Genomic DNA, 71,016 nt, shown 5'->3' on the forward strand with positions numbered 1-71,016 from the left:
CAGAAGCATAAGTGATACACATACATACTCACACACAGAATACTCATACATATAAAATAAGATAAATTAGAAAATAAAATAAAGACAGAGTATGGCAGCACTCACCTATAATCAGAGCACTCAGGAGATAAAGGCCAGAGAGTCAGAAGTTCAAGGCCAGCCTTAGCCGCACAGTAAGATCAAGGTCAGCCTGGGTTACAGGAGACCCTGTCACTTACTGCGTTCATCTATTTCCATCTGTGTGTGTGAAGATCAGAGTGTAACTGGTTCTCTCCTTCTACAGTTATATCCCAGGAATCAAACTCAGGTCCTCAGGCACAGAATCTTTACCCACTAGGCCATCTCACCAGACAGTGATCCTGTCTCAAAAACAAAAGAAAAAAAAATGAAAATGACAAGAACGTGATGAACATTAAAATGGAAACACTGCGCTGTTCCTAGGACCACAGAAGTAAGCAAAGAAATAGGAGGTGCCAATAGACAACCATTCGGAGTATATCTTCACACATGTTGTGCATTCCGTTATTTAAAGTCCAACACATAAAAACTGATCGTTAGGAGCTGGGGTGGAGCACCATAGGGAGAGTTGCTCACCTAGCATGAATGGGGCCTTAAACCCCCACACACAGCTCCTTAACCCTGACATGGTAGCCTGTAATCCCTGTACTCAGGAGGTGGAGAGAGAGAATCTCAAGGCTAGCCTGGTCCCTAGTCTACAGTCTCAGGCAGCTATATGCCTTGATCGTGGGGGCAGGGGCAGGCAAAGGGCAAGAGAAAAAGAAAGAAGGGCTAACTTGAAGTGATGTCCACCCTTTGGCATTGCCACAGGATATTGTCATCTACAAGTTCATAAGTTCACACCTGAGGCTTGAGAACTGTACCATTAAATTACCAAAGAAAACCACCCAAAAAAGGAAAAGAAAAGGAAAAAAGCGTATACATTTTTTTTGTTTGTTTTTTCAAGACAAGGTCTTTATGTAGCTCTGTCTGGCCTGGAACCTACTGTGTAGACCAGGCTGGCCTCAGACTTACAGAGATCTGCCTGCCTTAGCCTCCGGGGTGCTGGGATTAAAGCTGTACCCCACCATGCCCAGTTTGATGTTTTAAGTAAGCTTATAGTTCTGTGTTGGGACAATTCATAGCTGTCCTTGGCCACATGTGCCCTGTGAGTTGACCGCTCCTGAATATTCTTAGTCTCTGGATAGAAGACTTTCGTCAATGTTTCCAAAGGGACTTTTCAGAGAAGTATAGAAGCCAAAACCTGGGCCAGGACAGCCAATTCTACCCCAGGTTTCTAGGTAGCTCCTGGGCACTTTCAGGCTAGACTTGGTGCCAGATGTAGCCCTTGCTTAGCTTGGGGGACAGGTCCTAGTACCCAGGGAATATACTCCATTTTCTCCTGTCTAACAAGGATAAGATCAGGAATCACCCAGGAGCTGGAGAGCTTCTGGGACTAAGATGACCCAGACTTGGGTCTTTCCACTCTGCCAGGAATTGAGTTCTGAACATGAACATGCTGGGCACGTGCTCTGAGCTTGACCCCAACCCCATCATAGCTGAAGTTATCTCATCCTTCTGACCACCACCCTGCCCAGGCTCTCAACAGTCCTTAGCTGGATCACAGGCACACAAAGTGTGGCTCCTGGAAATTTGTGAGACATATGCATTATTCCGCTGCTCTCCAAGCTTGATGGGGGTGGAGCCCAGCAATTGGTAGTTATGTCAAATTGTCCGGATGACACTAATGCCTGTCCAAGTTTCAGATCTAGTATTTCACTCTGGTATAGGCCCTTCAAGGGATATGGTGACCTGGTCTATGCCCTTCTCTGCTACCAGTGCCTAGACCCTGGCAGGCATGTAGTAAGTATTTACTGGGGTTTGTTGATGTTGCTCAGTTTGTTTGATGATGCTGCCCCTACCAAGCCTATACAAAGACCCAGGTCCGCGGTGGTGGCCCACGCCTTTAATGCCAGCACTTGGGAGGCAGAGCCAGGCGGATCTCTGTGAGTTCGAGGCCAGCCTGGGCTACAGAGTGAGTTCCAGGAAAGGCGCAAAGCTACACAGAGAAACCCTGTCTCGAAAAAACCAAAACCAAAACAAAACAAAAAAAAGACCCAAGTCCAATCCTCAGCACCAAATATATAGAGCAGAGAAAAATGGCAGATTTATGTATTTATTTAATCATTCATTCATTCATTTTTTACTTTTAGTTTTTCGAGACATTCATTCATTCATTTATTTTTAGTTTTTCGAGATTTACCCAATGCTTAACAACAATGATGATAAGGACAGCAACCAGCCATTGACCGAGGAATACCTGTGCGCCAAGCTCTGAGCGCCAAGATTTTGGAGGATGAAAACCCCAGCAGTCACCCTAGATAACATTATACAGTGAAACTGAGGCTCAGATGGGTCAAGCGCTTCACACAGGGTCACCTAGGCAGAGACCGGGAATCCTTGTGGGATGCTCAGAGAGGTTCCTGGAGCCCGGCGGCCGCGCGTGCGCGGTCCGGATAACGGTGGCAGAGAGTGTGGCGAAAGTGCGGCTGCGGAAGCGCAGCGAGGCCGGGGAGGAGGAAGCGAGCGCCGCTGCGGGGCTGCGGGGCTCCCGGCGCCATGGGCCGCCTGCACTGCACGCAGGACCCGGTGCCCGAGGCCGTGCGCGGCGACATGCAGCAGCTGAACCAGCTGGGCGCGCAGGTGGGCCTCGCCTGGGCGTGGGAGGGGCTCAGGAGAGGGCCGGCTCACTCCGGAGGTGGGGACCCCTGGGGACCAGATTGGTAGGCTCCTAGAGTTGGGAATGAGGGGATTGCGAGGGGCCCCAGGTTGAACATTTTCGGGAGGGCAGGTCGACTGCAAGCCGGGTGAGGGTATCAGTGTGGCCAGGCCTGAGTGGAGCTCTGGGCCTGAGCCGGAAGAGGCTCGGACGGGACCGGTGACCACACCCCTTTCCAGTCCCGGAAAAGGTGCATGCTTTCGAGGCCCCGTCCCTGCTGTAGAGCTCGGAATGCCACCTCCTGTTCAGACCGCGGGAATCAGCCAAGTCAAGGCGTCTGGGACCATCCCGTCCTCCTCCCGGAATAAACGGGTGACAGTGACCCTTGTCAATACCAGCGTTTAGGAGGTGGCATCAGGAGTTCAGGTCCAGCTTTCACTACATATCTAGTTCAAGGCCAGTCTGAACTACATGAGACCTCCTGTCAAAAAACAAAATAGATAAATAGATAACCCTTCACCCCTGTAAATGTACTACCCACACACTTAGGGCAGAGCAGTGCTCACCTTTAATCCCAGGATTCAGGAGGCCGGCTGCGGCAAGTTGATCTCTGAAAATTCAAAACCAGTCTCTTCTACATAATGAGTTTCAGGCCAGCAAGAGTTACATAGTAAGACCCTGACTCAAAATAAATAAGTAAGTAAGTAAGAAAGAAAGATCTATGGGTAGTACATGCCTGCCCTGCCACCACTTGAGAGACTGAGGCAGAAAAATTGCAGTCCTCCGCCCTCTGCCTTCCAGGGCTAGGATTCCAGGATGAACCACTATGTCTGGCCTTGTTTGTTTCAGCCTACTTCTCAATAAATTGGCCAAGCTGGCCTTGAATTTAGACTCCTTCCTCAGTCCCCGGAGTAGCTGAGATTACATACCTGTGCCAACAGGTCCTGCTCTTTTTTTTTTTTTTTAAATGTGTATGGGTCCCTAGCCTGCATGTATGCATGTGTGCCACATGCATGCCTAGTTCCCACAGAGGTCAGAAGAGAGCATAGGATGCATTGGAACTGAAGTTAGGGATGGTTTTGAACCATGTGGGTGCTGGGATCCGAACCTGGGTCCTCTGGAAGAGCAGACAGTGCTCTCTTAGCTCCTGAGCCATCTCTCCAACCTGAAAAAAAAAATGGTTTTCTCCAGCATAAAAAAAAGTTAGTTTTTCCTTAGTAAGCCATTTAACTATGTAGCCTACACTAACCTCAAATTCATGATCCTCCTGCCTCTGCCTCCCCAAGTGCTGGATGCAATTGCAGGCATGCACTCACTACCTTTCCTGGCTGAGTTTCTGTTGTTGGTGCACATGAACAGTACTTTCCAGGGAGACAGCTCTGTGTAAGCATGGATGGAACAGATATGAACCACATACTCTTTGCAGTGGAATTCATGATTCTAGGACTGTGGCAGTCACTAAAATTGGATGTATAGTATATCATCGTCCTCTAGGAAGATTGTGCCCCCAGACTTTGCAGATTAGGTCAATGAAGGGGTGTCTCCTTTCATGGGCTGGCATTTCCCTAACATTGAGCATCTCTTCCGCTGTTTGCTTTTGATAATAGTTAAGACTTGGATAGGTAGATAGCTGATGAGCAATCCTGGGCAGGGCAGCACTGTCAGAAGACTTACTCAGCAGATACTTCCTGTGCATTTAACAAGAGTTAAGATGCTGTGAAGACAAAAGGCTATATCTAGAAATGCTGGGGAAGTCTGTGTTTCTTATCGAGGTTGCAAAACATAGGTGTGGTGTCCCCCTAGGGAATGTACAGTCACAGCAGAAAAACAGGAGAAACAGATCCTGCCTCAAAGGTGGTCATTGTGGCACACACCTTTATTGATTTTTAAATCCCCCCCCCTCTCTGTTTTTTGAAACAGGATTTCTTGATGTATCTGTGGTTGCCCTGAAACTCATTCTATGGACCAGGCTGCCCTGGAACTCTGATTCACCTGCCTCTGCCTCTCAAGTCCTAGTATCCAAAGGAATGTGTGACCACTGTCTGGCTATACACTTTTATTATTATCTTTTGTTTGTTTATTTATTTATTTATTTATTTATTTATTGTTTATGTGGAGCCCTGGCTGGCCTGGAACTCACTATGTAGACCAGGCTGGCCTTGGTCTACAAACCAGTGCTACACAGTAACACCCTCTCTCAAAACAAAACCCTGAACCAAACCACCAACAGTAACATCTTAAAAGAATTTCTCTTTTCATCTGTTTTTTTTTTTTTTTTTTTTTTTTTGAGCTGAGGATCGAACCCAGGGCCTTGTGCTTGCTAGGCAAGCGCTCTACCACTGAGCTAAATCCCCAACCCAACATTTGGCCTTTAACCCCAACCCTCAGGAGGCAGAGGTAGGCAGGTCTCTGTGAGTTCAAGGCCAGCTTGGTGTACATATTGAGCTTTAGGCAGGTCAGGGATACACAGTGAGACCCTCTCTCAAACACAAAAACAGAGAACCCTGCCTCAACAAAGTGGAAGGTAAAAACCAGCTCTTGAAAGGTGTCCTCTGACTGCCTCCCACCTCCCCATAGTAAATAAATAAATAAAGGGGGAAGGGGTGAACATGATTGAAACACACTGTATCAAATCTCAAAGAATTGCCAGGCAATGATGGTGCACTCCTTTAATCCCAGCACTTGGAAGGCAAAAGCAGGCAGATCTCTGTGAATTTGAGGGCAGCCTAGTCTACAGAGCAAGCTTTAGGACAGCTCGAGCTACACAGAGAAACTCTGGCTTGAAAAACAAACAAACTCCAGGAATTAATAAGATAGTAAGTAAATATGGATCATCAAGCCTCTGATTCCATTCACTCTCAAAAGCCTACAGTTGTGTGGCACACTAGTTGGAGTGGGGACACTGGATGCTGTGGCACACTGGGTGGTGGCACACTGGGCGATGGACAGCAGGGAGCAGAGATGGTGCTGATGCTGTGTGTTTTCCTTTTGCAGCAGTTCTCAGCCCTGACAGAAGTGCTTTTCCATTTCCTAACTGAGCCCAAAGAGGTGAGTAAAGCGTTCTGTGCCAACATGGATCTAAAGGCCTGAGAACTTAGAGAAGAAGGTCTGGGTGCTGTGGCTGCACTTACAAAGGACCTGGGTTCAGTTCCCAGAACCCACGTGGCAGCTCACAACCCTCTGTAATTCCTGTTTCATGGATCCCATGAAACATACGTGCAGGCAGAATATTCATGCACATAAATAAAATAAATCTTTTTTTTTTTTTTTTTTTGAGCTGAGGACCAGGGCCTTGCGCTTGCTAGGCAAGCACTCTACCACTGAGCTAAATCCCCAACCCCAATAAATCTTTTTGAAAGGTAAGTAAAGGTCTGTTTGTGCTGTCCCCTCTCTGCAGGTGGAGCGCTTTCTGGCTCAGCTCTCGGAATTTGCCACTGCCAATCAGATGAGTCTTGGCCCCCTCAAAAGCATCATGAAAAGCCTCCTTCTGGTTCCGAATGGTGAGTTTACTCTCAGCAGCTCCATAGAGACACTGCTGCTGCTACCTGAGCCTTCCTTTAGTTAGGGAGTCATCCAAGCAGTGTCCAGTAAATAGGCAGACATGGCGGGGCATGCAGTCTAGATCGGAATCTGGGTGAGGAGGTGAATGTCACAGCTCTTTAACCAGTATCTATAAAATAGTTAACCATGGAACCAGTCTTAGCTGGGTGGTGGGGTAGAGAGAATGTCAAGTGAAAGCTTTGGAGAAGCGATTATTTTTTGCTTTTTGATCTTTTTGTTTTGTTTGTTTTTGAGACAAGGCCTCCCTGTGTAGCCCTGGCTGTTCTGGACCTCATTGTGTAGAGCAGGCCGCTCTCATACTCACAGAGATCCACCTGCCTCTGCCTTCTGAGTCCAATTTCTTCTTTTGAGATAGGGTTTCAATTTCCAACACAAACTGGCATCTAACTCACAAATCTCCTGCCTCAACTACTTGAGTACTGGAATTACATCATACCAGCATATGAGTTTTTTTGTTTTGTTCTGTTTGGTTGGTTGGTTGGTTCGGGTTTTTGTTCGTTTGTTTTGTTTTGTTTTTCTGGTTTATTTATTTATTTATTTTTGTTTATGTGTAGCCTTGACTGGCCTAGAACTTGCTATATAGTCCAGGCTGGCCTGGAACTTAGAGACCTGCTTGCCTCAGCATCCAGAATGCTATGATTAAAGGCATGCACCACTATGCCTAGCCTTTTATGTCGTTCTTAAAAACATCCTACTGGAACAACTCAGCCCTTCCTGGAGTTATTTCACTTGCCCCTCACTTCTCACTGCTCTTCAAACTGGATTTGTTTAAAGCAAGTAGCAGACAGCATTTCATTCCGGATGCTTAGTTTATCTATCTGTGAAAGATAAGCAGGACCTTTGTCCTATCTGAGAGGAAATCTTGCAGCCAGTGGTCTTGGCTCCTCCTTGTGTGCTGCATTGTGTTCGCTTATGACCATTGTTCTCCCACTCAGCGGGGTCCAGATAGGCCCCAGCTATTTATTTGGCTGCTGAGGGGTGGGGCTTCTGCACCCTTTGTTTGCTCACTATGGAGATCTTGGTCCAAGCTCTTCACCTCTGATAGTCACCCTCTTCAGGGATGAAATGGAGCTGAGGGGGAAGGGTGGAGAAAAATGAGCTGAGGATAAACAATTCAGTGGCAGAGCACCAGGCCCTGGGTTCAGTCTCCAGCACCAGGGAAAAAAAAAACAAAGTAGGTGGAGAAGCTGCCCTTCCGTGTTCTGGTTTATGTGGTCTTGTCTGGGGACTTACTTAAACTGCTGCTTATCCCTAGCAAGCTGTCTGGTCCTTGGGGGTGATCCAGTATTGATTTGATTTGTATTTTCTATTAAAAAGTAATTTCCCATCCCTATTCCCCAACGTGTTTCGTCTGTAGTCAGGTAGAATGAAAGAGTGTCCCCACCAAACAGTGCTCAGTATGTTTCTTTCTCTCTCCGTGTGTGTGTGTGTGTGTGTGTGTGTGTGTGTGTGTGTGTGTGTTTATGATTTCTTTCTTTTAGTTATATCTATTCGTGCGTGTCTGGTAGGTAGGAAGGGTAATATACACACGAGTGCAGATGCCCTCCCAGGCCAAAGCCATTGGATCCAACTGGAGCCAGAATTACAGGGGTTTGTGGGTCACCCCACATGGGTTCTGGGAACTGAACATAAGTCCTCTGCAAGAGCCCTCTCCAACCTCACAAGGCCATTTTTAAGTGCACTGTCAGGGGTCCTTTCTAAAGGTTTGAGATTCACAGAGGCCCTTGATGAGCCCTGTACAGATTAGGGAAGACTGTTCCCAGCAGAGGGAACTGGGAAGGCCAGTGATAGGAACTTGCCTTGGATCAACATGCACACAGGAACCACTGGCATGATGGCCATCACCTATAATCCCAACATTGGGGAAGCTGAGGCAGGAGGATTGTCAGCAGTTAAGAGTGCCCTTACTACTCTTCCAGAGGACCCAAGATCAGTCCCAGCACTCATAGCTTCAGGAAGTCAACTGAGCTGCATCTCCAAACCCCACTCGGCTTTTGTTTTGTTTTGTTTGTGACAGAGTTTCTCTCTGTAGCCCTCACTGTCCTAGATCTCACTCTGTAGATCAGGCTGGCCTCGAACTCACAGAGATCCACCTGTCTCTACCTCCCAAGTGCTGGGATTAAAAGCCTGTGCCACCAGGCCTAGCTGCACTCCAATTTTAACTGAACTCCGTACCAGGCTGCGGTGGAGCTCCACGACTGTAGCCGTGTTCACTCTTCCCTCCACCGGCCTGTCCCAGACCCAGTCTTTTCTGTTGTCTCGGCTCAGTCCAGCATCCCTGAGGGTGACTGACTCCACTGTGCAGTGAACAGGTGTGTGCACTGCCCCTCGGTAGTGTCAGGGCTGCGCTTTGTCCCCAGCCACTGGAGACCTTCCTGAAGCCTGTTGCTTTTGTCTTCTGTGCCATGTAGTTTGGGTCCAACAAATACTTCTTACTGACGTGCTCTCATTTACACTTTATGCTTAAAGGGGCATTGAAGAAGGGGCTCACTGCAGAGCAGGTGCGGACTGATCTCCTGACTCTAGGTAGGTTGCCTGGGGAGGAGGAGGGGAGGGCCTCCTAGTTCTTTGTTATGTTAATCATCTTTCTGTTCTCTTACAGGTCTTAGTGAGGAGAAAGCTACTTACTTTTCTGAAAAGGTATAATTCTGTTAATCAAGGTTAAGATCCTGGCTTTTATTTCCTGAAAAGGAAAGGAAAGGAAAGGGGAGAAAATGCTGAGCAAGACAAAACCATCCCATTCTTCTTCCGCCAGCTCCACAGGAGTGGCCCACCTGCAGCTGTCAACCAGCTCCGCTTAGGGCAGCCCTAATTTCTTTCCTTTGGCTTGACCAAATATTAATGCCATTGTTGTTCCAATTGCATTAAATCTCGGGATGAAAGTTTTCCACTGGGTATAGTGGTGCATGCCTATAATCCCAGCACTGGGAGTGGGCCTCAAGGCCAGCCTCCTCCACCACATAGCAGATTCAAGGTCAGCTGGACTTCGGGATGCCCTGCTGAGAGACCTTGTCCCTACCACATCTTGGATATGTGCATGCTCGTAGACTTAGTCCTGGGTTCCGCTCTCTTCCCTCTTTGTTGATTCCGGAGCACTGCTATGCTGGGAGCAGGGGGATAGGGACTGATGGTCCCCACTCTGATGACATTGGCCTTTGATTTTCTTCCAGTGGAAGCAGAATGCTCCAACCCTTGCACAATGGGCCATAGGTCAGACCCTGATGATTAACCAGCTGATTGATATGGAGTGGCGATTTGGAGGTAACTAGATACATCCATTCCTGGTCACATGTTCAGCTGTGATAGGCCTGGACTGAAGAGACTTTTGAAAGCCTAAGTGGGGAAGACTTGTTTGTTTGTTTGTTTGTTTTAATTTTTATTTATTTTTATTTATTTATTATGTATACAGAAGAGGGTGCCAGATCTCATTACAGATGGTTGTGAGCCACCATGTGGGTGCTGGGAATTGAACTCAGCACCTCTGGAAGAGCAGTCGGTGCTCTTAACCTCTGAGCCATCTCTCCAGCCCGGAAGATTTGTTCTTGATCTCAGACACCAGTGGGGGCCAGCCAGCTAACTGCCTCAGCCACCTCCATCCCTGGTACCATCCTGCTGGCTCATGTTCACCCCAGCATGGCTGCTCCAGAGCTATATTGAGCTCTTTAGAAGAAGTTAGTCATTTAGTGTTCTTTTCTTTGTCACAGTGACATCTGGAAGTAGTGAATTAGAGAAAGTGGGAAGCATATTTTTACAGGTAAGTCTGTGGTTAGTGGTGTTAGTAGTTATTCGGCGCTAGAAACACGTCCCGAACACAAGACCACGGGAGAGTTTTATTAAAGGGGATAGAGGCGACAGGCCTGGGTGAAACACATGTGGGTGGGGAGAGAAGGGGGGGGAAGGGGGGGGAGGAGGAGGAGAGAGACTGAGACTAAGAGCCTGAGAGAGAGTCCTGCAAGCTTTTTAAAGGTTGGGCCGCGCATGCGTACAGGGACTCCTGTGTGTACTCCACGCATGCGCGTAGATTACATGTAATTATCTATCAAGTGGCAGTGGGGAGGATTTCAACCTGATTACAAGTTATTAAAAGCTGGGCTTGGTGGCACAGGCCTGTAATCCCCACACTCAGGTGGTTCAGACATCGAAAGCTCAAGGCCAGGGGTTTGGAGAGAGGGTTCAGTGGTTAAGAGCACTAGTTTCTCTTCCAGAGGACCTGGGTTCAGTTCCCAGCACCCACATGGCAGCTCACAACTGTCTGTAACTCTAGTTCCAGGGGATCTGGCATCCTCAAACAGACATACAGGCAGGCAAAACACCAATGCACATAAAAATAACTAATTTTTTTTTTTTTTAAAGAAAGTTCAAAGCCAAAATTTGGGCTTCATGAGGTCCTGTTTCAATTTTTTTTTTTTTTTTTTTTTTAAATTAAAGCTGCATTGGATTTTGTCTTAGTCAGTGGTCTACTGCTGTGAAGAGACACCATGACCATGGCAACTCTTATAAAGAACAACATTTAATTGGGGCTTGCTTACAGTTTCAGAAGCTTAGTCCGTTATCGTCATGACAGCATGCAGGCAGGCATGCTGCTGGAGGAGTTCCACATTCTGACCCAGAGGCAGCGGGAAGAGAGACAGCCTGGGCCTGGCATGGGCTCTTGAAACCTTAAGCCCACCCCCAGTGACACACTTCCTCCAACACCGCACCTCCTAATCCTACTCCTATCAGAGTTCCGATCCCTGGTGACTAAACATTGAACTCTGTGAGCCTATGTCGGCCATTTTCATTCAGACCACCACGGGTTTGGTATCCTCTTAAGTGATGTCCCCCTAAAGTGCCCTGTGTCTCAGAGCAGTGTGATTGGCCAAAGATATGATCATGTGCCTGCCTGCAAATGAGCACATCTTGGTGTTAGTCGTAAAAGTTCAGTTGCTTCAGGGGGACTGTTGAGAATTTTTGGAATGGGATAGTTTAGCCCACTTCCTCTGACTCCTAAATTAGAAGCCTGTGGTGGGGCTGGGATGTAGCCCAGAAGTGAGGTGCATGCTTAGTCTCCTTAAGACGCTGGGGAGCTTTAAGGCTTAATTAAGTGAAAATCCTCTTCTCAGCTGTCATTTAAATTTTTTCATTTTATTATTACTATTTTTGTTTGTTTGTTTTTTATTTTCCGAGACAAGGTTTCTCGGTGTAGCTTTGGATCCTGTCCTGGAACTCCCTCTGTAGACCAGGCTGGCCTTGAACTCACAGAGATCCACCTGCCTCTGCCTCCTGAGTGCTGGGATTAAAGGCGGGCGCCACCACAGCCCAGCTCATTTTTATCATGAGGGAAATGGGTGGGGTGCACATGGCACATCATGTATGTGGAGATCAGAGGACAGCTGTGTGGAGCTGGTCTCCTTCCACCTTGGTATGGGTTCCAGGGACCAGACCCAGGTCATCAGGCTTGTGGATAAACACTTTACCCACTGAGCCATCTTGCTGGCCCTTCATTTTAATGCATGAGTTTTGTTTTGTCTTCATCCCCGTCCCCTTCTCTTTAGTTAAAGTTGGTGGTTAAGAAAGGAAAACAAACTGAAAACGTGTACATAGGTGAGTCTGTAACCCAGTTTGAAGCTTCCCACTTCTTTTCTTCAGTCACCCGGGCTGGGGAAGTCTGCCTGGCACAGCCTGTCTCTGAGACAAGGTCACCCCCAAGCTCTAGAGCAGCTATCCACCCCTTCCCTCTCATGGAGCATAGTGCCAGGGCTGCTAGGAAGCTGTCGGGAGGCTGGACACCCTGAGCAGAAGGGGAAGGATGGGTTGGGGGGTGACTGGAAGGGAAGGATTGGGGCAAGAATCTCTTGTGGGCATCCCTGAATATCCCAAAGGATATCCACTGTGAAACCCTCCATGCTTCTACATGACACCATTTGTATACACACTTCGGTTTTTTTAGAGCTGAGGCCTTCCCATGGTCAAGACTGTAGGTTCCTTATTCTGATGGACTGTACATCAGGAGTCACTTAGCTGCATACAGCTCAGTGGAGGCCTTGCCTAGCATGCTGTAGGCTGGGGTTTGATTCCCAGCGCCACAAAAAGAGCTGCTGAGATGTAGAGAAGGGAAATAGATGTCAGCCTGGGGATGGAGCATGTGTACACAAGGCCCTGAGTCTGCTCCCTGTCACATAGACACAGTAACTGCAAGTAGAAATGGATTTTCCTGGGTGATTCTGTGGCATTGGAAATACACACCTCAGACTGATTTTCTCTCTCCAGAGTTAACTTTGCCTCAGTTCTACAGCTTCCTGCATGAGATGGAGCGAGTCAGAGCAAGCATGGAGTGCCTCAGCTGATCTGTTTCTTGTTCCCTTGTTCCTGCCTCTTCCCTAATGGCTGCTCCAGGAGCCCCCGCCACCTTGGGAGCCCAGGTGCAGAATTTCTGGAAAAACAGGGCCCAGTACTTGAGGAGTCCTGCTTGACTCCTCTGTAAGCTCCTCATGGGAACCGCCACTTCCCATCTCCTGGGATGAGTTTTACACCTAGATGCTCCAACAGCTATTACATCTAGGATTGTTTTCTTTCTTTTGGGGGGTACTTTCACCTCCTATTAAACAGAGTAAACAAATGGTTCCTTCAGTCAAATGGCTGAGTGCTTGTTTGTGGCCGAGGAAGAGGCTGGCAGTATGGCTGGCTTGTCTGGAGAGGTCCTTTCTATTTCACTTTATTTGGAGGGGGAGGGGCATCGCCAGCCAGTGTTTGCTGAGTCATGTGTGTGAAAGTCTGTAAAGAACTGAGGCAAGACCCTGTCATGATTTCTGCTTTTATCCTTTTGTGTTTTGTGTTACAAGGAGGTAAGCCTTTTGAGGCCATCCTATATTGTTTTGGTTCCAAATACCCAAGCACCTTTTGGTTAAATGGTAAATTAAAAGAAAAACAGTTTCTAGAGAAAAGATCTGAATCTACTAAATATCTTTCTCCACAGGTTTAGGAGTCATCCAAAGCTATTATAGTGGCATAGACCTGTAACCCTGGCATGGAGAGGGCAGAGATAGGAAGATCACCAAAAGTTAGAGGTCAGCCAGGGCAACAAAGTGAGATCCTGTCTAGGGACCAGCTAGATTGATTGATGGCCCTGTGGTTAAGAGTTCTTTCTGCTCTTTGAGAAGACCACGTTGCTGATCTCTGCTCCCATGGCTGGAGGCTTACAACGATTTGTAACTCCAGCACCTCACACCTTCTGACATCCAAGGGCAGACACACATTCGAACACATATGCACTCTCTCTCTCCATACAAATGAAATGAAATCTTTTTTTTTTTTTTTTTTTAAGATTCTCCAGCCCTTTTAAAAAGTGTGCAGCCCAGGCTGGCCTCGAACTCTCGTGGTCCTCCTGCCTCCACCTCCTTCAGCAAATCCTACCGGCATGCACCACCACAACCAGCGAACTAAATCTTAAAAGAGTCAGGGAGAGAGGTTATGGTATAGCTCAGTTGGTAAAGTGTTGGCCTAACATGCATAAAGCTGGATTTATTCTCCAACATTTCATAAAAGCTGGCATGGTGGTCAGCCTGGGCTACATGAGCCCTTGTCTCAAAATAAAATAAAATAAATAGAGCCAGGGCCAGTGAGATGGCTAAACAGATAAATGCACCTACCCCAATGCCTAACCTGAGTTCAGTCCCCAGGACCCACATGGTAGAAGGGGAAACGGATTCCCACAGTTGTCCTCTGACCCATACACTCCCTTACACACTCGTGCACACTTAAGTTTGGTTTGGGGTTTTTTTTGGGGGGGGGTTTCAAGACATGGTTTCTCTGGGTTGTCTTGGCTGTCTTGGAACTCGCTCTATAGACCAAGCTGGCCTCAAATTTAAACAAACAAATAAATAAATAAATAAAGCAAGAGCTAGAGAAATGCCTTAGCAGTTAAAAGCACTGGCTGCTTAAGCAGAGGACCTGGGTTTGGTTCCCAGCACCCGCATAGTGACTTATAACCCTATGTAACTCCAGCTCCAGGGAATTTAATGTTTCTGGCCTCTATGGGTACCTGGCACTAACATACATACACACACACACACACACACACACACACACACACACAATTAAAGATAGTAAAAATAAGTCTTTAACCTGATTTCTCGAATATCCCTTTAAAATTCCAACTTTGAGGGCTGGAGATGGCTCAGAGGTTAAGAGCACTGGCTGCTCTTCCAGAGGTCCTGAGTTCAATTCCCAGCAACCACATGGTGGCTCACAGCCATCTGTAATGAGATCGGGTGCCCTCTTCTGGCCTGCTGGCATACATGCAGGCAGAACACTGTATAAACAATAAATAAATTAAAAATCTTAAAAAAAAAAAAATCCAACTTTGAACCACCTAATCTCATGATTAGGGCCTTCACCAAAAAGAGAATGCTAACTTGTTGAAATAGGATATAGTTAATGTATTTCTGGATGGCTTGATACTCACTATGTAGCCCAGGTTGGCCTCAAACTCATGGCAATCCTACTGTACCCTCCCAAATGAATGCTGGTTTTATACACACACACACACACACACACACACACACACACACACACACACACACATATATATATATATATATATAATAGGTATATACTCCAAGCCAAATCATTTTGAGGAATCAAACCAGAGCTTCCTGAATGTTATGTAAGCACTTTACCAACACAGCTATATCCCCAGCCCATAAAAGATTTATTGTTACTGTTTTTACATTTCTTTATATATGTGGAGTGGGCAAAGTCATGTCTGGGTGCTTGTGAAGTCAGAAGACAACCTTCAGGAGTGGGCTCTCTCCTTCCTCCAAGTAGGTCCTGGGATGGAACTAGGTCATCAGGTTGGTAACCAGGCCCTACCTGCTGAGCCATCCTCCCCGCAGCACAGTGTTGAGTAGATACGGGGTCTCTTTCCAACCTCTTTTCCCAGCCACTTATTCTCACCAGAGGGGATCTGTTAGTTTGTTCTGTGTTCTGGAGCTATTTCTTGCATTTGAATCAGTGCATATCCTTTGGATCTTTTCACACGGACAGAAGCGGTACACACCAACCTATACTTTGCCTTTTTTCAGTTAACATGGAAATCTCTCCTTATTAAAAGTAAGAGCTGCCTCAGCCTCTGTTTCTCCCACAACATCTGTCTAACCAGTTTCCTGCTGGTGGATGTTGAGTGCTGTGACTTGTCCATCTCTTTGGATGCTCTGAAACTTGAAATATTCCTGCTTAAGTATAGTGCATGCTGGGATTACAGATTGGGATTGCAAATGTGCACCACTGTTTTTAAATTGTAATTGCATATTACAAGTATTTTTATTGAGCCAGGCCTGGTTGCTCACACCTTTAATCCCCGAACTCTGGAAGCAAAGGCAGGCAGATAATGCCTCTGTGAGTTTGAGGCCAGCCTGGTCTACATAATGAGTCCCAGGACAGCCAGGGCTACACAGAGAGACCCTGTCTCACAAACAAAAACTCCAGTATTTTTATTTATGTTGGGATGTGTGTGTGTGTGTGTGTGTGTGTGTGTGTGTGTGTGTGTCTGAGCATAAAGAATCTCCAATTCTTTTCTGTGGCTATGAAGTACTTTAGTGTGTGCATGTATTATAATGGTATTTGCTACTTTGGTTAATGCCAATATTCATCAGGGTTCTCCAGAGAGCAGAACCAGCAGGATTACACACATATCTATTAGTATGTATGTGTGTGTTTGGTTTTGTTTTCTTTCATATTTTTGCCATTTTGAGATAGTCTTGTAACTGAGGCTGTCCCAGAACTCACTACATATCTGAGGATGGACTTGAATTTCTCAACTTCCTGCCTCTGCCTCTCAAATGCTGAGATTACTTACAGGTTTGTGCCACCATGCCAGGCAGAGCTTTTTTCTTTTTTTTTTTTTTTTTTTTTTTTTTCTTTTCTTTTCTTTCTTTCTTTTTTTTTTTTTTTAGATTTATTTATTTTTATTTTATGTGCATGTGTATGTGTTTGAGGATGCCCCTGGAATGGGACTTAAAGACAATATGAGCTGCCATATGGGTGCTGGGAGTTGAACCCAGGTCATCTAGAAGAGCAGCCAGTTCCCTTAACCACAGAGCCATCTTTCCAGCCCCCAAGCTGTTGTTTATTCTTAAAGGACTGGCTGTTGGGATTACTAAAGTTGAGAAGTCTTAGGGTAGAAGACAGCCCAGACCCAGAGAAGAGCTGCAGCTTGTTTCACAGGTTGACTACTGGCAAATTTCTTCTTGCTCCAGGAGAGGTCAGGCTTTTTTATAGTAAGACTTTAAGCTGATTAGATGAGGCTACTCACAATCCAGAGGGAGTCTGCTGTACTCAAACTCTCCTAATTTAAATTTAATTCCATCCAAAACAAATTAAAAAAAACAAAACAAAAAAAAAAAAAACCTTCACCAAAAATATCCAGAATGGTGTTTAACCGAGTGACATGGTCCAGCCATCATCCTGCCAAACTGGCCTGCTGGTGGACATTTAGTGCTACCACTTGTCTATCTGTTCCTTGTTGTTGTATGAGACAGGGTCTTCGTAGCCCTGAATGCTCTGAAACTTCTGATGTTTGAATCTTCGCTCCCACCATCACCAAGGTCACCATCCAGAATTTTCAAGAAAAGTCAATGCCCTTGGCCCAGGTCCAGGTGTGCTCATGAGACCTCAGAGACCCCTGAGAATCCAGTGTAAGAATTCATGAAGGGCATGGTTGTAGCAGAATTGTTAGAAGTTCTTATTAATAAAATAAACTCGAAGCCAAGTATTGGGGTGAATGCTGGAAGATCAGAGAAGCAGAACAAGCCACAGCTTCCTCACCTTGCCAATTCCTCAGCTGATCCTGTTTTCTCAGACTGGAAACCTCTGAGTCCTCATCCAAATGGGTCTCAGCTGAACTGCTGCTCCAAAGCCTAAAAACTTAACCAGCCAAATATTTCTAGTTTCTGGTCTTCACGCCTTATATATCTTTTCTGGTTTCTGCCATCACTCCCTGGGATTAAAAGTTCACTTTCTGGGATTAAAGGTGTGAGTCACCATGCCTGGCTATTTCCAATGTGACCTTGAACTCACAGAGATCCGCCTGGCTCTCCCTCCCGAGTGCTGGGATTAAAGGCATGTGTAACCACTGCCTAACCTCTATGTTTAATGTTGTGGTCGTCCTGTTCTCTGACCCCAGATTTATTGGCATGCACAATATTTCCAGGAACACAATACCACCACACATGGTGGTGCCTTTAATCTCAGCACTCAGGAGGCAGAGGCAACAGAGCAGCTTGGCTCCCAGCCAATTCATAGAGTGATAAGCCAGAGCCACTTTTATCAAGGCAGGTGTAGTGGCACACACCTGCAATCCCAGCACTTAGGAGGCTGAGACAGGAGGATTGCTGCAAATTCAAGGCCAGTCTGGAATACATAGTAAAGCCATACCTCGGAAAGCAAATGGGGCTGGGGCTGGGGATACAGCTCAGTATAGTGATCACTTAGCATGCACAAAGCCATGTTTGATCCCTACACAAAGGAAACTCAGCTTGACAGTACACATGTGTAATCTCAGCACTCCAGAAGTAAAGGCAGGAGATCAGAGGCTCAAGTTATCCTCAGCTACAGAACGAGTTCTAGGCTAACCTGGAATATATGAGATCCTATATCCAAAAATCAAAACAAAAAACATAAGGGCTAGGGACATTGCTCCACTGATAGAGCCTAGCATGTATGAAGACTTGTTCAATTCCCCAGAGCCCATATTAAAAAGCCTAAGTGTGTGCTTGGGAGACAGAAACAAGTGGATGACTTGTGAGTTGAAGGCCAGCCTGCTCTACATGAGACCCCGTCTTTAAAAAGAGGTGGACACGCCTTTAATCCCAGCACTTGGGAAGCAGGGACAGGTGGTTCTTTGTGAGTTCGAGGCCAGCCTGGTCTACAGAGTGAGATCCAGAACAGGCTCCAACGCTACACAGAGAAACCCTGTTGGGGGACGGGTGGTGGTGGTGGTGGTGGAGGAGGACAGCACCCTAAGGAATGAATGACACCTAAAGTTGGCCTCCAGCCTACACACACACACACACACACACACAGATGCAAGCACACTTACTTGCACATAAACCCACTCATTACAGAAAGGGAAACTCGGGCCTGGAGAGTGGTGGGGACATAACGATGCTGTCCTGCAGTCAATGACATTTTACTTGATTCAGAAATGGGACCCAAAAGCAGCAGTGCCCTCAAACCAAGCCATTCAGAGCTGGCCTTGCTCAGGCTGTTCTGAAGAGTCACATCCTTGGTGGCCCTGGATCAGGTTCTGCTACTCTGGTGGTTTTAACAGTGGCTTCCTGGTGGCCCTGGTAAGTCCTGACCCTTACATAGTCCCACCTGTTTTCTGTGAGCATTCCAAATGCTCATGGCTCGGTATGGTGTCCCGGGAAAAGACCAACCACTGGCAGCCTCCCTGCCCACCTTGAACACTCCATCCTTGTCACCTCCTAGCAGGTGTTGATGCTGAAGAAATATCAGGAGGCCACCTCTCCTCAGTGCTTCTTTACGCTGTTTTGTTTGTTTGTTTGTTTGTTTGTTTTTATTGTGTTGGTTATATTATACAGCCACGGCTGGCTTGGAATTCATACAGACCAAGCTGTTTTCAAGCTTGTGCTGATCCTTCTGCTTTGCCTCCCAAGTGCTTGGGTCACAACTCCTGGTGCTCCCAACAACTGACACCCACAGGGGCCTTCATGGCTGTCACAGGAGCCGGGAGTGCAGTGTTTGGGGTCAAGCTGCTTCAGTTCCAGTACTGGCCTTTCTGCTAACTGTGATGTCAGGTAACTGCCACAACCTATTAGAACCTCAGTTTCCCCATTTGTGAATGAATGGGTACTGTTGGCTCAGTGCTCTGGCATAGAGCACTAAGCCCAAAGCCTGTACATCAACCTGGGAGCTACTTGTTTGTTTCCAGGGTTCTGGTCCTCACCTGCCCATGAACTTGTCGGCAGAGGTTTGGTTTTTAGGTCAGGAAGCTCTGTCTGCTTTTAGCATGTTCCAGCTCTCCTCTTTCCCACCCACATTGTCCTGAGTCTTATCCTCAATGAGGTGATACATTATTTTATGTGTATGAGTATTTTGCACACACGTATGTATGTATGCCATGTGTGTACTTGGTATCCATGAAGGTCAGAAGAGAACATCAGATACCCTGACATTGGAGTTACATAAATGGTTATGAGCCAATATGTGGGTGCTGGGTCAAACCCAGGTCTTCTGCAAGAGTAAGTGTTCTTAACTGATGAGCTTCTGTTTTCTTTTTGAAAGGATACTTATTGTGTGTTTGGGTGTGGATGGAGCTGGAAGGCGGTGGGGGAGCGTTCACGGCTTAGTTCTGACATTATTGTTTCACTTTCCTCTGATGCTGTTAAAAATAAAAGGCGCCAGGCAGTGGTGGTGCACGCCTTTAATCCCAGCACTCAGGAGGCAGAGGCAGGCAGATCTCTGTCTGGGTAGGGTGGATATATATATATCCACATGCTAAGAAGCTGATGAGGTGGATCAGTGGTCAAGAGCACTGGCTGTTCTAGAAGAGGCCCCAGGTTTGGTTCCCAACACCCACATAATAGCTCACAATCATCTGTAACACCAGTTTCTGGGGATCTGACACCCTCTCCTGACCTCCACAGATACCAGGCACACATATAGTGCACATGCATACATACAAGCAAAACACTGGTACAATAAACATATATACATATAAACTGGTAGGGAAAAGGAACATCCCTAAATAGTCCCAGTGGTCAGCTGTTCCCCAGTGGGATCAAGTGCCTCACACATGGGCACTTGCTGTGGTGGAGGAATGGCCTTCCAAAAGCAGGCGCCTCAGCTAGGGTAGTTCACAGGTAAAACACTTGCCTCATATGTGTCTGGGCACAGTGGTGCATGCCTGTAATTGCAGCACTTAGGAGATGGAAGTGGGTAGATCAGCAGTTCAAAGTCAGCCTCAGCTGCATAGCCAATTCAAGGCCAGCCTGGGCTGTTTGGGACTCAGTCACAAAAAATCAATACCAAAGCAAGTTCAAACATAAGTTCTAGAACTGGAAAAAGAGAAAAGAACAACGGACTCTCAGAGGTACTACTGAACAGTCTCTATTTTGCTGTCTTGTCTTTAGACTGATTGTTAACCCTTTAAAGTGCAGTGACTTTATGGGGAGGGAAGGCGCGGTCCAGAGCGTGCCCATGGAGGTCAGAGGATAACTTGTGCGAGGTCCTTCTGGCTTGTGCATCCAGGAGATCAGCCTCAGGCTGTCAGGCTTGGTGGCAAGCACCTTTACATGCTGAGCCATTTCATCAGCCTCTGTACCTGTTACTTTGTGTGTTCATCCACTGTAGCCACCTCTACCTCCTAATTTTACTAGTTGTATGGCTAGGAGCCCGAGGCAGCATGATTGCCAAGAGTTCTAAGCCGCGTAACCAGACTGTCTCAAAAAGAAAACAAAATACAAACCCACAGCTGGACTTGGAAGTGGAAGCAGAATATGACCTACTAACCGAGACTTTGTTAAGACTCTAACTGCAGGGCGCTGGAGAGAGGGCTCAGTGGTTAGAGCACTTGCTGCTCTTGCAAGAGGATCTGGGTTTGGGTCCCAGCACCCACATGGCTGCTGATAAATAACTGCAATTCCAGTTTCAAGGAATCCAATACCCTCTTCTGGCCTCTGAGGGTACACATAGTATACATATATACATGCAGGTAAAACGCTCATACACATAAAATAAAAATAATTAAAAAAAAAAATAGTACTGCTTTTGCAGAGGATCCAAGTTCAGTTCCCAGCACCACTGTTGGGCAGCTCACAAACACCAGTAACTCAAGCTCTAGGGCAGTGTTTGTCAACCTGTGGGTGGAGACCCCTTTGGGGGTCAAACAGCTCTCTCACAGAGGTCACTTAAGACCATCTGAAAACACAGATAATTACATTACGATTCATAACAGTAGCAAAATTACAGTTGTGAAGTGGCAACGAAATAATTTTCTGGTTGGGGTCATCACAACATGAGGGACTGTGTTAAAGGGTCCCAGCCTTCCAAGGTTGAGAACCGCTGCTCTAGGCGATCTGACGCCCTCCTCTGGCCTCCTCGGGCTGTGCAAACTCATATTTGCGAACTTCTCACAGATACACATATATACACATAGTTAAATATATAAAATATTTTTTAAATGAAAGAGGAAAAAAGATTCCGGCTCCAGCAGGGTTACTTGTACATGACTTTGGGCATCAGAGTCGATGTGAAGTTAGAGCTGTTTTCTAAAACACCCTGGCCCCTCACAAAGAGCCACTTAGGACTCAGCTGCTTTTGTTTTTAGTGCTCTGTCTGTTCTCTTGGGTAAGGGGATTCTTCAGCATTTCTCATCTTGTTATATGGAACAGGGAAGCTTTGCTACTGTGTATAGGGTGCCCTGGACTGGGCAGCAGGGCCAAGGAAGCAGGTACCATGTGTGGGGTGCCCTGGACTGGGCGGCAGGGCCAAGGAAGCAGGTACCATGTGCGGGGTGCCCTGGGCTGGGCGGCAGGGCCCAGGAAACAGGTACCATGTATGGGGTGTCCCGGGCTGGGCGGCAGGGCCCAGGAAGCAGGTACCATGTATGGGGTGTCCCGGGCTGGGCGGCAGGGCCCAGGAAGCAGGTCCATGTGTGGGGTGTCCCGGGCTGGGCGGCAGGGCCCAGGAAGCAGGTCCATGTGTGGGGTGTCCCGGGCTGGGCGGCAGGGCCCAGGAAGCAGGTACTATGTATGGGGTGTCCTGGGCTGGGCGGCAGGGCCCAGGAAGCAGGTACCATGTGTGGGGTGTCCTGGGCTGGGCGGCAGGGCCCAGGAAGCAGGTACCATGTGTGGGGTGTCCCGGGCTGGGCGGCAGGGCCCAGGAAGCAGAGCAGAGTCATTCTTCTCTTCACACCTACCAGGCTCCATTTTGTCAGCTCTGCCGGTGGAGAGCAGCAACCCTGAATTCAACCAACCTGCCTCCTTGTCCCTTTGGGGATCAGCATTCTTCTTAGATCATCCCTGTAGTTTTGGGGTGTAGAGCAATGGCTTCTGCAATTTTGTACGAGGGGTGGTACCCAGGGGTGCTGGGGTGCAGTGACTTCAGAGACCCGCCCGGTTCCATCCTTGGAGAACTTTAAATCAAGCTTGAGAAGCTAGAGCAGTACACACGGGGAATCATAAATCCTGGTATTCAAACTGTGAATGATGTCGGAGGTCCAGTGTCCAGGGAGCAGAGGGCATGAATGGGGGGGGGGGGGTTTGAGGCAAGCCTGAGCCCTGCAGCTGGGTCAGAGTTGCCCTGACTGGTGCCTGGAGCAGGGGTGGCAGGGGGTGACTTTTGAGCTGTACTTCCCTTCCCATGACCTGTGCATGGAGGGAGACAGGGAGCTGCCTGGGGCCTCTGGGAGGCCGGGTGCCTCTGGTGACTAGATAAGGGCTTACAGAGGCTTATGGAGTAAGACTGCTTTCACTTCAAAGAGCTGTGGCAAAGCAGCTTGGCGAAGAGAGGTAAGTGCAAACGAATCCTAAACAGATGGACTCCATTTCCTAGACAATGCCCCTGGGCTTCAGCAAAAAGAGCGGGAGTGCTTAGCCAGGAGACTGTGAGTTTTTGCTGATCCCAAAATATGCGCAATGATTTTGCGTGGAACACAGCCAAGATGCTGGAAGTGTGTCAGACTCCAGGTCCTTAGAAATCTCAGGCATCAGCTGCTTCCCTGCAACTCCATCAAGCTCCCCACAGTGGCCTTGAAGGAGAACCCCACCCTCCCCACCCCCGTTCTGGGTAGATCCTGGATAAAGGGGCCCCTTGTCCCTTTGAGTCCTTCCTCTTTCCTGGGTGGTTTCCTCAACTACAAAATGCAGGGATTATAGCACACAGGAGGTGGGATAAAAAGAGCAGGAATTCAAGGCTACCCTTGAGTACATATCAAGTTAAGGCCAGCCTGGGCTACCTGACTGTTTGAAAAACTAAGCAAACAAGCAGCAAGCAGGGATTAATTTAGATGATCTCTAAAGAAGTGGTGTGTGTGTGTGTGTGTGTGTGTGTGTGTGTGTGTGTGTGTGTGTGTGTGTGTGTGTGATGGACTGAGGCTGACATAAGTCTTCATTGATTGCTCTCCACCTTGTTTATTGAGACAGGGTCTTGGTTGAGCCTAGAACTCGCTAATATGGCTAGTAAGGCTCGCTGGCTTACTCTGGGCATCCTCTGTCCACACTTGCCCAGTGTTGGACTTACTGGCAAACTGTCACACCCGCTGGCTTTCTGTGGGTTCTGGGTATCAGAACACTGCTCCTCATTCTTGTAGCTTTTGAGGCAAGCACTAACCACTGAGCAGCCTCCCTGCACCTCTAGAAGTTTCTGCCTGCCTTCCTTCCTTCCTTCCTTCCTTCCTTCCTTCCTTCCTCCCCTTCCTTCCTTCCTTCCGTCCTTCCTTTTCTTCCTTCCTTCTTTTGTTTTGTTTGTTTGAAACAGCACCTCTCACTGAACCTGGACCTCACTGATTGAGCTAGATTAGCTGGCCATAAGCCATGGGGGATTCTCCTGTCTCTGCTTCCCCAACACCGGAATTAAAGGCATGCTGAACCATGCCCGGCATTTTATATATGTGCTGGGGATCCGAACTCAGGTCCTCTGGTTATCTCCTTAGCCCCAACGTTCTATGCTTTCTGGACATAGTCCACATCACCCTCCCTTGCCTTCATCTACAGCAAAATAAGTATCTGCGCCCTCCAGAAGGCTGTAGCTGTGTGAGCCATTGGGCATTGGTATTCTAGATAAAAATGATTGCCTGCATTTACTGGATGTTTCTTTTTATTATTTTTGTTTTGTTTTGTTCAGGCTTTATTGGGGAAATGTATTGGATGATGCTTGATGCTGGGCCTTCACTGAATGTTTTATATTTGGGAGCTTATGTTATTGCCTTCTTTCTGTTTCTCCTCTGAGTCAGAACTATAGTCACCTACCTCCATTGTACAGATGGAAAGAGTGAGGCTCTCAGAACTTAAATAAGTTGCCCCAAAGGCCGCAGCTGGTAGCATTTAGAGTTTGGAAGGTTTCGTTTTGTTTTCTTATTTTTTTTATTGATGTGTCCATGTCTAAGTGAATATATGCCATGTGTGACTACAGTGCCCTTGGGGACCAGAAGAAGGTGTCAGACACCTCCTGAAGTTACAGGCTCTTGTGTGTCACATGATGTGGGTGCTGAAAAAGCAAACTTGGGTCCTCTAGAAGAGCAGCAAGTGCTCTTAACCCCTGAGCCATCCCTGCAGCCCCAGCATTTTGGTTTTAACCAAACGGTCCAGCATCCCTTTTTAGTTCTTGTCCACTCCTGGATTTCTGTTCCCATGACAACCTTCTGGCCCTTGGGTCCCCTCCCACTGATGCTTCTCCACTTCTTAGAAGTCTTCCCAGCCTGATCAAAGAAATAGAAAAATTCCCCCTGTCTTTGCTTCCCTCTGCTCCCCAGGCAGCCTACACAGTGCCGGGCATTGCAGAGCCCTGCTTCCCAGGAGCTGGTCACCTACTCCAGGCCAGGCTAGTCAGTGTCCCCTGGAGGATGTATGCAGGGGCTTAGATAGAGGTGCAATGCCCGTGAAACGTGAGACACCAGAAGGAGAGGGGCAAGCGGGTGAGGCAGGAATGGCTGAAGAAAATGACTTCTGCTTTCACAGGGAGGTGAGGAGCATGGCCTAGAGGCCTAGAGAACCAGGCCCAGCAGTGGGTAAGAGGAATGGAAGCCAGAAGATGCCAGAACCTACTAGGAGATCTTTAGGATAAGACAAATGTGCAGTATGAGAGGGGTAAGGAGATCTGTCTTCTGGCTCTGCCTGTCTCCTGGCAGCCTTCCAACAAGCAAGAGGTAGAGGGGCAAGGGCCAGGAAGGTGCCAGGAGCAGCCCACATGAAGTGTTCAGCAGGGGTTCACTGAGACACTGCTGGCAGCTGTTGGCCGGTGTTGACCCGGAGTATCTTATCTTCTTGCTAGATGATTTGCGTCTTTGACTTGAGTTTGCTAAAATAGACTCAAGGAAGCATTTGAGCCAGTGGTTCTTAATCTGCACAACAGAATCAACTAGGGAGCGTTGGAAAACAGCACTGGTTCCCGGCCCAGGACCTCTGGTGGCTGGGGAACCCTATACCAGAGGTTCTGAGCTGGTGGTGTGCATCAGCTCTCCCTGAAACAGGAGTGGGCTGGGATAGGGAACTTTGAGTCTTTCTGTTTGTCTGATTTTTGCAATGCTGGGATAGAATCCATGCTTTACAGCCTAATGAAGTAGAAATGTTCTGGTCATTGAAAGGGTTATCTTGAGGACACAGTCAAAAGACACAGCCAAGCATGGTAGCACACACCTGTAATTCTACTACTTGGGAGGCAGAGGCAGGGAAATCTCTGTGAGTTCCAGGCCAGCCTGGTCTATGTAGTGAGACCCTGTCACACATATACAAAAGAAGATACAGGAGGGGCTGGAGAGATATCTCAGTGGTTAGGAGTTCAAGACTGTTCTTCCAGAGGTCCTGAATTCAATTCCCAGCAACCACATGGTGGCTCACAACCATCTGTAATGAGACCTGGTGCCCTCTTCTGGCCTGCAGTCATACATACTGTATACATAATAAATAAATAAATCTTAAAATAAATAAATAAATAAATAAATAAATAAATAAATAAATAAAGCTCCAGGGACTTGAGTGCCAGTTAAGGGCTCTAGTTGTGCCAGGCCTATGGGGCACCATAGTAGACAAAATCAACATGGTGGGCTTACTCTAATCATGGAAAAGGTGGACAGCAGGTCACTGGAGAAGCATATAATACCAGAACTGGCCTGTTTTTTTTAAGTACCTCGGGCCTCCTGCATGCTAAGCAGTATTCTACCACTCATCTACACCCCCAGCCCTTTGTTTATTTTTACTCTTTGTGTGAGTGATACTGAAGTACAAGTAGGAGTGTGTATGTGTGTAGGGGTCTTCACATGTGTGCCTGAGTGAGAGGCAGGAGCATTCCCTGCTGGAGGTCAGAGAACAAACAGCTTTAGGGGTTAGCCCTCATCCTTCCACTTTGTTGGAGACAGGTCTCCTGCTGTTGCCACAGTATACTATATGCCAGGCTCTTTGGTCTGTGAGGCTCTGGGGATTCCCTTGTGCCTGATCCCATCTCAACATCCGAGCACTGGGGTTACAGGCGTGTGCCACCCACAGGTCTATAAGTTTACTGTGCAAGCACTCTACCCAGTGAGACTCTCCCCAGATTAGCTTCTTTATTTGGGGAGTTTTGTGTGTGTGTGTGTGTGTGTGTGTGTGTGTGTGTGTGTGTGTGTGTATGTGTAGTGTATGTGCATGTAGTGCATGTTCACTTGTGTGTAAGTACGTGTGCTTGAGTGTGTGGAGATCAGATGAGGATGTCAGGTGTTCTGTCCTGTCATCTTATTATTTTGAGACAGGGTCTCTCCCCGAACCCGGAGCTGGGCTCGCAGCCAGCAAGCCCTAGTGTCTCCCACTATGCTGAAGATATAAGTCTAGGCACAGTCATGCCCAGCTTTTTACATGGGTGCTGGGGATTTGAACTTATGTCCTCATGCTTGCAATGCTCTTACTCTCTGATCTATCTGGCCAGGAGCTTACTTTTCCTTTTGAGGTTTTGTCTCACTGAGTTGCCCAGACTGATCTTAAACTCACTCTGTAGCCCAGCCAGGCATTTTTCCGCCTCCTGGATAGCTGGGACCACAGGAATGCACCACTGGGCACCAGCAGCTCCAGGTGGGGGAGTGGGTAACGCGGAGAGGGAGTTGAAGTGTTCCTAGAGGTCTGTTTGAGAAGTTGATAGAATCAAGTCTTGTAGGATGATAAGAAGCCTGTAATGAGGTGCGGAGGAATAACACCTGCAAAGGCCCTGAGGTGGACGCATACTTTGTATCTCTGAGAAACAAAGGGCCAATGGATGGAAAGCAGAAACAAAGGTAAGTGGACAGAAGTCAGCAGGGACAGATACACAGGGCAGATTAAGAGCTCAGTTCTTCCCCTTGGGGTTAGCTTCCAGATTCCAGTGGTGTTATCTACCTTCAGGAGTCTCCTGTGACCTAGGGATGGTCATTTCCCCTCTCTGGGTCTGCTTTCCTTTAAGGTGGATTGACCCAGTTATATGTGCCATGCTGGGCCCTGGTAGTATCCTGGGAGACTCTAGATGTCCACACATAAACTAAATAAACGCCACCGCCGTATGGCACTGGAAACCTTTGGAAGCTGTCAGGGCATTTGCTCGTATGTTCACAATTGAGCGAAGTCATTCTTTACGCCATTCTTGTCCCGGGGCAGGCGATCCGCCAGCATTGATTTACTGGGTTGAGCTGGCCTTATTTCTCATCTCTCATCTGTCTAGTTCCAGGAGGAGGAGAAAGATGTTTGGGGGAGCTGGAGGCAGGGGCTCAGGCCCTGTGGCTGTGTGGCTAAGGATGGGGCCCTGAGAAGATGTCATTTGTTATGAATGATTTCCTGACAGGACTGACTCAGCCTCAGCCAGAGGCTGCAAGGGCTGGGGAGCAAACCTCTTTTCCGGAGCCTAATCTGCCCCGGGGCAGCTGGCTCCAGAGACGGAAAGGCCTGCAGCTCAGCGTGAGGAGGTGGGGGACACCGGTGGTCTTTGGCGGTTTGTCACCTCCCTGCTTGGCTTGTCAGGGTGGCAGTGGGGGAGGAGCAGACCCACTGGCTTCTCCTCCTCTGTCTCAGGCTCCAGGCTCCCTCCTTCTTAGAAGGCCTGCTGTCAGCAGCTTTCAGCTCCACTGCCTGCTGGGAGCCTGCCCAGCCTCCAGCAGAGGTGTCATAGGAGGAGTTACACCCCAGCTCTACAGGATCCCTCAGCTCCCACAGCCTCTGCAGCCAGGCCTAGAAGCAGCTGGCAGGGTGGGAGCAGGGTGAGGGCAGAGCTCCTGGGAAGCCAGAGGGGGAGATCAGGAAGGATTCTGCCTTCTCTACCCATGTACCAGTCCCCAGCTCCCTCCTCAGAATATTCTAGTACTGGAATATTCCCTAGGTTCAGAGAAATCATGCCTTGGAAAAGCTCTGTACTTTTGGCTGCTGTGGGAGGATTTTTAGGCCCATCTCAGAGCCTGGGCAGAGCAGAGCACGGTGGCTCACACTTGTCATCCCAGCATGCAAGAAGTAGAGACAGGAGGAGCGTAACAAGTTCAAGGCTAGCCTGAACTACATAGTGAGTTCTAAGCTAGCCAGGGTTCTAGAAGCTATCGTATGAGACCTTTTCTCAAAAACCAAGCTGGATATGGTGGCTTGCCTCAATCCCAGCACTTGGAAAGCATAGCCAGGTGGATCTGTGAGTTCAGGGCTAGCCTGGCCTACATAGAGAGTTCCAGGCCAATCAGAGAGATACAGCAAACCCTCTCTCAAAAACACAACAACAAATCTGAACAAACAAACAAACAAACAAATCCAACCAAACAAAAACTGAAGTAAAAAACAAGCCAGTCATGGTGGCACGTGCCTGTTATCTTACTACTTGGGAGGAGATAAGGCAGGGTGCAGGAAAATTAGGAGTTCAAGGCTAGCCTCAACTACAGTGAGTTCGAGGCCAGCCTGGGCTACGTTAGACACTGTCTTAAGTAAAGACAAAGACAGAGAGGCAGCTAGAGGAGTCAGGGCTCTGGAGGTCCCTGCTTGTGTAAAGGAAGCTTTGAGAAGTCTGGCCTGCAGAACACCCTCCTCAGTCTACCCTTTTCTTTTCCACTCTCTGGCCCTCTCTTGGCTCACTAAAGGAGGATGAGATGAGCCCAGCCCTGACTCAGCTTTGCCACTGTTCTCTGCAGAGGCCTCAGAGAAGAGACAAAGACCCCAGGGCTCCTGAGGTGATCATGTCCACAGGGGTTCTGGGACTTGCCATGGCAGGGGACCACCAGGCTTCTGTACTCTCTTGGGGTCAGTTGTGATGATGGATTCTGGGAAGCTCCTTGCAGGTGATGTGCCGAGTGGGGTGGGAAGGAGGCTGCGGCAGGACCTAGACAGCAGAGTTCTGAGGAGCCTCTGGTGCAGGCTGCCTTGTCAGCAGGCCAAGCCCGGGAATTTTGTGCCAGATCTCTGGAGAGAGCCTTGTTCTGCCAGCCAAGGGACAGAAGAACAGATTAAAGTTTCCATGAGTGGCAAATGACTGTAACCCTGGTCCTGGGGGTGCAGAGAAGAGGAGCGGAAGTTCAAGGTCAGCTTTGCAAATCTGACGCCAGTTTGGGCAACATGAGACCCTGTCTCAATAAATAAATAAATAAATGGCTGGGTGGTGGTGATGCATGCCTTTAATCTCAGCACTCACTCGGGAGGCAGAGTTCAAGACCAGCTGGTCTACGGTCCAGGACAGCCAGACCTGTTTCACAGAGAAATACTGTCTTGAAAAACAAACAAACAACAAACAAATAAGTGGACAGATAAATAAACCTAAAATAAATGAATACACAGGCCTGGAAGCTGCCCCCAGCCTTCCTTACCATCTCTGAATTGGTGTACCACCTCCTCCTCCCTCTCCTACTCATGCTGGCCGGGAGCCAGGCAGGTGTGCCTGTTTCTGTGAGTTCAGTGCCTGCTTGGTAGGAGCGAATTCCGGACTCCCACAGGCCTGGTGGTTTTCACAGTCGGCTGCCCTTCCGCACAGCCAGCACGGCTGGGGTGGCTGCCTTTGTCGTGGTGGACATTTTTCTTTATTGAACCTCCCTTGCATCATGATAGATACAGACCTCCAGATGGAGACCCCCATCCTTTTGTCCCCCCATAGGACTCTGGTGGGGACCTCCATCCCTGTACTTAATCCTTCAACATGCCTGTCTCCCTAACTAGACATTAACTTCCCTGGAGTTCTGATATATCAAACCCCGCAGCTGACACCCGTTACTTGTGAAAAGAATTTCTGATCGTCTCAGAGGGTGGAGAAGGAGAAGTGAGGTTCCTCTCCCTACACTGGCCTGTGCACTATCCCCCCCCCCCATTTTTATGATATTAGGGATTGAACCCAAGGTTGCTCTCTGCTCCCCTCTGTTCCTCATTGGCAGAGTCAGGGTGCCATGGTCACTTCTGAAGCCCTGGACAGCCAAAGAGGCAGGAATGTCACCAGGGCATGGTGAAGAATGGGGGCTGCAGGCTGTACTTCCTCTTCTGCTCACACCTGCCATATCCTGGCCATGTGGTTTCTGCCCTCTGTGAGAGCCGATAAACCAAGCCTGGAGGCCCAGCACCACTCTGCCCCGCCCCCACTGCCCCGCCCCCACGCCTCCTCTAACTGGGCTAGGTAGAAGTCCCTTACCCTGGGCGGTACTTGGCATGTGGTTGCTGGATACAGGCTCATGGCAGGCAGGTAGACTGGCAAGCTGGCAAGTGACGGCCTCTGGGTTGCCAAGGACATTTGACACACTGCCCTACAAGCTTGCATCTTGGAACGCCGAGCAGAGCTGGCTGTATAGCAAGAGTGCTACAAATCGGCCCTCACTCCCGTGCGCGGAGGTTGTGAGTGCTGGACTCGGCTCTACAGAGGCAGGCAATGCTCTCCATACTGCCTAGGCCTGTGTTTGCATCAAGGTGGCTCTCAGCACGGGGCAGTGAGGACCGGAAAAGGCAGTGGATGTGAAGGAGATGCAGGGGCTGCCAGCTTTATCACCTGTGTGGGGATTTGGGGCACTGTGCCCTGCAGTCAAGAAACTCCAGGATCCAATTCAGCCACTTCAGTGACACCCGGTGCTCACCAGGCCTCCCAGGTGTCCCAACCCCCTGCCCAGGGCGTGCATGAACTTACAGGCCATGTGAATAAAGGGCAAGGTGCCTGGCCTAAGTGGCAGTTAGGAAAGCAGACTCTAAAACCACAGGGGTATGTTGTAGCCTGGTTCTGTGCCTCAATTTCTCTGTTAGATAGTCCTGCAGGGTCCAGCCATGCTGCTCCTGGTTGCCTGGTGTCTGGCCTGCTGTGGTTCCAGTATGACAGGTCTGCTCTGACCTTCCAGGGGCCCCCTGGGTGAAGTCCTCCTCACTGGCAGGTCTCAGCTCCACCATCCTTTCCTCCAAGAGGCCTTCCCTGGCCACCTGTCTGTCACATCTCATGCCCCACTATGTTTTAGGACTTTGTGTGTTGTCCTCTCTTATTGTCTTGTCCCAACACCAGAGCTTGGTGCTTTTGTTTTGAGACAAACTCCCGTAATCCAGTCTGGCCTTGAAACAGGAGCCAAGAATGACCTTGAACTTCTGATCCTCCCACACCTGTCTCCCAAACACTGAGATTATAAGTAAGCATAGGCTACCGTGTCGTTTTAGGTTTGCTTTTTGCTGTTTGTTTGTTTGTTTGTTTGTTTGTTTGTTTGTTTTGTTGAGACACAGCTTCTCTATGTAGCCCCGGCTGTCCTAGAACTCGCTCTGTAGACCAAGCTGGCCTCCTCTACCTCCTGAGTGCTGGGACCAAAGGTGTGCGCCACTGCCGCTGGGCTTAGGTTTGATTTTGTGAGTCAGTGTCTCACTCTATAGCTCAGGATGCCCTGGAATTCCTTCTGTAGCCCAGGCTGGCAATCCCCTTGCTTCAGTCTCCCAGCACTGGGATAACTCCCTATGCAGGGCTTGAATAAATATTTGGTGAATGATTAAATGAGCAGATGTCCTGAGGGTCTCTACTGTCCTTAGCTGTAACTCAGAGTACCCACTGTGGGCATAATTCATTCCTAAATCAGTAAGAAGGGGTCTTGGTTGACCTGGAACTTGCTATGTAGACCAGGCTAGCCTCAGGCTCATAGAATTCTGTGTGCCTCTGCCTTTCAAGTGCTGGGATTGAATGTGTATGCCCCCATATCCAGCTTTTCCTTGGACTCTGGAAGGGCACTAGACAGTCCCTTGGGCATCTTAGCTCAGAACCAGAATGGGCCCTTCTGGAACCACCACTGCGGCCACCACCACTGCCCTTGCTGCTCCAGCTCCCCACTGCTCCCTGGTGGCTGTATGAAGGTGAACTCATGCATGTGTGAAGAAAGAAATGAGGCCTGCAAGGAGGGTCCTGGACCCAAGGTAGGCAGAAGGCACAGAGACAGCCCCTGGGAAAATGGCCAGTTTGACCCGAAAAGATGGGCCAGTAAATAAAGTGCTTGCTATGCAAGATCAAGGGCCTGAGTTTGGACCCCTAGTACCCACATTAAAAAAAAGAGAGAGAGAAAAAAAGAGAAGAGAGAGACAGAAAGAGAGAGAAAGAGAGAGGGAGGGAGGGAGGGAGGGAGGGAGGGAAAGGTATTTGGGGCTAACCTGGCCAGCCCCAGGTCCAGTAGCACCTCCGGGTGCTTGTGTCTAAAATGCTGAATGTTGTGGGTTTGCTTTCTCCCAGGCAAGCAGTGTATTTATTTCACTTCCCCGGCCCTGAGCATCAAACTATCGCATGAAACCATCTGTGCTTTCCAACGCCAGGGACCCTGACACAAGCCTTGCACTGGTGGGTAGACTGTATCTGAGTCTTTACGTAAAGACTCAGATGTCCGAACTGTTTGCACCATTTTTACCTGTTGGCTTGTTTCTTCCTTCTTGAGACAAGGTCTCATTGTGAAGCCCTGGCTGGCCTGAACTCACCACGTAGACTATGATGGCCTTGAACTAGAAGAGATCCACCTACTTCTGCCTCTTTCTCCCAAGTGTGTCGGAGTTTGTTTTTGTTTTCTGTTTTTAATGTTTAAGACAGGGGCTGCTTCACATAGAACTACCTGTCCTGAACCCTCTATATAGCTGAGGCTGGCCTGGAAATCCTAAGCTTCCTGACTCCATCTTCCAAGGATTATAGGTATGGAGAGATCACTTCCTCTCAGTCTGTCTGAAAATGGAAGGGCTGAACTAGAAACAACAGAGAGAGCCAGGTGGTGGTGGCACATACCTGTAATCCCAGCAGGTGGATCTCTGTGAGTTTGAGGCCAGCCTGGTCTACAGATCAAGTTCCAAGACAGGCTCCAAAACTACACAGAGAAACCCTGTCTTGAAAAACCAAAGGGGGGGGCCTGGAGAGATGGCTCAGAGGTTGAGAGCACTGACTGTTCTTCCTGAGTTCAATTCCCAGCAACCACAGGGTGGCTCACAACCATCTGTAATGAGATCTGGCGCCCTCTTCTGGCTTGCAGTCATACATGCTGTATACATAATAAATAAATAAATCTTAAAAAAAAAAAAGAAAAGAAAAACCAAAGGGGGAAAGAAAGGAAGAAAGAAAGAAAGAGAGAAAGAGAGAGAGAGAGAGAGAGAGAGAGAGAGAGAGAGAGAGAGAGAGAGAGAGAGAGAGAGAGAGAAAGAAAGAAAGAACAGAGGTGGTACTTACCTGTAATCCCAGCACTCAGGAGGCTGAGATAGGAAGAGAGTTCAAGAGCAGCCCAAGCTACCATAGCAAGGACCCTAACAAAGAAAAGATGAAGAATGGGCCCTTCTGAAACCACCACTGCGGCCACCACCACTGCCCTTGCTGCTCCAGCTCCCCACTGCTCCCTGGTGGCTGTATGAAGGTGAACTCATGCATGTGTGAAGGAGGAGAGAGCAGCAGCTTGGACCATGGGACTGGACTGTCTTCTCTGCACACTGCCCCCTTTCTGCATCCGCCGCCAGCAGTTCATTCTTCCAGGGTGGCCAGACCTATTTCCAGCTGAGTTGGCAAATACTAGAAAAGGCAGTGGTGGACAGAGCTGACCAGGCAAAGGGCCTGCTGGGGTCATTCAGCCAGTGGGTCTCAGAGAACTTTTCTTTCCAAGCCTGTCTGATCCCTAAGCCCCTCTCTGCCTCCATGGCACACCCACCACAGGCAGCCTCCTACCTAGCCCTTCCAACTGCAGTTTCTCATTCCCTCCCTCCCCAGCAAACCCATAGTCCCATATGCCTCCCAGGACCTGGCTCTTTTATTCATGTGTAGACATCACAGTAGGCAAAGGCCAGTGTATCTCTGGGCATTTGAAGAGCCTCACAAACATGTCTTTGGAAATGGAGCCAAATGGCCAAGGGTAGGACACACAGATGAATGTATCGCAGAGTATCCAGCCATCCTACAGAGAAGCACAGGTCAGCAGGGCCTTTGTGGACTGTGATACAGTGTGCCCCCTCCCTCACCCAACACTGGGGATTGAATCTAGGGTTTCCTGTATGTTAGGTAAGGGTTTGTACAACTGAGCTATACTTCTTTATTTTTTTATCTAATTTTATTCATTTATTAGTATTACTATTATTATTATTATTTTGGTGTATGTGGGAGAAGAGTCTTATATAGCCCAGGCTGGCCTTAAACTCATGATATAGCTAAGGATTTCCTTGAATTCCTGGTCTTCCTGGCACTACTCCTGAGTGCTGGAACTACAGGCATGTACCACCACAGCTGGTTTGCACCAGGCTGGGAACAAAGCCCAGGGCTTCCTACTTGCTAGGTGAGCACTCTGCCCTCTGAGCTACACTCCTGGCTCACTTTTGCTATTAATATTTTATTATATTATAGTTGTTTAAAAGATTTAATTTAATTTAATTTTTTTTTTTTTTTTTTTTTTTTGCCAGAGCTGAAGACCGAACCCAGGGCCTTGAGCTTGATAGGCAAGCGCTCTACCACTGAGCTAAATCCTACTGAGCTAGATCCTCAACCCCTAAAAGATTTAATTTTATTTTTAATTGTGTGTGTGTGTGTGTGTGTGTGTGTGTGTGTGTGTGCGCGTGTGTAGATGCCCCAGGAAGCCACAAGAGGGAGTCCACCCTCTGCAAAGCAGTATATACTTTTAATGGCTGAGTCATCTCTATAGCCCGTATTTTTATTGATTAGTTTAAAATTTTATTTTTATTGCTGGGCTATTGTGGCACACACCTTTAATCCCAGCACTCAGGAGGCAGAGGCAGGTGGATCTCTGTGAGTTTGAGGCCAGTCTAGGGTATAGAGCGAGTTCCAGGAAAGGCTCAAAGCTACACAGAGAAACCCTGTCTTGAAAAACAAACAAAAAATTATTTTTATTATCTTAAATTATGTATACACACACACACATATGAGTTTGAGGCCAGCCTGGTCTGTACAGTGAGTTCTAGAATAGCCAGAACTACATAGTGAGACCCTGTCTTAAAAGAAAAGGGAAAAACAAATAAAAAAAATAATCTGGGCAGTGGTAGCACACACCTTTATTCCCAGTTCTCTGGATGCAGAAGCAGGTGGATCTCTTGATGAGTCTGAGTCCAGCCTGGTCTACAGAGTGAGATCCAGGACACCCAGGGTTATGCAGAGAAACCCTGTCTCAAAATTCTGTTACATTTTATGTGTGTGGGGGGGGGGGGGGGGGGGGGGTGGTTACATGTGCCAGAGCACCTGGGTAGTGGTCAGATGTCAACTTTTGGAAGTCTGGGTTTAACTGACATTTTAATGCATGTGAGTGCCTTCTGTGTGCTCTGGCAGTTTTTAAAAAATGATTTAAAAATATGTGTACGTGTGTGCCTGGGGTTGGAGGTGTGCACCTGTGTGGGGCTTTAGATCCCCTGGAACTGGCCTTATAGGAGGGTGCAGGAAATGAACCCAGGTCCTCTGGAAGAGCAGACTGTTCTCTTCGCTGCCCAGTCACCTTTTCTGTCCCAGCTTAAGCACGTCTGTAGGCAGTAACCACGTTCCTTCTCCCAAGAGCTGCGAGCTGGAGGGATTCTTAATGTTCTGACACACACTTGAGAACACTGAAGCCCAGAAGAGTTCAGCCTCTTGCCCAAGGTCAGGCAGCTACTTCCAGGAGTAGAGGGAACTCACGCTGAGATGGGCTGGTCCCAGTGCCCACCTAATCTACGTGAGCCTGCGCAGGTACAGGATTTCTCCTTTGTTGCTCAGCAACGCGGCCATTCTGTGAGAGACAGAACGTGGCCAGCGTTTCAATTCTGGGCCTTTGGCAAAATGTGTCTGGTCGGGTTCTTTGGGGCTTCATTAAATAGAAGTACGCTGGTCTCTTCCTGGGAAGATGCAGCTGTAGGGAAGGGTGGCTTTGGGTCAGAGAAAGGGAGGGAGGGAGAGAGAGGGGGAGAGGGGGGAGGAGGGAGGGAGGGAGAAGAGGAGAAGAGAAGAGAGAGAAGAGAAGAGAAGAAGGGAGGGGAGGACAGGAGAGGAGAGGAGAGGAGAGAAGAGAAGAGAAGAAGAGCGGAGACCCGACTCCTGCTCTCCTGCCGGCCCACAGGCTTGTCAGTGTTCCCAGCAGCTGCTCAGTTGAAGTTTCAGCCCCTTTCCGCTCTAGCCTGTAGGCACGTTCACCTGCTCCCAGCCACGCCAAGCAGCAATGAAATCCAGGGAGACCTCCATTCCTCCCTCTGCTTGCCACACACTAGATCCACGCTGTCCAAGCCAGGGGCCACAGGGGTCATGTGGAGACTGAGAACTTAAAATACAACCAGTCTAGACAGGAATGAGCTGTCCATTTGAAATATACTGTATCTCAAAGCTGCTATCCAACAAGGCTGTCTTTTTTTTTTTTAATTTAAGATTTATTTATTTATTATGTATACAGTGCTCTGCCTGCATGTATGGCTGCAGGCCAGAAGAGGGCACCAGGTCTCATTACAAATGATTGTGAGCCACCATGTGGTTGCTGGGAATTGAACTCAGGACCTCTGGAAGAGCAGCTAGTGCTCTTAACCGCTGAGCCATCTCTCCAGCCCCCAGCCTGTCTTATTTGTGTGTATTATATTGATTACATGTTGAAATGATAATATTTTAGAAACATAGTTATGGAAAACATTAAGTTCATTTTTCTTTTTCTTTCTTTTCTTTTATCTCTTCTCTCTCTTTTCCTAGCTCCCTTCTTTCTCTCCTCCTTCCTTCCTTCCATCCTTTTTAATTAATCTTATTTTTTTCACAGTCCATGAAGTCCTTTTTTTTTTTTTTTTTAAGATTTATTTATTATGTATACAGTTCTGTTTGCATGTATCCCTGCAGGCCAGAGGAGGGAGCCAGATCTTATTACAAATGGTTGTGAGCCACCATGTGGGTGCTAGGAATTGAACTTAGGACCTCTGGAAGAGCAGCCAGTGTTCTTAACCTCTGAGCCATCTCTCCAGCCCCAAAGTCCTCTTTTAAAAGTTCTGTCCTTCCCTGCCTCCCCAAGGCCTCAAGCCTGGCAAGGGGCCACCCAGGCACAGGGCAGGATTTCAGAGCCGCTGGCACCTCTACCACATGTGAATCTCTTGGGGCTCATGGAACACAGTTTTCTGGTCAGAGCTGGTCAGTCACCTCCTGGCCGCACCTGGTAGCCAGCAGGGGGCAGGCTCTGTATGCTGGGCTGCCCAGCCATCCTTTCATCCTCAAGGAGCAGCCTCTGGGCTGTGCCCATCAGACTAAGCTCCACTGGCCTGGGCTTGCTGATTACCTTGTCTCTGGTTTGCCGCTGGCAGCCAGTGTCCAGTTCCTTTAGGGAGGATGTAAGGCATTCCTCAGGGTGGAGGTCTCCCACTACCATCATGCCGTGCACCTTCCTCCTCCCTGGGCTTCTTCTCCTCAGCCAGCTTTATGGCTTCTGTTTTGTGCCTCCACGTCCTCAGGTTGAAGTCTTAGTTTTCTACTCAAGCAAAACGGCTCTGCACCTCTCTAGGGACGCTGTCCTCCTCTGGCCCATCTCCAGACTCTGCACCAAGGAACTAGGTCCCGACAAAGGTGCCATTGTGGACAAATGACTCCATTGGCTGAGGCCTGCAGGCCTGATGGCTCCAGGGTCTGACCCGGTGCAGGCCGGCATGACCTCGCTTTCTCCCTCATCACAGGAGGACTCCATAGTGAGCAGAAGAGCCTCCTGGAAGTCCCCTTTCCTTCTTTCTTTTTGTGTGTGTGTGTGGGTTCTGAAAGATTTTCATGTAGCCTAGGCTAGCCCCAAACTCACTGGATAGCTGAGGATGTGTTTGAACTCCTGATCCTCCTGTCTCTACTTCCCAAGTATTGAGATGACAGGTGTGACACCAAGTCCAGCTCTTGTTCTTTTTGTATCCTGAAATAGTCTTGCTATGTAGCTCAGGCTAGCCTTGAATTCACTCTCCTCTTCCCTCTGCCACTGGATAGCTAGGATTGTAGGTATGTGCCCCATACCTACGTCAATGTTTCTTTCGCCTGGGCTAAAGATCTGTCTCTGTGTCTGAGAGTGTGCCCTGCTCTTCCGGAGGACTCATTGCCAGCACCCATGTCAGGAGGCCCACACGACCTCTAACTCCTCCTTCGGGGGATCTTACACCTCTGGTCCTCTCAGGCACCTTTGCTCACATGCACATACACACACATATATGTATTATTAAAAATAGTACAGCCGGGCGGTGGTGGCGCACGCCTTTAATCCCAGCACTAGGGAAGCAGAGGCAGGCGGATCTCTGTGTGTTTTGAGGCCAGTCTGCTCTACAGAGGGTTCCAGGACAGCCAATGCTACACAAAGAAACCCTGCCTCAAAAAACCAAAAAAAAAAAAAAAAAAGTACAAATTTTTAAAAAAGGTTTTTTGCCTGGAGAGATGCTCAGCAGCTAAGGGTCCTTACTGTTCTTGTAGAGGATGCTGGATTGATTCCCAGCACCCACACCTGGTAGCTCATAACTGCCTGCCAGTCCAGTGCCTGTATACACATGATTTATATAAATTTATCCAGCCATACACATATGCATGTAAGTAAAAATAAATAAAAAAAATTTGGGGCCTCACTGTGTAGCCTTGGCTGGCCTAGAACTTGCTTTGTAGACCAGGCTGGCCCCAAACTCTAAGAGATACACCTGCCTCTGCCTCTCAAATGCTGGAATAAAGGTGTGTGTTACCACTCCCAGTCTTAATTGCAGGCTGGCCTGGAACTTCCCACCCGGTCTCCCGGGCTCAGGATTGCCGGCATGTGCCACCACACCCAGCTTCCCCCAGTGCTGCTCACCATCCCACTGCAGTCCCTGTCACTCTTTCTTCTGTATGTTTACAGTCTTTCTTCCCCCGGCGAGGAGGAGGAGGCTCTTAAGAGGAGGCTCTTGCACCCGACCCCAGAAGTCAAAATGACTGGACATCCCTAGGACATCTAGAAGGAGGAAGGAGGGAGCAGCTGTCTTGTTCAGCATGGAGTCAGGGCTGACAAGGGCCAAATCTTTAGCCCAGGCTACACCTACTGCTGGGAAGGGGTTAACTGAACCAAGATCTGGGAAAGGCCCAATTAGAGACTTTTGGAACTTTCTAGGTGAGTGGTAGGAGTGTGAAGCCTCCCCCAGGCTGTTGTTGTTTGTTTTGGTTTTTTGGGGGGGCCCTCCACCTAGCTCCCAAATAAATCACACACGGAGGCTTATTCTTAACTCTGAATGCCCATCACTACTCCATTGCTGGTTATGTAGCTGGCTGGCTGGCCCCTGGAGTCCTCCTTCTTTTCTCCCTCTTCACAGATTTCTCCCTCTGTGTATTCTCTCCGCCTGCCAGCCCCACCCATCCTTTCTCCTGCCTTGCTATTGGCCAGTTCTTTAATAACACAGCTTCACAGAGTTAAACAAATACAACATAAGCGAAAACAACACACCTTAAAATAATATTCTACTACACCAGGCTTTATCATTAAAACCTATTTGGCATCTGGGGCCAGGGACCAGGGCCTCAGTGGTGTGGATGTGGCCAGGATGGACTTGGGCTCCACTGGGCCCTCAGAACTCACTCAACCTTGTTGTAATGGTACAGTGACCTTGTCAGGACGCTTAGCTCCACTGTCTATGAAGATTCACTCATTGCCTAGGATGATGAGGACCAGAGGGTAGGCTGTGTGGACAGCACTGATAGGATGCAATTGGGGGACACACAGGCCTCAGGCCTTCTGAACTGTCACAGTGACCCGTGCCCCTGCCACATCTGTGGGTCCATTGGTCATCAGGGGTACTTAACAAGGCACAGCCTTGGCAAGGGCCTCTGAGTCATCGCCCTATGCTCTCTTTTCACCCAGAGAACCCAACTTTGAGCCAGATCTGAAAGAGAGGGTGTCCCTTCTGTCCTCCTGAGGAGCAAGTGAGATGGCACTTGGCAGGCAAGCCCGATGACCTGAGTTCAAGCTCCAGAACTCATACATAGGAAGGAGAGTCAACTGCACAGAGTTGTCCTCTGATCCCCACACAGGCTTACCTACACACACGTGCACTCACATACATGTACAATCTCCCCAGGAGGAAGAAAAAAAAGAAAAGGAAGTTTCCAGGGCCTTGGAGGAGTGGGTAACTATCTTGGGGAAGGGAGCAAGGACTCAGTTCTGAGGGTGCTCCCAGCACCCCCTCCACCCCATCCCCACCCTGAAGAAAAGCTCTCTAGGGTGCCACCAGGCAGGGCTGGAGGGGACCCAGGAGGACAACACACACACACACACACACCCCAGCAAATGCAGTGTTCGGTCTCACTTTCTGAACACTGTTTCTGAAGGTGCTCACATGGTCGGCCCTTGGATGTGGTTTGCTTAGTTTGTGTGGTTCTGGGGGTTGAACCCAAGGCCTCCTGAGGTTAGGTAAGCACTCTATCACTGGTCAGCACCCTCAGCCCCAAGATGGCTTTTCTAAACTGGGAACCCATGCCCCTCAGGCTGGATTTCACCTCCCAGGTTAGAAGAATCCAAGAGCATTTGGTTTGGAAGCACCCAGACACCAAGTAAGCCTGGCATCCATTTCCACATGAAAAGTTGAGAGCATGCTCAGGCTCCTGCTGGTGGGGGGGCAGTGGATATCTCCTAGGGTGACAAGGTTCAGCTCTTCCTCTGCCTTTTTGCTGCGCTCAGCAATTCCCAAAGAAAAGCAAGAAACAAAGAAGACAGCTGAGGAATATTCTAGTTCCCAACCTTGAAAGGCTCATCCTGGCAAGAAATTTATGGCTTACAAGTGACCCTCAAAGGCCCTAGGGCCTCTGGATTCCTCAAGGGCAGTATCCCGTTCCTGGTCCTCCATGGTAGACCCTCTGTGCAGGCTGCCCTCTGTCTCCTGCAGTTTGGCCCACAAGGCCAGAGCCCAGGACCTCTTGTTCCATCTGGGGCTTTAGGGAACAGGCCTCTGAAGGTCATCTAACTCATCCCAACTCATCTATTTATCTATGTATCTTTTTTTTTTTTTTTTTTGGTTTTTCGAGACAGGGTTTCCCTGTAGCTTTGCACCTTTCCTGGAACTCACTTGGTAGCCCAGGCTTGCCTCAAACTCACAGAGATCTGCCTGGCTCTGCCTCCCAAGTGCTGGGATTAAAGGCGTGTGCCACCACCGCCCGGCTGTATGTATCTTTCTATATATTGTTCTATTTTCAATCATAAAAGCAGTTGACACTTATTAAAGAATCAGGAAAATACAGAAAGGTAGAAAGGAGAAAATGGAAACCATGTGTCACCCCACTGGCCAGAAATGGCTGCCATGGTGTCTGGTAGGTGGCTTGTTTCTGATAGAGCATCTTTCTGCAAGCTTTTTGCTGGAATGCCCTGTGCACCGCCGTGGAGCCCTGCACCAGATGTCTTTCCCACACTTGGCTTGTCTCAGCATTACAATTTTCTTTAAAGTTATTTAATGATTCTATAATAGTCTATTAATAATTTATTTAGCCATCCTCCTATTTTCTTCATTCTATTTTAATTCTTCCCCAAAGGAATTTAGTAGTTTTAAAATTTTTACTTAAAAATATAAATCCAGGAGCCAGGCATAGTGGCACACACATCTGTAATCCTAGCACTCCAGGGGCTAAGGTCAGAAGGTCTCAAGTTCAAGGTCAGTTAGGGACATTTCTCAAGACTGACTCAAAAATAACAACAAATAAAAAAACACCCAAAAGCCAAAAGCAAGGGTTGGTCGAGATGGTCAAGAGCATTGTTCATCCCTGGAGGACCAGAGCCCAGCACCCAGGTCAGATGGCTCACAGCAGCCTGTAACTCCAGCTCCGGGGCATCTAATGCCTTCTTCTGGTCTCCATGGGCACACATATAAACAAAGAAGCAAGCAATAAATTTATTATTATTATTATTATTATTATTATTAATTAACAGGGCTGTTTCAAGACAGGGTTCCTTTGTGTAGACCTGGCTCCCCTGGAACTCGCTCTGTAGACCACGCTGGCCTTGAACTCACTGAGATCTGCCTGCCTCTGTCTCCTGAGTTCAGGGATTAAAGGCATGCACCATCACTACCTGGCAATAAATTAATTAATTAAGGGGGCTGGTGAGATGGCTCAGTGGTTCAGAGCATTGGCTGCTTTTTTCAGAGGTCCTGAGTTCTATTCCCAGCAGTGGCTCACAGTCATCTCTAATGGGATCTGATTCCCTCTTCTGGTGTGCAGGTACACATGCAGATAGCACACTCATACATTAAAAAAATAATAATTAATTGGGAAAAAACTAGGGGCCAGGAATGTAGCTCAGGTGGTAGTGTTTGACTAGCCTACACAAAGCCCTCAGTTCAATCCCCAGCACCGCTGCTTCCCCCCCCCCCAAAAAAAAATCACAAAAAATGAGTGTGGTGGCCTATAATCCAAGCATTTAGGAGGTGGAGGCAGGAGAATTGCAGAAATTTAAGGCATCACCCAGGCTAGGCAAGAGATCTGACTCTGATGCATGTGGTGCACAGACATACATGCTGGGAAAATACCCACGCACATTAAATATTTTAATAATTTTAAAAAATATTCTGGCTGGGCGGTGGTGGTGCACGCCTGTAATCCCAGCACTTGGGAAGCAGAGGCAGGCAGATCTCTGTGAGTTCGAGGCCAGCCTGGTCTACAAAGCGAGTTCCAGGACAGCCTTCAAAGCTGCAGAGAAACCCTGTCTCGAAAAACAAAACAAAACAAACAAAGAAACAAACAAAAATTCCAGGACAGCCAGGGCTACATAGAGAGACCCTGTCTCAAAACAGAGCACTAGCAGACTAAGCCGTGAGGTGAGGTCCGCCTGCCTCGGCTTCTCTTTTTAAAAATGATTTTATTGTACGTAGGTCAGGCAAGGACCTCGGTCCCTTCTCCCTTCCCTTCTCAGCTCAAACGGACTACCAGGAACCTTGACGCTTCCCGGCTGGGTGATTTTATAATCACCTTCTCCAGCCTCTGTTGTCTTATCTGGAAAATGGAATCAATGTGGGGTATTAAGGCAGCTGCGAGGCTCAGGGCCACCTTGCACAGCTCGGTCAAGTGGTGAGCACTTGAGAAGTATCAGCCACCCCTTTGGTGGCTGTAGCCTGGCATCTTCCATGGTGTACTCGCTTCGCAGGACTGGTCAAATGGAGGACCATGGGATGCACTTGTGCTGGGGCTGGCTGGGAGGCACTAGGGGTGCACATCCCCTGAGACCCTGGCAGCTGTCCCTGGCACCTTGCCTTGGCTCTGTCACTCATGTCCTTCTCCTGCTGGGAAGGGCACGGGCTGCACCTGGGCCCAGCTGGGAGAGGAGCCTGGTTCCTCTGCTGAGTCGCTCTCTCCCATATGCCCTTCCTGCTCAGCTCTGCCAGCTCTCAGCTGGGACCGAGACTGTGTGGTCTGGAGGCCTCATGGCTGTCATGCATGCTGTCCCCTGAACCTCCAGCCTCCAGGCTTTATTTTATTCACTTACTTGTTATTTGATTGACTTGGTTGTTTTAGGACAGGCTCTCCTGTAGCCCAGGCTGGCCTTGGACTCCTGATCCGTCTGTCTCTGCCTTCTGTGTTGGGATTAACAGGTGTATGGTGCCTCACCTTGGCCTTCAGACTTCAAATAGGGGAGAAATAAAGTCCCCCGAGAGGAGGGAATGACATCTGCCTGGAGATGGCAGCTTGGCTGATGTCACTTGAACCCCCAAACTTACAACAAAATGACTCAATCCTGCCTTGCAGACAGGAGAGGCGTCTGGCCCCGAGCCCAGCTGGCTTTGTACCTGCGCCTGCTGCAGCCCCAGGATGTGAGTGAGTGGCTTTTCCCAGTCATCTGGGAAGCTAGGCAGCTACCTCCTGGGCTTCCCAGAAATGCCTGTGAGGTCACTTGGGAGGGGTCTGGCTGGGTCCCCAGAGGTTGTTCAAGGCACAGCATGGTGAGTTCCTGGCCAGTCATAGGTGCCCCAAGCTTCAGTTTACTACCCCGCACAGTGAAGAGGGAGAGTTACCAGTTGCTCCAGGTCCTGGGGAAGATGAACAGAAACGGACTGTGTAATTCACAGGGTGTGAGTCTGACACACAGGGGCTGCTCACTTGGCCAGGATTGTGTGGAGTTCCTTTGCTGGCAGGAGCAAAGCCAGGATGAGAATCTGCCTCTACCTCAGGCCTTCTGCCCAGGGCTTCTCCTCCTTGACCACAATAGGACCACAGAAGGTGCAGAGTGACCTTCATCAGGCTAGAAATGCAATCCTAGTGTCCTCACCACTGTGGTGTGTGGTAGGAAGTCTGGAGAGCAGCCCCCCCCCATGACCCCCACTGTAGGGGCTGGGCCTTGGGATGGTGGCTAAACACTGGGGTCTCATCTGGCAGACAATGACGCTTGGCCTTCTGCCCCGTCATCCATAATGCTCCAGTGTCTCACAGCCTTCTGCTCACACTGTCCCAGCTCCAACAGAATGCCCACAAAATGCTTCCCACAAAACATTTTATGACTTCTTTTCTGGCTGTAAAAGTAATTCTTGTTTATTGCAGGGAGAAAATGTCAGTAAAATTAAAGTTAAGAGCCAGACGTAATGGTCCAGTGCTTGGAGGGAGGAGGAAGGAGGATCAGAGGTTCAAGGTAATCTCTGGCTACATAACAAGTTGGAGGCTAGCCTGGGCTACTGAAACTTTGTCAAAAACCAAAACCAATCGAACAAACAACAAAAACAAAACAGTATTCTAGTTCCCAAACTTTCAAGTGTTTTATGCATATGTTAAATAGAATTTTTGTTTGTTTTTGCCAACTACAGAATCCTATGATTTTTTTTTTTTTTAGATTGGCATGAGCTGAGAGATAGCTTAGGCATTAAGAGCACATACTGCTCTTCCAGAAGACCCAAATTCAGCATTCAGTTCCTAGTTAGAGGGCGCGAACATCCTCTTCTGGACTCAGTGGGCATCCATACTCACACACACAAAGCCGCAAACCCAAGCACACAGACATAATTTTTAAAACCTGCTAGTTATGTTGGTACACACTTTAAATCCCAGAAGCCAGCTATGGTGAGAAGTACTTGCAGTCCCAGTGTTAGGGAGCCAGAGTCAGGAAGATCTCTGAGGCTCCCAGGCCAGAAAATCTAGTCTAATTGGTGGCCTCCAGGCCAATGAGAGACTCCATTTCAAAGGAGGTAGATGCCAGGTGTGGTGGTACATTCCTGTAATCCCAGTGCTGGTCAAATAGAGGCAGGTGGATCTCGGTGAGTTTGAAGCCTGCCTGGTCTACATAGTGAGTTCCAGGCTGGCCAAGGCTACAGGGAGAAAATTTACCTCCAAAAGAGTGGGGGATGGTCGCCCTAACCTCCAGTCGGAGGAAACGGTATTTCTGAAGATGACATCTAAGGTTGTTCAGACAAACACACAGACATGCTCACACACACACATAACACACTTTCTCACACACACTCACACATTCACGCTCATTCACAAACACACACCTTTAAAATTTTGATATGAAAACTGGTTATGGTGGCTCCTGCCTATAATCTTAGCACTGATAGAGGCAAGATGACCAGGGTTTCAAGGTCACTCTCCACCACATAGGAAGTCAAGACCAATGTGACCTATATGAATCCCAAGTGCTGGCACTCTTTCTTTCTTTTTTTTTTTTTTTTCTAAGATTTATTTATTTATCATGTATACAGAAGAGGGCGCCAGATCTCATTACAGATGGCTGTGAGCCACCATGTGGTTGCTGGGAATTGAACTCAGGACCTCCTGAAAAGCAGTCGGTGCTTTCAACCTCTGAGCCATCTCTCCAGCCCCACTCTTTCTTTTTTGACACAAAGGATAGGCTTTAAAAAAAAAAAAAAAAAAAAGGAGGGGCTAGAAAGATGGCTTGGCACTCAACAGTCCATACTGCTCTTGCAGAGGACCTAAGTTCGATTCCCAGCACCCACTGTTTCTCCAACTTTCATTTGAGGGACATCTTTTTATTTATTTAAAATTTTTATTATATGTGTATGGATCTCTTTTGCCTGCATGTATGTCTGTGGCCCATGTGCTTTCGTGGTGTCCTTGGAGGTCAGAAGAGGTAGTCAGAGCCCTGTAACTGGAGTTATGTTTGGTTGTGAACTGCCATGTGGGTGCTGAGTACCAAACTCAGGTCCTCTGGAAGAGCAAGTACTTTCTTAACCTCTGAGCTGTCTCTCAAGCAGCTGGAGGGACTTTTTAACTTTTTAACGCTGCTGTGGCATCCATGTAAGTGTTTGTGGAAACGTGTGCCTCATTTCTCCTGAGTCTTTTTTCTGTCTTGAAACAGGGTCTTGGCACGGGTCAAACTCTTGCTTTCCTGCCTCAGCCTCCCAAGTGATGGAAGTACATGCACGGGGTCCTCATCCTCAGAGTGTGCTCTCCTAATGACTGTGTAGTGTGGGCTTCACATTTAGGTCCAATCCGCCTTCAGCTCATTCTTGTGCAGTGTGAGGTGGGGGCCTGTCTTCCTTCCCATATGACTAGCCAGTGTCTGATGCTCCGTTTGTTGAGAAGGGGGTCCTCTCCCTGTTGAACTGGCTTGCTGTCCTTGTTGATGAGCTGACCTCAGATGTGAAGGTCTATCCCTGGGTTCTCCGTTGTGTTCTCTGTTCATCTCTCTTCTCAGTTACCACAGCATCCTCGCAAAGGGAACAGAAAGTGGAGTGCTTCCAAAATCGAAATTCTTCCTTCCTTCCTTCCTTCCTTCCTTCCTTCCTTCCTTTCTTTTTTCTTTCCTTTTTTCTTTCTTCCCTCCTTTCTCTCTCTCTCTCTCTCTCTCTCTCTCTCTCTCTCTCTCTTTCTCTCTCTCTCTCTCTCTTTCTCTCCCTCCCTCCCTCCCTCCCTCCCTCCCTCCCTCCCTTCCTTCCTGTTTTTTTTGGCAGAATCTTGTCATGTAGCCCTGGCTGTCCTGGGACTCAATCTGTAGACCAGGCTAGCCTCAAACTCACAAAGATCTGCCTGTCTCTGCCTCCCGAGTGCTGGGATTAAAGGTATGTATTGCCCATACCTGTCCCAAAATTGTTCTTTTAAAAATATTATTGGGTCCAGGGCTACACAAAGAAACCCTGTCTTGAAAAATAACAACAACAACAAAAATATATTATTGGGCAGGGCATGGTGGCACATGCCTTTAATTCCAAAACTTGGGAGGCAGGAGAATCTCTCTGAATTCAAGTCTAGCCTGATCTACATAGCAAGCTCCAGACCTGCTATGTATTCATAGTGAGACACCATTTCAAAAAAAGAAAAAGAAAGAAAAAATTGCGTTCTTTTCCCATCGTACAGCATCCCTACCCATCCCTCTCCAGATGTTGGCTGAAGGCAATAACTGCCATCTCCCTATCTCCCTATACTACAGTATCAATAGGTCAAGCCTACATGCACAGAACCCTCACTGGATGGCTCTTACACAGAGCCCATGCGGGTACCCACAGCTGCTGTGAGTTTGTGATTGCAGCATCCAGGTCTTGTTCAACGCTGTTCTTTTTAAAGAGTATCCTTTTAAGTCTCTTGAGTTTTTACAATTAACTTGTTCATGTCTATAAGGAATCAAGTTTCAGGCTGGGGGTGGAAGCTCAGTATTAGAGAACTTGCCTAACATACAGTGGGTGATCCTCAGCAACACACACACACACACACACACACACACACACACACACACACACACACACACACATACACACACACATACATACACACACATACACACATACACACACACACACACATACATACACACACACATACACACATACACACATACACACACACACACACACACACACACACACACACACACACACACACACACCATGAGGGGAAAAAAACCAACAAGCTGGAAGGTTTCTGGGGGTTGTGTTGAATCTGAAGACAGTCTTACACATTATTAACAACATTATGCCCTCAGATTCAAGAATCTGGATATTTCGTGATGTTGGTTATCTAAGCATTTTCAACAGTGTTTTATAGCTTTCAGAGTATAAATGTTGAACTTCTGTTAACTTTATTTCTAAACATTTTATATCTCCCTCCTTCCTCCCTCCTTCCCTCCTATACCCAGGCTGGCCTCTGGATGTGGTAGACAATAACCTTGAAGTTCAGGTTCTCCACTTACACCTCTCAGGGGCTGGGATTGCAGGCATGTGCCAACCATGTCCAGTTTTATGCAGTTCTGGGGACTGAACCCAGACACTCGTGCATGGTGGGTGAGCACTCTGGAAGCTGAGTAAGTACATCCCAGCCTGTGTAGGATGTTTGGAGACCCACCGTGAAAAGCCACTTTGTACAAAGGTCACTCTGGTTCCGGTTTTGAATCAACACTGACTCTGAAGCCACTGCCCTTCTCTGGGCCTGTTTTCTCTTCTGCGTTCAGCTTCCAATAATGACCAGCCCCACCCAACCTTAAACAAACAGCGGCTTGTGTCTGCCACTTCCCAGAACTGCCACCAGAGGGAGCTACAGACCAGCATTTGGCTGAGCTCCGGGCAACAGGCCCCTGGGGGAGCATAGGCTTCCTTGTAGCTCCACCTGCCCAGGACCTTTGTGCCTATCCCTCCTTGTACGTGAGCCCTGAACTCCAAGGATAGAGGGATGAGGGTGCACTCTGAGGCCAGATCCCTGCCAACTTTGATTGGTGGCCTAAGGTCTCACTCAGGGTTCCCTGTGTCAGGGAAGACAGTCTTGAGTTTCTCAGCCTCCAAAGGGTTTCAGTCTAGGTCTCAAGATGGCTCCATATTCCTCCCGACACAGAGTTACTTAGCTGCAAAATGCTCCCATCTTGGTAGCATCCCTGGGCATGCAGAGAAATAACACATCCCTTCACAGACATGGATGGATTTGTGTAGCATGTAGTCCTTGAAACCACAGCATCTGAAATTACAGATGTCTAAGAACTTCTCAGAGTGCCAGGGAGGCTCACGCTCACCCTCCGAGACCCTGGAATAAAGTTCCCCCTCCAATGAGATCAGAAAGTTGCCTTCAGAATTTGCTTTGCAATTGAACTCTAAAACAAGCAGTATTTTCCACTCAGACCCTTGCATAGAGATGCTGGAGCCCCTACCCAGAAGGGCTCAGGTGCCTGCATTCTTGTCATTGTGTAGGGGTGAGGGCGAGGGTTGAGATAGGGCCCCTACAGCTCAGAATGCCCTCTAGCTTACTATTATCCTCTATACTTACCTTCCTGCTTCTGCCAACCAAATGCTCAGATTATATACATGTCTCTGTGCTGGACTTTTCTTCTTTTTGTCTTTCCTTTTTTTTTTTTTTTTTGTTTGTTTGTTTGTTTGTTTTGGTTCTTTGAGACAGGGTTTTGTGGTGGTATTGTGTTCCCCAAAATATTGTGCACCCTAATAAACTTATCTGGGGTCAGGGCACAGAACAACCACTAGATACAGAGGTTAGAAAATGGTGGCACTCACACCTTTAATCCTAGCATTCCTAAGGCAGAAAATCCCAGTGGATCTCTATGAGTTCAAGGCCACATTGGAAACAGCCAGGCATGGTGACACACACCTTTAATCCCAATAAGTGAGCCTTTAATCCCAGGGAGTGATGGCAAAAGCAGAAAGATATATAAGGTGTGAAGACCAGAAACTAGAAGCTTTTGGCTGGTTAAGCTTTTAGGCTTTGAGCAGCACAGTTCAGCTGAGATTCATTCTGGATGAGGACTCAGAAGCTTGCAGTCTGAGGAAACAGAATCAGCTGAGGAACTGGTGAGGTGAGGAAGCTGTGGCTTGTTCTGTGTCTCTGATCTTCCAGCATTCACCCCAATAACTGGCCTCAGGTTTGATTTTATTAATAAGAACTGTTAAGATTCCTGCTACAGGGTTTCTCTGTGTAGCTTTGCTCCTTTCCTGGAACTCACTTTGTAGCCCAGGCTGGCCTCAAACTCACAAAGATCTGCCTGCCTCTGCCTCCTGAGTGTTGGGATTAAAGGCATGCACCACCACCGCCTGGCTTTTTTTTTTTTTTTTTTTTTTTTTTTTTTTTTTTTTAAGATTTATTTATTATGGGTAAAATATGCCTGTATGCCAGAAGAGAATGCCAGATCTTATTACAGATGGTTGCGAGCCACCATGTGGTTGCTGGGAATTGAACTCAGAACCTCTGGAAGAGCAGCCAGTGCTCTTAACCACCAGTTAAATTCATTAACCAGTTAAATTCATTCACTTCTGTGATGGTGGGGATGAACCTAGGGCCTTTACATGCTAAGCAAGTGCTCCCTCCTGAGCTTCATCCCCGATGTGTGACTGTTTTTCTCTGATTCCAGACTGGAGTCCCCTTGGAGGCGATATGAGTCCAAGTTCATCTTGATTCCCTTTGTGGAGCCCAATTCTGAATTCTGCATCCAGCACACCACTCAGCCTCTCTAATGACTCTCTTTTCTTTCATTTATTTATTTATTTATTCATTCATTCACCCATTTATTTGTTTGTTTGTTTGTTTATGGGACAGGGTTTCCCTGTGTAGCCCTGGCTGTCCTGAAACTCACTATGTCAACCAGGCGGACCTTGAACTCAGAGACCCACCTGTCTGCCTCTGGAGTGCTGAGATTAAAGGTGTGCACCACCACCACCCACCAAATCACTTTTTTTTTAATTGAAAAAAATATTTTAACTTAATTCTTATCTTTTACAAATATTTTATTGTATTTTATGTGTATAGGTGTTTTTCCCGCATGTGTGACTGGAAACAGGGCATTGGGGCCGTCTGGAATTGGAGTTAGAGACAGTTGTGTGCTAAGAATTGAACCTGAGTCCTCTGGGAGAGCAGTTGGTGCTCCTAACCACTGAGCCGTCCCTCCGTCCCTCTAATCTCCCTCTCGGGCACAGGCTGCAACCTCTTGGAGTAGGAAGTGGGGGAAGGTCTGGTGTCAGCCGGCCCTGGTGTCCCCTGTTCTCACAGGTGCGGAGCTCACGCCTGGTCAGAGCTGACTGTGGCCTGCTTCATCTGAGCTGTCTCCGTGATGCCCTCTCAGTGGCCCTCCAGGTGGCATTGCTGCCATCTCCAGCACCCGGGCACAGGCATCCGGGCACAGGGTAGCTGCTTCTGATGCCAGTTAACCACATAACCATAACGGGCAAACGCGTAGGGCCTGGACTCCCACTCAAGCCTCTGTCGGAGGAGCCCATGAGTCGCACCTCTTCTTGGAACCAGGGCAGGACTGGGCAGTTTGGAGTCTTTTTTTTTTTTTCTACTCTGTGAAAACACTCAGGGGTCAGAGGTCATTTGTTGAACCTTCCTCAGACATGTTAAAACCAGAAAAGAGGGTGTTTGAAAACGCTCCCTCTCCCTCGATTGCTTTCAACGTAATAAAAATAAAACCCCAAACAAAACGAAAAACAACGAAGATTCTAAAGGTTGTCTTTGTGGCTTTGTCCCTAATAGTCAAACTTCCTTAGGCTTGGACTCCTGGGCCCCAGCAGTGACGCGTTAGGAGTTGGGGTTAAAACGAGCCCCGCCTAGGCTCAGCACGGTGCCCACAGAACCCACCACTGGTTCAGGCTGGGGCCACAGGTCCGGCTTCGCCTTTATCAGGGGAGGATTTGGGTTGGTGGGAAGGCGGGGGAAGTTGGAGGCCAAGGTGGGCAGGAGAGATAGGGCAGTGGGGAGGGGGCCGGCCCTCTGGGGACGGGTGGAGGAGGGAAGGACATGCAGAACCTGCACAGAGGAGGCCTCCCAGGCTGGCCCCTCTTGTGGTTCCAGAGCTTCTGGTGCCTTCCATTCTTGCCAGGCAAGACGCAGCGCCTTTAATTAGCACCCTGCAACCTCTCCCGATTCATCACCGCAGCAGTTTAATTAGCCGCAGGAGGCGCCCCCACCCCCAGCTCTTGGCTGAGCAGCTGCCTCCCTCACAGAGGTGGCCACCACCTCAAGTGTCCCCTGTCACCCCCCCCACACACACACACACTCATTTCCCTCCCCAGAATGTGAGGTGGGCACAGGCGCCTGGCTGAAACTAGGTGCTCAGCCGGGGGGCTTCCTTCTCTGGCCTCCTGGCAGATCGGGCCAGCCCAGGGCAAACCTCCAGCTGGATGGGGCTGAAGCCCAGCTGCCCCACCGGTAGAGCCCGCTTTTCCCCTTGGGAGCTGCCGAGGCATCTCTGTCCAGCTTGCTCTCTGTCCTGAGAAAAGGCTTCGGCCCTGCATTTTGCTTCTTCCCATTATTTCCTCCTCCTCCCCCAGGCTGAGGCTCAGAGAGATGGTCGAGAAGCGACACCTCAGGGGAGAGAGCCCGGTCCTGGGACTCCACCCTCAACAGATTCTGGGGACTTTGCGGGTGGAGGAAAAAGACAGGGCAGGGCAAGGAGGATGGGCCAACAGACAGGGGTCTGGTCTGCAGGAGGCCTGGGTCAGGCCAGGGGCAGCCCTATGCAAGGGTCACACCATCTGCTCTGGGAGAGTAGTGGCGTACAGCCACCGAATTCAGACGGCACCCCTACTCTCCCTTTCTCCCCAAGTTTTCCTCCCTGGAAATGGCTTCTGGGATGTTCCTTTTCATTTCCTTGTTCTTCAGCGTGGGTGTGGAATCCAGGGCTGACACTAGCTTCGCAGGTGCTCACTCACTGAGCCGCGCCCCCAGCCTGGGAAATTTCTTCTGCCTTCCTCTGGACTCTATCTTGGCAATTTCATTTTTTGTTCCGAATCAGGGCCCATTCTCTCCAACTTCATCATGGCTGGCCCCGCCCTTTCTGTAGTCTAAGCTGGTCTTGAACTCCCTACGTAGCTGAGAATGACCTTGAACTTCTGACCCAGCAGCCTCCTCCTCCTAAACGCTGGGGTTACAGTTGGATGCCACCATGCCCGTCTTACTCAGTGTTGGAGGATCTCACCCAGGCCGTTATATATGATAGGCAAGGGCTCTTCCAATTGAGCTACATGTCCAGCCCTGGTTTTGTTTTGGTTCATTTGTTTAGACAGGGTCTTGCTAGGGTGGCCTCTATCAGGAGTCTACCTCTCTCATCCTGTAAGTACTGAGAATATATGCCACCACCTCCCCCTTAAATATAGGGTCTCACTATGTAGCCCTTTGCTGGTCTGGAACTTGCTAAGATGAAGACTGGGCGGGCATCTAACTCACAGAGATCTGCCTGCCTCTGCCTCCTGAGCACTAAGACTAAAGGTGTGCACCACTACGCCCAGCACTGTTTGGTTTTTTGGTTTTTATAATTCTTTATTGATTACTTGGGAATTTCACATCATGTACCCCAACCCCACTCACCTCCCAACCCCTCCATATCTATCTACCCCTCACCCCTGCAGCATCCCTCCCAAAAGAACCCCCCCCCAATTAATTAAAAAACAAACAAAAAAAGCCCACCTCGATCCTCTGTCTTTCCTGCCTCTCCAATACCTCTTCATCCATCCTAGTGCTGACCCAGGTTTTTGTTTGGTTTTGGTTTTATTTTAAATATTTGTTAGTTGCGTGGTTGTGGTACAAGCCTTTAGTCCCAGCACTCTGGAGGCAGAGGCAGGTGGATCTCTGAGTAGAGGCCAGTCTGGTCTACAGAGTGAGTTTCATGACAGCCAGGGCTACACAGAGAAACCCTGTCTTAAAAAAGCAAAAACAAAACAAGAAAAAAGATTTGTTTTTACTATTTTGTTTGGTTTTTTTTTTGTTTTGTTTTCGAGACAGGGTTTCTCTGTGTAGTTTTGGTACCTGTCCTGGATCTCTCTGTAGACCAGGCTGGCCTTGAATTTACAGAGATTAGCCTGGCTCTGCCTACCGAATGCTGGGATTACAGGCGTGCACCACCACCGCCCAGCTGTTTTTACTATTTTTAATTATGTGTCTGTGTGTGTAGATGTACACACATGAACACAGGTGTCCACAAAGGCCAGAGGAATTGGATCTGAGTGGAGCTGGAGTTACAGATGGTTGTGAGCCTCCTCATGTGGGTACTGGAAACTGAACTCAGGTTCTCTGGAAGAGCAGTATCTGCTCTTAACCACTGAGTCATCTCTCCAAATCCTGTTTAGTTTTGTTCTGTGACAGGATCTTGCCATGTCTTGCCACATAGCTCAGGCTAGCCTCAAACTTACCAAGTAGTTCAGGTTGGCTTTGAACTTGAAATCCTCCTGCCTCAGCCTTCCTTACAGGCATGAACCACAGAATCTGGGCAGCCCAACCAAACCAGAGAGGCAGAAACCACTCAGCAGGACCCTTGGGCCTCCAGACACCACTTGCCAGGGAGCTTTGGACAGGGGTTTTCCCCATCCTCTGCCAATCCCGCACGCTGAGAGCTCTGCTCTGTTATAGAGGAAACAAGCAGGTTAGTTAAGTCACTCACTCAAGGCCATGCAGCTGATGCAGAATGTGGACTCAGGGATCTCTAACAACAGGTAAATGAGAAAAATGAGGCACAGAGAGGTTGAGCAACCGGCCTTAGGTCTCCCAGCCACAAAGTTAACTAGTACACTGTATGACAGAGTCAGCCTGAACTTCGACACACTAGTGCAAAGCTACATGGCTTCAGGCAAGTCCCCGCACCTCTTCATTGCATCAGCGCCCCTGAGCAGTTGGTGCTGGGGATGTGGGCCTCCCATCTTGCTCTAGTGGCTGCTCCTGGAGGTCAGCAGGAGGGAAGTCACCAGAAGAGCAGGTGAGGCCCTGAGGTGAGTGAGTGCAGCAGCTACCTGCCAGAAACCCCTTGGCCACTCTTCTTGTTGGCCCCGAATCCTTGGAAACGGAGAGCTGGGGGTCTCAGCACTGGGGACGACCCCACCACGAGGGGTAGGGCTGTCAAGAACAGCAGCAGAAAGGGCTTCCCAGGCACACTGTGCCCTGTCCCCAGTGTGGAATCTGGTTCACCTGCTTCCTCTGAGAGCCGGTCCGGGCAGTCCCATTTTTTTGTTTGTTTGAGACAGTCTTGTGTCGTCCAAGCAGGCCTCAAATGCCTTATGTAGCAAAGGATGGTCTGGAACTTGCCAGACTCTAAAATGCTGTTGAATCTTGAGCAGAATGCAGTGGGAGTCCACTGGGGGCAGCCAGGATGACTGAGAGCTTTGGCTTTAGATAAATTCAGGCCAGGTTTCCAGGAGGGTTTCCCTCTGGCAGAGTGACCTTGGACTGGTGGACTATGCCTCAACATGCTCAGAGCAGTGATTGTGTCTGCTTGGCCCCTGACCCCGGATTAAAGACCAGGAGCCGCCATAGCCAGATTCTCCAGGGTGGTGACTGGCAAAACCAATGTCAGTTTTTCTTTCATTGTTTTTCTTTTCATTCTTCCCATCCCCCACCCCTTCTTTTTGAGACAGGTGCTCTTGTAACCCAGGCTGGCCTTGAACTGTGTAGATAGGGGTGATCTTAAACTTTCCGATCCTTTTGTTTCCAAACCTTGAGTGCTGAGCTTACATCAGGTTTTTTATTCGGTGCTGGGGATTGAACCCAGGGTTTCACACATGGCAGGTAAACACTCTACCAGCTGAGCCACATTGAACTTCTTCCCCAGCCCCTTCTCTTCTTTTCTCCTCATGTAGCCTGAGCTGGCTTCAGATTTACAACCTCTTGCAGTGAGGTATGAACCACATGAGGCAGCTGGTTTCTTTATCTACAATGTGGCCCAGACTCTTTGGGGTCAGAGCACAGCAGCCCCTCACCGATTCCCTTCCTACGTCTCAGGTACCGAGAGTGTGGGTTCTCAAGGAGCCAGGGTCTAGGATGCAAGGTGGGGCTGAGGCCTTGGGTCATGTGTGGTTCATCTCCGGCAGCACAAACACTCTGTGGGAGTAGGAATATGGGGGCTAGAGAGGCAAAGCTAGCCTTGGAACCCGAAGGCCAGCCCTACTGGGTCCTCTCCACTGTGAGCCTCTGGTTTCTTCCTCTGTAAAATATTATCAGGATGAATCGAAGTCTCACCACTCACAGGGCTTGTTCTGTAGTGTACAGTGGGTAGGAGCCGCTCAACAAATATCAGTCTCCTCCATTGATGAACTGACAGATACATTTTCTAGACCCCCACTGGGCCAGGAGAGGCCATCTGGGAGAAGCATCTAGTTGCTGATTGCCTAGATGTGGACCAGGAGATGTTAGCGGTCACTTGACAGTGGTCCTGACCGTCCTCATTGACTCTTGGTCACAGGCTCCTCTGCAGGTGCAGGGGCTCCGGATCCTCTCACACATCTTCCTTGCCTGAGGCTGGTTTGGCTCATCCCCTGCAGCTTCTTTCTGGCAACTCCTTTTTTCTAGAGTGCTCTTGCAGATGCAGCCATCTGTCCTGACAACATTCTGGTGCAGCATTCTGGTGTTCTGTCTGGTCTGTGGGAACTGGAGGCAGCCGTTGGGGGTGGAAAGAGAGCTGAGCCAGGCCTGGCTGGGCAGCTGTGGGTGCCTCAGTCATTTCCTGATTGGGGTGCAGACTTTTGGGTTTGCCTACTTCTTCCTCTTTGCTCACTTAGTCCTAGAGAAAGAGAGCTGGGTATTGGCTGTCCATCTGCTGAGAGTTAGGGTGGGAGTCCAGATGTCTGAAGATGTCCTGGAAACCAGGATGGTGGCACACACTTGGGAGGCAGAGGCAGGTAGATCTCTGTGAGTTCGAGGCCAGCGTAGTCTATATAGTAAGTTCCAGGACAGCCGGGGCTGTTATATAGAGAAACCCTGACAACAAACAACAGCAACAAAAGATACTTCTCACTCATGAAGATGAATAAATAAATAATTAATTAAAAAACAGGCCTTGTATCCCATGATTATAACTTTAAATTCAGGTCAGCACAGACAGCATAAGGAGAACCTGTCTCAAAAAAAAAAAAAAAAGTAGGGCCGGGCAGTGGTGGCACACGCCTTTAATCCCAGCACTCAGCGGGCAAAGCCAGGCTGATCTCTGTGAGCTCGAGGCCAGCCTGGGCTATAGAGCGAGATCCAGAACAGGCACCAAAACTACATGGAGAAACCCTGTCTCCAAATTTAAAAAAAAAAAAAAAAAAGTAGGATAAATGATAACTAGTATAGGCAAAGATGTGGAGAATTGCAGCCATCATACGTGTCCATGGGAGCATGAGATGATGCAGGTGCTTAGAAAGATATAGTCTGGCAGTCCCTCAAGAGATTAAGACAGAGACCTGATACGACACAGCAACTGCACTCCTAGATGTACCCAACACCATTAAAACCCCACACCCGGGGCTGGAGAGATGGTTGAGAGCTCTCTCAGCTCCCACCAGGACCTAGATTTGGTTTCCAGCATCCACATAGCTACTAACGACCACCTATCACTCCAGCGCCAGAGGAGCTAAACCTGTCTTCCGTCCCCTGAGGGCACCAAGCACACATGTGGTACACATACACATACTGGCAAATACCCATCCACACGAAAAGTAAGATAAGGGCTGAGTGGATGGGTCAGTGGTTCTGAGCACTCGGTACTCTGGTGGAAGATCCAAAGTCAGTTCCCAGCACCCACATCATGGCTCACAACTGCCTGGAACTCCAGTTCCAGGGGATCTGATATTCTCTTGTGGCCTCTGTGGGCACCAGACATGCATGTGGTACAACATACTGTATGTTGCATGCAGGCAAACACTGTACACATAAAATAAAATTAAATAAATCTTTTTAAAAAAAATCTGAAAACCTGGGGCTGGAAAGAGGGCTCATCACTTAAGAGCACTGGCTATTCTTCCAGAGGACCCGAATTCAATTCCCAGCACCGACATGGCAGCTCACAATTGTCTGTAACTCCAGTTCCAGGGGGTCTGACACCCTCACACAGATATACATGCAGGCAAAATACCAATGAACAGAAAATAAAAATAAAATAATTTCTTTTTTTAAATTTTGAAAAGCTGGGCTGGAGAGATGGCTCAGAGGTTAAGAGCACTGGCTGCTTTTCCAGAGGTCCTGAGTTCAATTCCCAGCAACCACATGGTACCTCACAACCATCCATAATGAGATCTGGTGCCCTCTTCTGGCCTGCAGAGATACATGCAGACAGAACACTACACATAATAAACAAATAAATCTTTAAAAAATAATCTGAAAAGCAGCAATAAAGATCTCCATGCAAAGCCCCCACACAGTCATCGACAGCACCTTTCCCATGTGTTAACTGTACAAGATGAGTTTCCCTGTTACGTTTTCATACGCACACATCGGGAGTTGTGATCACATTTATTCCCCGTTACCTATCTTGTCTCTCCTTCCTCTTCCTCTGACTAAACAGACCCCTTTCTCCTTTTCCTTTTCTCCCTTTTCTTCTTTTTTATTTTAACCTAGTTTCTGCACACGAGTGAAAACATGTCAGATTTGTCTGACTCTAGATACTTCACTGAACAAAAGGAAGTGCGCCGTGGAATGTCTTTCTGTACACTGTGAATATGTATTGCTCTGATTGGTTGATAAATAAAGCTGCATTGGCCTATGGCAGGGCAGGATGGAGCCAGGTGGGAAAATCCAAGAGAGACAGTGAGAGAGAAAGGAGAGTTGAGAGAGATGCCAACCGCCACCAAAGGAGCCACATGTAATGCAACGCAGGCAAAGCTACAGAACACACGGCGATATGTGGATGAATAGTTATGGGTTAAGTTATAAGAGCTAGCTAGTGGGGTTGGGGATTTAGCTCAGTGGTAGAACGCTTGCCTAGCAAGCGCAAGGCCCTGGGTTCGATCCTCAGCTCCGAAAAAAAAAAAAAGAGCCTGAGCCATAGGCCATATAATTTACAATTAATATTAAGCCTCTGAGTGATGATGATGATGATGATGATTATTATTTTTTTTTTTTTTTAGTTTTTCGAGACAGGGTTTCTCTGTGTAGCTTTGTGCCTTTCCTGGATCACCCCTTAGAGAAGGCGGCATTGAGCAAAGACTCCTGGGAGGTGGAGCTACTGTTCCTTCCTTTACCCATTCATTCACTCTGGCAGGCAGGCTCAGCACATGTGTTTGGGGGCCTGTGCCGTGGCCTTGCCATGGCAGGGGTAGGGAGGTACAGATGCAGCCTCACCCCATCCTGGTGGCTCAGGCTGCTGTCTCTCAGCAGTGGCATGAACATGTCCTGCCTACCCCATAAGACCCAGGAGAAGTTGGGGGTCCTCTTGGTTCACAGACCATGGAGGGGTTTTGGAAGCAAGACTTTCAGGCCAAATTGAGACAGCCTTGGGCAGACAGGGTGAGGGGGGTGGTCTTCCTTGGTCCTGAGGGGAGGCGAAGTCAGCAGTACCTTGCCTTCACAGAGGATATGGAAGGGAAGGTTGGGTGCCCTTGACAGAAAAGTTAAAGGGCAGAGACTCCAAGGCCCAGGCTGTACAGCATGGGTAGGGTGGAGGCCAGAACAGGAACATGGCTGTCTTCTGGGGCCCATTAAGTGAAGAGGCAGGAATGGTGACAAGGTGGCATTGACTAGGTAGTTGTCCCCAAGCGGTGGTCAGTTCCTCTGAATTGGCAATTTTAAAAAAGCAGAGTTTGAACAAGACATAGTGGTGCATGCTTCTAAACAGAGCACTTGGAGGCAGAGGCAAGCAAAGTTCTGTGAGTTCGAGACCAGCCTGGTCTATGTAGTGAGTTCAAAGCTTGCCAGGACTACAAATCGAAACCCTGTCTCAAAACAAAAGATAAAAATAAAGAAAAGAAAAGGAGTGGGAAACACCCAGTGCCTTCTGGAGACCCTGCCCCGCAAGTGTCAAGATGCCTACACAAGATCAGCAAGCTGCAGCTGAGGCAGGAAGTCTCAGAAAAACCTGGTGAGGGGTGTTTGCTGGATCTTCTGGACACTTTCAAAATGAGATGTGGGAAGAGGGGGACGGATAAAGCTCTCTTCTGGGGCTCTATGAGGTCTATAGGGAAGACGGAGGGAAGGCCTCTTCCTCCCCACAGCAGCTCACAGTCCAGAGTGGCACTAGCTGTGTGAGCCCATCATTTGTGCTCAGGCATGCAGAAGGTCCTCAGTGAAGAATCCTGAGGCAGGCTGGAGCATGGGGGAGCAAGACAGGAAAGACAGAGTAACAGTGGAAGTCAAGGCACTGGCAGGTGGGGTGGCAGGTGGTTTTGTGAGGCTCCATAGAGGGTCTGATGGGCTGGGAGGTTCAGTGCAAGGAGGCTGGGAAGGGGAATCCTAGCTCCTTGAACCTCCCCTCTCCGTCTCAGTTCCTTACATAGTGTGCCTGCCCCATGGTTACAGAGAAGACAGTTGTTGTTTTTTTTTTTTTCCTAGTGCTGGGGTTGAATCAAGAGCTGCATAGCACTTATCACTGAGCTACATTGCCAGCTCTGGAAACTTATTTCTAAGACATACAGAGCTGGAATGTAGCTCAGAGGGTGGAGACCTAGGTTCATCCCCAACACAACAATAAAAGGAAGGTTTGGTAGGGGCTAGAGAGCTGGATCAGAGCTTAAGAACTCTGTCTGGTTTGACAGAGGACCTGAGTTCAGTTCCCAGCACCCACAGGGCTGCTCACAACCATGCAACTCCAGTTCCGTGGGATTCAACCCCTCTTCCGGCCTCCAAGGGGAATGTACACATGTGGCACACAGACATACATGCAGGCACAACACCCATACACAGAATGAAAATAAATAGATTGTACAAAAATGTGTTAAGGATTTTTTTTATTTTTATTTTTATTTTTTGAGCTGAGGATCAAACCCTGAGCCTTGTGCTTGCTAGGCAAGCACTCTACCACTGAGCTAAATACCCAGCCCCAAGGATTTTTTTTTTAAAAAGGACGATCTGGGGTATAGGTTAGTGGTAGAGCACTTGTCTAGCATGTATAAGGTCCTGGGTTCAATCCCCGGCATTAAAAGGAAAAAACATAATTCTGCTTTCTGTTTGCCAGGTGTGGAGGTTAGTGTTAACAGTCAATGTGGTAGAATCTAAGATCACCTGGGAGATGGGTCTTTGGGTATGCCTCTGCAGGACTATCTTGAGGATGTTAACTAACGTAACTGTGGGCATGACCATTCCCTGGATTGTATAAAATGTGAAGAAAGTACGTTGAGCATCAGCTTGCCATCGTCCCACACACTCTGCTTCTTGCTGAAGTTCAGGATTCAATCTCCAGAATAGTGGAAACCTAGTGAGGAGGCACACGCATGTAATTCTGGCATTCAAGTTAGAGGCCAGCCTGGGCTACATGAGACTGTCTCAAAAACAAAATCGGGCTGGAAGATGGCTCAGTGGTTAAGAACACTGACTGCTCTTCCGGAGGACCTGGGTTCAATTCCCAGCACCCACATGGCAGCTCACAACTGTCTATAATTCTGATTCTAGTCCCAAGGGACCTGACACTCATAATGCACATAAAATAAAAATAAATAAAAAATTTAGCCAGGTGGCATTGGCGCAAGTTTGTAATCCCAGCACTCGGGAGTTAGAGGCAGGCGGATGGATCTCTGTGAGTTCAAGGCCAGCCTGGTCTACAGAGCGAGATCCAGGACAGGCACCAAAACTACACAGAGAAACCCTGTCTTGGGGAAAAAAAAACAAACCCACAAAATCATAATGGGGGAAAGGAAGAAAATACAGAGGTTCCACCACCCCCTGAAGATCTGTGAGCAGTTCGTGGTGCTGGGGGATGAAATTTCATTCAGTGATGTAGCCACTGGGAAGCTGCCCATGTTCTTGTAATAATCTCTTATCCATGCTTCTGTAAGTAACTGCAGTGAAACTCCCAGGGCTGCAAGAGGAAGCAGAATGAAAAAGACACAAGAGTAGTTGGAGGCAGGGTCAGTAGGAGAGGAGGAGACAAGAGAAGGTAATGGGGATGAATAGAGCATCACAATATAGTCTAGGAGCCAGGCGAGGTGGCCCACACCTTTAATCCCAGCGCTCAAGGCAAAAGCAGGTGGATCTCTGTGTTGCAGTCCAGCCTGGTCTACAGAGGGAGTTCCAGGCCACCTAGGGATACACAGTGAGATTGTATCTCAAAAAACAAACAGAATCTATAGTACAGGGGTCATAGCCAAGGCTAAAGGGTGCAAAGCACTTTCCACTCTTGCAGAATACCCAGGTTGGGTTCCCAGCACCCACATGGCTGTCTTTAACTTCAGTTCCAGAGGATCCAATGCCCTCTGAAGGTCCAAGGCATGCAGGTGTTACACAGACATACATTCAGGCAAAATATCATATGCATAGAATAAAATAAAAAATATTTAAAATATAAAAACATGGCATCTACAGTTGTGAAATATATGAAAATCTATTTGCATATATAACTAATATATGCTAATTAAAACATTAAAAAACAGAGGAAACACAACCTGGAGGTCAGCCCACCAGAGATAACCACTCCAAAGGGCTCACATCACTTCATCCTTGTACATGCAAATAATCAGGGTAAGAGGATAGCAGGCAGACTTCTGGCTTTCGAAGCAGGCTGGGAGTACCACCCAGAGGTAGGACACTCACATCTGCCCCTGGATTCAATCTCTGATGCCACAAAAGGAGAAAGAAGCACCCCTACTTTTTATTTATTTTAAAGGTTTTTTGTTTGTTTGTTGTTTATGTCTTATGTATATAAATACTTTACTTACATGTACACCTACACACCAGAAGAGGGCATCACATCCCATTATAGACGGTTGTAAACCACCATGTGGGTGTTGGGAATTGAACTCAGGACCTCTAGAAGAGCAGCCAGTGCTCTTAACCTCAGAACCATTGCCCCAGCCCCTTATTTATTTATTGCAATTAACAAATTAATGTATTTCTTTTGTGTGCCTGGGCATACTTATGAAGATGAGAAAAAAACTTGTGGATGTCAGTTATCTCCTTCCTACCATGTGGGTCCTGGGCATGGAACTTAGCTCATCAGACTCAGTGGTAGGTAACTTCCCCTCTGAGTTACCCCCTTGGACCCCTTGTTTTATTTGTTTAAACTTTTTAAAACATTTAATTTATGCATGGGGGGGGGTGTACATGTGCCATGGTACCTGCACATGTGATGGTCAGAGCACAATTTGCAAGAATTAGTTCTCTCCTTCTACCTGTGGGTCCTGGGGGTCAAACCCAGGTCATCAGGCTTGGTGATAAGTGCCTTTACCTGTGCAGCCATCTTGCTGGTCATATATATATTAGCTGAGGATCGAACCCAGGGCCTTGCGCTTGCTAGGCAAGCGCTCTACCACTGAGCTAAATCCCCAACCCCTATTTATTTTATTTTATTGAGACCTGTCTCATGTAGCTCAGGCTGGCCTCAAACTCACTATGTAGCTTAGGCTGACCTTGAACTCCTGATTTACCTGCTTCTATCTCCCAAGAGGTGGGAGTATAGTCCTGTAACACCACACCTAGTTTAAACAAACAATACAAAAAACCCCCAGATGGTTGGGGATTTAGCTCAGAGGTAAAGTGCTTGCCTAGCAAGCACAAGGCCCTGGGTTCGGTCCTCAGCTCCGGAAATTAAAAAAATAAAAAAACAAAAACAGAAATTGAGCTCATTCAATGGCTCCAGCTAGAAGCAATGAGCCGAGTTTCTGTTGTGGCTTTTCTCGTCCTAGGACCTGGGGTTAGACCCATTTATTTATTTTATTTTATGGTTTTTTGAGACAGAGTTTCTCTGTAGCTTTGGAGGCTGTCCTGGAACTTGCTTTGTAGACCAGGCTGGCCTAGAACTCATAGAGATCCACCTGCCTCTGCCTCCGGAGTGCTGGGATTACAAGCGTGGGCCACCCCCCACCCCCCACCCGCCTATTTATTTCTTATAATAACATTGTAGCAGGCAGCCTTCCTCAGAGTACCTCTATGACCACTTTGCTAATTGTGTCGTCTCCCTCCCACCCCAGACAGGGTTTCTTGGTGTAGTTTTATTGTCTATCCTGGATCTCACTCTGTATAGCTCAGGCTGGCCTTGAACTCACAGAGATCCACCTGGCTCTGCCTGAGAGTGCTGGGATTAAAGGCGTGTGCCACCACCTCAGGGCCACTTTGCTAATTGTTATTTTGTGTTTTTGTTGTTGCTGTTGGAGATGTTGCTGGTTTGTTTACTGATCAACTCCAAGACAAGAGGTTCTAGGTAGCCAAAGGAAAAGGGATGGGTTCCCAGGAGCCCTGAGTCCCTGGACCTAGGGAGTGCCTGGGCCTAGCTATAAGGGACAGCCAGGACTTTGTGAAGGCCTCAAGCTGCCCCCATGGCCACCCTCTACTTCCATGGAAGTCTCCCCAGATCCCCTCCATCCAAATGCAGTCCCTTTCTCTGCCCCCACCCCATGTATCTCGATCCCCCCCCCCCCCCCCCCCCGCCTCTTTCCCCGAGGTCATGTTCAAGCGGATAGAAGTGGCTCCATTCAGTTCAGGTGAACGTTTGCTGAGAGAGGAATGAGGAATGGTACAAGTGGACGAACAAATGAAACAGACTGGGACCAGGGATGCCTTGCTGGGAAGGAAAGAGGCCATCCTGGAGGGACAGGCCCAAAGCTCCAGGGGGTACTAAGGCCAATCACACCGCAGAAGGAGAAGCATCACAAACTCTGGAGCCCCTACGTAAGTTCAGATCTTGTCTGCTGTGTACAAGCTGTGGGACAGCCTAGCTTCTCTGAAGATATGTGAATGAAAAAAAGCAATGAAAAGGAAGGCCATGACTGCTCCTGGGTGTGGTGGAGGAGAAAGTTTATTGTAGATGGAAGGGAAGCATAGTCAGAGACGGGTGTTGGTTATGGCGGCGCTGCTCATGGCTGGCCTGCACTCGTGGCGGCCATGCCAACGGAAGAGAGTGCTGAAGGAAAGTCAAAGCCATGGTTACCTTTCTAGAGCTTTATTGGGAGAGAAAGGGAGAGAGAGAGAGACCGTGTGGAAGAGAGTGGAAGGAGAAAAAGGGAGACACACAGAGGGCCCGCTCACTTTTTAGGGAAGGACAGGCTTGGGGAAAGGCGGCCCAGCCCCCAGGCTAGAGAAGTTTAGGTTAGGGGGAGGGGTATGCCAGCCATACCCTGTAACTGGTAGGGACTGAAGGATGCTGAGAACTTGGCTGCCAGGTCCACTTTGATATGTTAAATAGGCACCTTAGTCATTGTCCTGAGTTTGAGACCCAACATCTTGGTTCAGTGGTGTTTGCCAGGCATACACAAGGACACTAGTTCTATCTCCAGCACAAATACCACACCACACACAAACACACCATCAAATGTGTACACACACATACACTATCACCACCACCACCATCAAACACCCCCCTACACCACTCACATACACATACACCACACACAACCACCACCACTCACACACATACATACATACACACATCATCACCATCAAACATGCCCATACCACACCCATATACACAATACATATGTACACATATACACACCACACACCACCACCATTAAACACACACACATGCACACCCTCACCAAACACAATAGTAACTATTCATCCTTCCTTCGGTTTCTCCCTTCAACAAACACTTACTTATGGGCCCAGGAGAGCCTGAGGGGGAGCTGGCTATGTGGGTACAGCCAACAGGCACTTAGCTGGAACCTGGGCTTGCCATAGCAGCTCTCCTCACAGTACCCCCTATCAAACTGCTGGGGGTGTTTGAGAACAGTGAGGTGTAAGCTAGTAACTAGCTGTTGTCACTGTCCTCAGAGGGAAGTGTCACTATAGGTGGACACTAGGCTTGTGCTAGCCAACCAGAGGGTAGAGGGGACTGTCTTCCCCTTCAAACTCCAGTGTCCTTTGGAGGAGGGCTAACTTTTGTGATTTTCCTTGGGCAGAGGGATAATCACCTTAGGCCCCTAGTTCTGTAACAGGTGTCCATCTGTCTGGCAAGGGAGCTGATGTGTAGGAAAGACCACAGTACAGAATTCTGGACTTGGCTCTATAAATCTTTGCTTATTTATTTAGAGTTGGTTCTTGCTATGTAGCCAAGGCTGGCTTTGAACTCTAGGTCCTCCTGAGTTAACTTGCCCAGGCACCATGCCCAGCTGACTACACTGACGGTGAGGGCATTGGCATGGCATCCCAAGCAGAAGAATGAGCCAGTTCCCATGTACCTCCATGGGTGAAGTGGAGATATGTACTTTCAATGGGAAAAACAAGGCATAAAACACTGTTTGGGGTACACACTATACAAGGCACTCCCCGACACACACACACACACACACACACACACACACACACACACACACATGCACACACCAGGGCACTGGTGTCAGGAGAAAGCTGAGGAAGCCCCTGTCCTCTGCATGGTTCCTATTATACTAACCCTTTGTTTGCGTTGTCTGGTAGAAACACCACCACCCAACATCTATGCATGGAAACTCCACTCTGTACAAAATTAAACTGTTGAAGTTACTAAGTAAAAAAAAAAGGGGGTTCTTGTGGACTAGGGACGTACCTTAGTTGGTAGAGTGCTTGCCTAGCATGCACAAACCCTGGGTTTGGATTTGATCCCCAACATGGCATAATTGGGTACGGTGGTGCACGCCTGCAGTTCAGGACTTGGGAGACAGAGACAGAAGGATGAGAGTTCAAAGTCATTCTAGGATACACAGAGAGTTGGAGGCCTGGAATATATAAGACTGTCTCAAAAAGCGGGGGAGCAGGCCTGGTTAGGTCCAAGGAGCCAGGGGCGTACCCCATGGGAGGCCTCTCCATTCTTCACCCCTGACCTTGTTGACCTCAGATGGGCTGCTGTCTCCTGGGGTGGGGGCTGGGAGCAGCAGATACAGAGGATGTGACTACAAGTCCAAGCTGGGAAGCTAGCTGCAGCTGCAGCCCTCACACAGCATTTTGCTGGAAGGCCTGAGGGGGGAGGGGCACCAGCTCCCGCCTCCGACTACAAGTCCAAGGTCATCTCTGGTCACAGAGGCCTGCTCTGCTTGGAGGAATAGAGGTGGGCCCAACTTATGAGGCAGTATGCTGCGGTTGCCACCACAGTTGATTTAGGAAGAAGGTCCTGGTCAAATCGGAGACACCCGAGCCAGCCTGGTTCATAAAGATGTTGACTCCACGCCCCTCTTGGACCTCATCCTGTCTCAGGCTCCCAGCCATGTGGCCGGGCGCTTTGCTTTTGAAACTTTTATCTTTTCATTTTGTTTTTTCAAGTAAGGTTTCTCTGTGTAGCCCTGGCTTTCCTGGAACTTTCTCTGTAGACCAGGTTGGGCTCGAACTCAGAGATCCACCAGCCTCTGCCTCCCCAGTGCTGGGATTAAAGGTGTGTGCCGCCACCACCTGGCTCTGGCTCTGCTTTTGAAATATATATATAAAATATGTATTTCAGGAATATATTCTCATTGTAAAAATCTCAAACAGCAATAAAATACAGCCAGTAAAGACTAATCAACTTTCCCATATTTCCTGAACTCTGTCCTCTCAAACTGTTGTTAGTTGATGAGAAACAGAAACATTTTCTTGTGGGCAAACAACCATTCACACTACACCTGTGCTATCCTTGCCTGGGTCTAGGTCCTGGTATCATGTCTACTTGTCTGTTTAGGCATGCTTCTCACAGAAACACTAACATCCATGTTATGTTAGATGTAGATGCAAGATGCCTTATTTTTTACTGGGCACCTTGTGGACATTTGTGTGTGTGTGTGTGTGTGTGTGTGTGTGTGTGTGTGTGTGTGATTACATATACAACCGATACCTTTTTAGTAGCTGGGGAGTCCTCTTCCTCTCCCTCCTCTTCTCCCTCCTCCTCCTCCTCTTCCTCCTGCCTTTCTTTTCCTTTGAGGCAGGGTGCCTCCTGTGTTGCTCAGGTTGGTCTCCCACTCCTAGGCTCAAGTAATCCTCCTGCCTCCGCCTCCCAAATAGCTGGGACTGTAGGTGCCTGCCGCTGTACAGAGTCTGTGCACAACTCCATAACACGAGCTGTCCATACCTCGTTCCCCTGTCCACACCCTGACTTTATTTATTTTTCCTTGCAATGCTGGGGATGGAACTCGGGCCTCTGTGCACCCTGGGTTCTACCACTGTGCTGCACTCCCAAGCCTGTCCAGCCTGTGGTCAGTACACATCTAACTCACCTCCACAGTTCACACTTCCAGCTGAAGGAGTTTCTCAAGGACAGGTGCTCACCAGCCACCACCACCACCCCACCCACCCCTATTCCCCACCCCCACTTCCCAAAATGCACAGGTACTCAAAGCAAGTTGCCCTCCAGGAAACCTGACATCTACCCTCTGCCAGCCACTCCTGGAATCAAGTGGTTCTCCTATCTCAGCAATCCTAGGAGCTTGGACCAGCACAGCACGCCTGGCATGTTGAGTTGACTTTAAAACGTTTTAAAATGATATTTATCTGTTTGTTACGTGTGTGCATTTGCAAGTGCTATGTCATGAAGGTGGGGTCAGAGGACAATTTGTAGGAGTTGGTTCTCTCCTGCCACCATGGGATCTTGAAGAGCAAGCTCAGGTCATCAGGCTTGGTTGCAAGCAACTTTACCTGCTGAGCCATGTCAGGGCCCTGGGTTGACTTTTTTGGTGTTTGTTTGTTTGAGGTAGGGTCTCACTTTGCAGCTTTGGCTGGCCTAGAACTATGTATGACCAAGCTGGCCTCAAACTGGCAGTGACCTGCTTGACTCTGTCTCTGGAGTGCTGGGATCAAAGCTGTACACCACCACTCCTGGGTCTGGGTTGACTTTAAAAACTTTTTTCTAGTTTTGTTTCATATGCGTATGAGTGTTTTGCTTGCATGTATGTATGTACATCACATGTATGCCTGGAAGCCAGAAGAGGGCTTCACATTCCCTGGAACTGAGTTACAGATGGTTGTAAGCCATCATGTGAATGCTGAGAATCAAACCCGGGTCTCCTGGAAGAGCCACCAGTGCTCTTCACCCCCGAACCATCTCCCCAGTCCCCCTGGCTTGACTTTTAAAAGCCAGATAACCTTCTAGCCATCTTGGCTTGCCCTCCTTGTAAGAAGGGCCTTGACCTCCTGCCTGGAATGATTTCAGGGGCAATGATTTCACATGTCTGCACCTAAATGCCATTTGATTGTGGTTCCTTCCCAAAGAATGGGGCTGGGGGTGGCTTGCCCCCAGCAGCCCTCAGTATCTCAGTGCTCTGGGTGCCTGATTTCCTGCCACAAAGGCTGGCATGTCGAGGAAGGAGGACAAACAGGGAGGGATGGGAGGGGGCAGCAAAGAGGGCCAAAGGACCCCTCAGTGCTGCCCAGTTCATGCCCAGAGCAAGTGCCATAACTGTTCACTCTGAGGAGCAGCATGGGGCTCACAGGACAGGCTGAGCAAGAGGTTCAACTGTGGACCTAGTCTCCTAGCATCCCACTCTATCATTACACAGTGATCTACACCAGGCTTGTCTCCCACCAACATTCACAGGATTCAGACCCACACAGCCACGGCCTATGGGCTCTAATGTGTGCTAGGAACACCCACACAGGTCTGGAACGCCCCCCCATAAGAAGGGGTAGTGGGAATATGACTCTCAATATGGTAGGGTCTGTGGGAGAACAGACTGTAGAAAGCTGTACTGGTAGTGATCTCCATCTGATGGTGAAGTCAATCTGGTCCATGTCTCTTTGTGATGGCTCAGCTGGATGACCAGAGGCCCGGCCAGTACCACGGTATGAATGCAGCACAGGTGGTAGCTCAAGGCTGAATCCATCCTTGTTTTCATTTGTGGTCAGTGACAGCTCTAGTGTTAACTCGGCTGTCATCACTCACTTTCAGACTCCTAAAGACACGGACACCATGACCGTCAGCCAGCCAGTGACAAAGGAACTAGGCTGGGCTTCCACAGGCTAGTGACACCCCACGAGTGCTTGGAGCAGCAGTAGATCTACCCTACAGGACAAACAAGAAGGTGGGGGAGGAAGAAAAAGGGAGGCTGGGGGAGGGTGCAGATGGGTGAAGGAATAGAGGGATGGAGGAAGGGAGAGATTGATGGGTGGAGAGGAGATGAATAGAGGGGTAGGTGGATGGATGTACAGGGAACAAATGATTTGGGACAAAGAAGCATGAAGGTCTTCTGACCATTGGACAGAAAGGACAGGTCACTGTCAGGGGTACTTCGAGGCACCTGACTTGAGGTTTTCAGGTAGAAAGCAGGATCAGAGTACCCCGTGTGCTCCTAGCTAGTGGGCAATGGGCAGAGATGGCAGAGGCTGCAGGAGGTCAGCCCGAGGCAGTGGAAAAACACTAGATGCTGCTTAAGAGACAGTCTGGAATGGCCTTGGACCCTGGACTGGGAGAAAGGAAGGATCACTGGGGGGCTTTGGGAGTAATGGTGACAGGCTATGGGTGCTGGAAAGCAGAAGGCAGCCACAGGCTGTGAGTGTGATGGTTAGTTGTTGGTTTTTGTTTGGTTTTGGTTTGATTCTGTTTTGTGACAGTTTCGCTATGTATCCCAGGTTGTCTCAGCTTCACAGAGCTCCACCTGCCTCTGCCTCCGGAATCCCGGGATTAAACATGTGGGCTGCCACACCTTGCTGATGCCTAGTTTTCATTATCAACTGGACAGGAGGGAGAATCACCGGGGAAGAGAGTCTTAATAAAGGATCACCTAGATCAGCTGGCCAGTGGGCATGTCTGCTTGGGAGGGGCCTCCTCGTCTTGATTACATTAATTGATGTGGGAAGAAGACCCAGCCTAAAAGTGGAAGGCATATACCTTGGGTTTGGGGTTTGACATTCTGGCTACTGTGCCTACAGGCTTTAGTGCATTTGGGCACTATTTTCTTTCTTTTTTCTTTTTCTTTTTGGAGCTGAGGATAGAACTCAGGGCCTTGTGCTTGCTAATCAAGAGCTCTACCACTGAGCTAAATCCCCAACCCCTTATTTTTTTTTTTTCTTTTAAAATTTTATTTATATTT

General features: G+C 48.5%; 1 protein-coding gene across 5 annotated transcripts; it reads left to right on the forward strand.

Annotated features, from left to right (window-relative positions):
• Nucleotides 1-2,502: 2,502 nt before the first annotated feature.
• Commd7 (COMM domain containing 7) lies at nucleotides 2,503-51,594 on the forward strand. 5 transcript variants are annotated; one of them, XM_036185430.1, is made up of 9 exons: nucleotides 2,505-2,700; nucleotides 5,711-5,764; nucleotides 6,114-6,216; nucleotides 8,747-8,803; nucleotides 8,880-8,917; nucleotides 9,448-9,538; nucleotides 9,982-10,031; nucleotides 11,812-11,860; nucleotides 12,527-13,062. In XM_036185430.1, the coding sequence occupies exons 1-9, from the start codon at nucleotides 2,617-2,619 to the stop codon at nucleotides 12,601-12,603; spliced, it is 603 nt and encodes a 200-aa protein (XP_036041323.1). In that variant the 5' UTR covers nucleotides 2,505-2,616; the 3' UTR covers nucleotides 12,604-13,062. The 5 variants fall into 5 exon arrangements, with proteins under 5 accessions (XP_036041322.1, XP_036041323.1, XP_036041326.1 ...); XM_036185429.1 differs by lacking the exons at nucleotides 11,812-11,860; nucleotides 12,527-13,062 and adding an exon at nucleotides 51,221-51,594 and having other exon boundaries at nucleotides 2,503-2,700; XM_036185433.1 differs by lacking the exons at nucleotides 11,812-11,860; nucleotides 12,527-13,062 and adding an exon at nucleotides 50,586-50,733.
• Nucleotides 51,595-71,016: the final 19,422 nt, after the last annotated feature.

Source organism: Onychomys torridus, chromosome 4 (genome assembly GCF_903995425.1).
Source record: "Onychomys torridus chromosome 4, mOncTor1.1, whole genome shotgun sequence".
NCBI classification, from domain to species: Eukaryota; Metazoa; Chordata; class Mammalia; order Rodentia; family Cricetidae; genus Onychomys; species Onychomys torridus.

Coding starts and splice junctions, on each gene's coding strand:
- Commd7 (XM_036185429.1), top strand. CDS start 2,617: ATGGGCCGCCTGCACTGCACGCAGGACCCGGTGCCCGAGGCCGTGCGC. Junction 8,804..8,879: donor GACTGATCTCCTGACTCTAG/GTAGGTTGCCTG, acceptor GTTCTCTTACAG/GTCTTAGTGAGGAGAAAGCT. Junction 10,032..51,220: donor TGGGAAGCATATTTTTACAG/GTAAGTCTGTGG, acceptor CTGTTCTCACAG/GTGCGGAGCTCACGCCTGGT.